Source organism: Gallinula chloropus, assembly GCF_964237585.1.
Source record: "Gallinula chloropus genome assembly, chromosome: 2".
Taxonomy (NCBI): domain Eukaryota; kingdom Metazoa; phylum Chordata; class Aves; order Gruiformes; family Rallidae; genus Gallinula; species Gallinula chloropus.
This window is the reverse complement of record NC_140086.1, coordinates 93,957,592-94,029,680: the sequence shown is the minus strand read 5'-3', so window position 1 is coordinate 94,029,680 and position 72,089 is coordinate 93,957,592. Positions and strand designations below refer to the sequence as shown.

The window sequence follows — 72,089 nt, the reverse complement described above, 5'->3', positions numbered from 1 at the left end:
CTGAGAATTATTAAAAAAACCCCTTTAGTTCTACAACCCTGTGGCTCTTTGTGAAAACACAGCTATGCAAGAGAGAAGCAGACAATGAATTTCTACTGGATATTTTTTAAATTAAATTTCCTCAAGCAATGTATCTAGATTACTCATTCTCACCTCAGACACAGGATCAACTTATTAACCCAGGTTGGAAGGACCCCAAGGAGACCATCCACCCCAACCTCCTGCTAAAGCAGAGGCAGCTATGGACACAGGGATTTAAACAAAACAAAACCAAATCTCCCAATTCTTTTTCTTTATAACTTAGGGGTTGGACTCGATCTCTCGAGGTCCCTTTCAACCCCTAAAATTCTGTGAGACCATGAAACATTATTTGCAACCAGAAAGCAGCCGCTACCTCATCAATCATTCAAAACCAGTTACATCTTCATTTCCCCACCCCCCCCCCCCCGTTTTTTTCTTTTTTTTTTGAATACCAGGGTATTAATTTAAAGATAACAGGACACAGAGCTCTCCCATCATCCAGACTACCCAGTGAAGAAGACAGTGGAAGAAAAAATTCTCTTGGTAAACAGGCCCATTAGCACATACAAGAGAACACGTGGTGAGAATGGAAGTGGTGACATCTGACTTGTACTGGTTAGCTCCAGGGAAAAAAAACATGTGTAAATTGCTATTGCCTTCAACAGAGTTGTGGTTTTACCATAGGGAGTTACAATGATGTAAGCCCAAACTAAGTGAGCTCATAATCAGTCTTTTAAATCTAGGCAGAAGAGGTGTTGGGGAGAGGTGATGTTGACTGGTAACTATAGTTTAACTGAGACAGTATTATGAACAAGTATCAGAACTCCTCAGAAAAACCCAAAACCTTTCTCTCCAAACCTCCCTCAAACCAAAATCTTTACTTGCAGGTCTGACTTTGACATGCTGTTGTTCACAAACTTGACTTTAAGCCCAGGAGAGCTTAAGAGTTCCCAGGAAAGAAAATGGCTCAACAACAGAGTAATAAAAAGCTAAGGAAGGCCACATCATGTGCTGAGCTCTCAACCAAATGTCTGCTCAGGGAGTGAGCTAATGCACAAGATGATGAAGTAGGAAATTGCTAATGACAGACAAACTCCAAATTGAATTGTTGCTGGGGATTCTCAGGTGCCTATCAGATGAAAAAAATAAGTGCAGCAAAGGAAAAATAGAGGCAAACATTGGAAGAAAAGACTATTATTGTCTGTTGGACGTGGAACAGTTTCCCTAACAAAGAGCCTTTGCCTTGTCTTGAGTCATTTTTCCAAAGTTTTGTTAAATCAATTGCAAATACACCTCCTAAAAAAAGCAGAATTGCATTGGCAGGGGGAAAGACATGGTGATCCAAAGGGTCTTTTCTATCTCTAATTACCATGACCTCAGCTGGACATGCCCAAAATCTTTTGGAGAAGAATGTGCGTTTACACTTACATGAGGACATGGGTCCCCCGGGGAGATGAATGCATAATTGCTCCAGCAAAGAAACATCATCTAACTAGTCAGGAATGAAAAGATATTGTACAGAGCCAGTATTAGTCCACTTGGACAATGTTTTGTTGGTTGGTTGTGGGGTTCCCCCCCCCCCTTTATATTACCATACGCAACCTCCCAGTGTAATCCAGGTGATCAATTTCAAGAAGGTTTTCTATCCAAGTTAGCAATGAACCTCCCAGGCTTCAAATCTTTTAAAAGTTCAGATTAACAGTTTAATTCAGCAGTATTTCATAATAAGATTTCAAAATTTTGTATCACTACCAGATAAACAAAAGTTTGTTTCGGGAAGAAATCGCAGCATGTTTCAGATATTCCCTTCACGCCTGCCCGCCCTTCCAAAAATCAGCAACTGTAGGAATAATTAGGGCTGATTGAACTCCTGTTGTTAACAGTACTTACATTAAAAAAAATTAAATAAATCAAGGAGCATTATAAATATTTATATGCTGTCTGCTGGAAAGTTTCTAGCTGCAAAAAAAAAAAAAAAGCTTTTGGAAAAAGTATTTCTGGTTTTGCTCAGTTTTTAAATATTTTTTTTTAAATATAAAACTTTTACCAAAGGGTTTCAGCAACATTATATTTAGGGGGTTGATTTTTTGTTTACAGCTTTCTATTCGTCGGGCACATAAAAATGTCATAAGAGATTAAAAAAAACAACAGCAAGCTTCAAACCACATCCATTAAACATTTCCTGAGAGGGAAATGGAATTACTGACATTTTTGATTGTTTTCTTTTTTATTAAAAGGAAAACACAACTGCTTTGTTTCAATAGCAAGGTCTAGGGACTTGTCAGAACAAACACTACTAAGTACTTAAGGAGCAAGTGTTAATTGCAATTAGGTTCAGCTGTCCCACCTGCAGAGCTTGTTGTATAATCAATATAAAACTACGCAGTTGAACCAAATCAAAGGATTAATGTAAAAATCAGCACAGGGATACGTAACCACAGCAGACTATACTCCATTACAGGGTTTTGGTATCCAAGAGAAAGACCTGGGAATAATATCAAGAATGGAGTTACTTAGAAAGGTAGGGAGCCTCCCTGGCCTCAGCTTGACATGGAACAGGAACAGGATGCCCTCTTCAGTCTGAAATCAGAAAGATTTCATAGTTTTAAGGTCCTTCTCATCACCAAACCTGCCCAGAATCAAGGTGGCGTTCAGCCCTAGAACTGAGAGGGCAGGAAGGGCACATACCTGAGGCTGTAAAGCCTCCGTCTCTCGGTATCGGCTTTGTCAGTGCTGAAGATAAATGTCTGAAGAGAACAAAGTTTACAGTGTGGGATTTTCCTGGTGTTAAAACAATAAGGAAAAACCCACTTCTGCTTGATGCTCCGCAGTGATATGACTTTTTTTTAAAGTCACTAATAACACCCCAATTGCCTTAGAGGCTACGATAGGGAAAGGCTACAATGGGGAAAGGCTACGTTTGAGACAGAAATCGGGATATGAACTCCTACCCAATCTCTGAGGGAGGTTGAGAATTTTTTTTTATCACCGTCATTACTTTGTTATTGTCTTGAGATTAGCCTTAACAACAAGAGCTATTTTTGAAACCGAAACACGAGTGAAAAATGCTTGGGTAGCAAGCCAAGATTTCCCAGGGCACAGTTCCCTAGCTGGGTTTTTAAGACATTGCAGAAAATGCTTTAAAAAGTAATTGTTTAGATTTTTTTTTAAAGGAAAGAAAAAGCAGCAATATAGCAATATACATAGTCAGCTGCAACATAATGCTCCTCAACAAGGCTGAGCCACACCTGGAGATGCTTATTTGCAGCTTAACACACCAGGGCACCCCCAGCCCCAGGAACCGCACACCCTTGGCACCCTGTGGAGGAAGCTGCCAGAGGCACCTTGTTTCTGCATCTGGGGGAACTCCTCGCCCTCTGGGTGAGTGAAAGGGACACAGCCAGAGACCTACCCAACTGTGCTCTTTTAGGGCAACTGACTACTCATCCAGTGCCTCTTGTCCCAGATAGGCAGCCCAAGTAGGGGTGCTCCCTGTAGGAGTACAGTAGGTGGAATAAACTCCTCTTTTCTTCACTTTCTCCTTGACAATTCAGGGACCTGGAGCTTATGCTTTACATTACCCAGCCCATACCCACTAAAATCACGACCTTTTATTTGTTTCCCCCTTGACTCACCACAAGCCTGCGCTGCAGAGACTTCTTATGTACACTCCTCTATGTTGCTATTCTACAGAGTCACCACATGCACAGGTATGCTCCCTACAGACCGTGTTTCCACACAGACAATGCTCTCCTAAAACGTAGCTGAGGCTATGCTTCACAAACGCATCGAACCGATCAGATCACACAAGACTGACACCTATCAGCAGGTAGTTTAAGTACGTACCCTGCCCACAACTCATTGAAAGCAGCGTGCATGACGCTGAGCGTGTGTGTTCAGGCAGCATCTCACTAGGCTGGGAAATGTGAGGTTTGCACGGAAATGCTGCAAAACAAATCAGGAGCTTATTATGCCGTTATCTCCATTGGGAGAAGAGGTTGGAGTGGCAGTTTAATGAACTTAAGGAGAAGGAAATATTTCTCTGTGACATTATGAAAACTATCATGGATTAAAAAAAAATATTAAAATGACAACTGACTTTTTTTTCCTGAGATAGTTAAAGAGACAAGAGGCTTTCCTGTCAGCAGAATGTGGGTTTTAGAGGGTCATTCCTCTGTAGCAGAGAACACGGGTACCTGTTTCCAAGAGGCTCAAACCAGCTTTACTTGTGTCCTCAATTCAGATATTTAAGTGCATACTGGATTTAAAATGTTGTTCTATAGGGATCTTGCCAAGCCTACAAATGCCTTCGTGCCTACAGTATTATGATTCCAGGAGCACAAAATGCCTTGGCAGGTTGGCGATGAATTCTTAAAGAGGGATGATTTATTTTCTTTCTCTCAAAACTGAATTCTTTTAAAAACTAAAATAAAGAGGCACATACACGCACACAAACACACAAAAAATCCTCACCCCAACTCTGGCATCTGCCCACCTGCATATTGGAAATAAGGTATGAATTTGCACTTTTGGCCTGTGTTTTGGAAGCTGGGGCTTTACGCACTGCCCTTTGTGTTCCATCAGGCTCCCCCCTGCACCTGTTCCATACTGTACATATTTGGGATTTTTCTGTATTCTTTATCATTTCAAAGACAGGAACATAAACATCTCTGCTTTTCCTGAGCAGACTGCCTCTGTGCATGTGTGTGTGTGTACATGCATCACTGAAGCTTCCTAGACTCAACGACTGTTTTCTCTTGCCAGACACCCCTGTGGGTCTTCCTGAACAGCAGGGACCTTTTCAATAGCACCTTGGAGTTACTGAGGGAGAACAGAAGGTCATTTTCTAAGACAGGATGCCAAGAGGACAGGAATTGAATGGCGCTGCCCGGCCACGAGACGCCATGCAAATCAAGAATGCAGCGGGGTCCGCAGGGAAATAGCTCCCGAGCCTGGACTATATGATAAACCTACAGCTAAAGCCTTCTTGGGCAACTGCGATAACAATGTGTCACATTCCAGAGGAGTGGAAAAACAAAGGTCACAGAAGCCCTTGCGAGGCCGCGCTGCCTTAGACATCCGCGCTGTCAAGGAAACGAAGAGATTGGCCAAGTTTGGTCACTTCTGGCTATTTTCTGAAAACAAAACAGAAAACAGTGTAGGGTTAAGTCTCTCTCAAAACTCCTAAGTAAACAACTGCAGAAAGTAGTTGTAAAACTCTTAAAGAGGTTGAAAAGATTAAATATGCTTGTGCACCCACAAGGTATTGAAAATAAAGTAAATGCTGCAATAAGGAGGTAATCAACTGATATTTTCATAGAATGTTACAAATGGCTTATCTGAATGTAGTATCAACCACCAGCTAGGAAGATTAAACCCGTCTCTTTAAATGGGCTTTCTTACACCCTTTTCATTTAGGTTTCATATGACTTTCATGGGTAAGTAGTTGCTTTGTTGCTGCTCATAAATTGAGCATAAACAGTCTGAGATACTTACACATCCTTCTATAGTTTGCTACTGCTCAGTGACTACTCTGTGCAAACAAACAGATCATGAAATGACTGGAGCAGGTATTCCGTACTCACTGTTAATTATCAATGCCAAACAACTGGCCAAGTCCCATTGGCTGCAGGAGAGCTGGGGGAGGAATGGGAGACCACACAAAACACCCTTGGCTAAGGCGACAGACAAAATTCTGCCATGCATGTAGGGAATATGTGATGCAGCATGGGATTTCACAGGAGAAGCATAACTCAGAGTCCTTCTGAGACATGAGTAAGGAAAGATCAAGAGTGCCCCAGATATCAGAAAGCAACTACATTGCACTGGTGTGCATCAGATCACGCTCGCTCCCTTGCCCTGCTTTCAGCCTCAAGGTTTGCTGTTTCTCTTTCAAACCCAAAGCACCCAAGACCTCATTTGCTTCTTTGCTCCAGACACTCCTGCCAATAAACAGTGCAAACACCACAGATTTTTTTGGTGTTGCTTTGTAAAAACTGCTGTCATCAGAGATACAGCACACCTTGAGCAACACACCCCTTCGACAGCATAAAAGGCCTCTGTGCCAAAGCCTAAAGCCTGAAGCCATTAGCTGAATTGTAGCAGACACACCACCAACAAACAACAACAAGAAACAGCAGAGCTCAAGAGCAGAAAAAAAATTGTTCAGAATAAAGGACCCAAATCACTCCATTCCAGGTAGGAAAGCAGTAAAAAAGAGAAAGTGTTGGAAAGACTGACAGAACAACAGCTGAGCTGTCTCATCTCAAGGTTGTCTCTTTCACAGGCACACCCAGGAACCAGTGGAGCTGTTAATTCTGAGGTAGGCACTGGCCATTCATTTCTCAAAGGCATCCAGCACTTATGCCTGGGCGAGCATGAAACACACACCCACAGCAGAAAACAGCCACCAAGAGAACCTCTAGAAAAGGGCCTGCTGTCAGATAGGTACGTGTCCTGTAGAATAACTTCCATTTCTGGCACTGCTTCTGGAGGCATCTTTCTGCTTGGCTCTCAGCGCTGCGGTATTTCCAACTCCACCTCTCAGAGGGCATCGTTTAGACCATCGCATTCAGAAATTAAATGAAGATGAACAAGTTACAAGTAATTCTCATCTTGCAAGGACTGAAAGTTATCTTCAAGCGCTCTGGCAGCTTCTAATTAAGACTGCAGAAAGTGTCAGCCTGATCAGAGAAGAGCACTAAAAAGCCATTTAACAGCTGCAATTTGCCTGCATAACAGTCTCCTGAAGAAAACCTCAAAGTTTGCCACTCATTTTACTTCCAGTTGCCAGAAGTGCATTTAGGACAACCAGCCCTCAGCTTCACTGGTAACCCGCGTACCTTATGAGCACTTCGAAGGTTTGGGAACTTGGAACATTTTGGTTTTTCCCTTCCTAGAGAAAACACAGTCCTTGTGAGTACCTGAGCTGTATGAGAGCCACAGGTCCCCTCTCCATCCCATGCCCACTCCACAACTCTGGGAAATCAGACAGTTTTCCACCAAAGCTCAAGGTGATTCTGTCTCCCCAGGCATCACATACACCAGAGGCAAGTATGAATTCTGGGTTTGGATTTTCAGCCTGTATTCTCCCTAGCACTCAGAGTTACTCAGATTTCATTTTCCAGTCCAGATTAATACATGTGGGGAAAACAAGAACAGCACGTTAGAATGGTGATAGAAAGCCCGCAAGCGAAACAAAACCGAAAGAGTTTTCAATGCAGATAGTGCTTATAGCTGAAAGCTATTACAGACTGAACTCTTAGTTTTCACTTCCTCATACTCCAAACCCTCCCACACAATTATTTCCTATATGATTCTTTCCTTCCTACACTCTCCAGCCACTGCCCTTCCTGGTAGCGTGCCAGTTCTGTTATTGTTCAAAGGTGAAAAACAAACTTTATCCTGGGAACTCATCTAAAATGTTAAAATTAAGCAAAACAGCCCAGTACAAGGACCTCCAGGCAGGGCTGGTAGGTCTGATATGGCACAGGCAGCCGTACTCATCACCTCTTTTTCCACTGGCTCTACAGCGACAGAGCTGAGAGTCCCATCAGTACAGAAAGCTGATCGGGTTCAAGAAAGTTAAAAAATACACACCTGACACTTATGGTTAAACTTCCAGGCACATAAGAACGAGATTGCCACAAGGATGCTGTGAGGTTCAGAATAAAAAGGGGGTCGAGCCATTCGATCACGAGCAGAAGTGATGCTTCCCCTCCAACACAGCCTCAACGTGCAGCTGAAGGTGCTCTCCATCCATACGGTCTGTAAAGGAATTCGACCAGGCACCTGCAAAACCACCTACAAAATGAAGCTGAATAACGAAGCTCTGATTGCTCGTACCAACTGGAGATCTGCTGCCCCAAAGATCCGTGGCACTCTGTAAAAATTTCACTTGTTGTAAGCCACAAATGGAAGTGTGAAATTTCAAGATCAACACCCCAGTGCTTTGGTTTTGGGGTTTTTTTTTGTCCCCAGGAAAATAAGCATCCACTCTATGGAAGTGAATTAGCCTTCATTCAAAACATGTTTTGCAAAAGGCTCAATTTCATTCAGTGCCAACCAGAAGACAGACCATGATCTTGTTTATGAGGGCTTGATCTATTGTCTAGGCTTAATTAGCTGATTATTAGACTTCCCATCTCTGTTATTGCAGATCCTTAATTCTTTTCCTAACATGATGTGCTTTAGAAAATATTTTCCAAAGTAAGCAGAAGACATTTCTACTTGTCCTAATTGTTCAGGAAATTAAAACATGCCAATTTTTTTTTCCAGCTAATTATCTTGGAATACCTTGTTTCTCACTGCCAGAAACAGACCTGTAACATCTTTCACACTCTCTCTCTAAATCACCAACCGCTCATTTGCTTCCTTTCACCGTCCTACATCACTCAGCAACTTTTTCCACCGGACATTTCCTCTCACCAGTTGCTCATTTGCCCGTAAGAAAACATATCCTAATGGACACACTGAGCTGGGGTTGTTTTTCCCTCTCCAGATCTCGACACAGCATACTACCGCTGACAGCAGAAGTCACTTCTGGAGAAAAAGGAGGAGCACCTTCTGTTTATGCTTCATGCAGGCAAAGGGGAGCAAGGGTGCAACGTGCCACCACACTGCAGGCACAGCTAGGTAGGATGCTGAACAGGTACTACTTTGTCTTCACTGGATTCTTGTGATCGTGGAGGTTAATTTAAAAAAAAAAAAAAGGTGAAAAGTTTTAGGAATTTGTCGTCACTGCTTCAGCCCATCATTAGTGTGACTGAACACTTTTTGGAAGCCACCTGAGTCTTTAGATATTTCTGTCAGCAGAATAGAAGATCCATCAATTAAGTTTTCCACACACTGACGTTTCACACACCAATTTTAGAGTTCAGGGTTTAACAACACTTGTCTTACACATAATCGAGGTTGACTTCTCCCTCCTAACTGTGTACGTCCGCCCTCTCAATTCAGATTTAATTATTTCTTTGCCTTGATGTCGTAGTATGGAAAACACCCATGGGAAGCTAGGCCCTACACATTTTACCCTGCAAGCCTCTCACAGAATCACAAGGTTGGAAAAGACCTTTAAGATCATCAAGTCCAACTGTTCCTGTCCTATGCTAAACCATATCCCTAAGTACCTCATCTACCCTTTTTTTATACGCATCCAGGGATGGTGACTCAGCCCCCTCCCTGGGCAGCCTGTTCCATGTAGTGCTCTCAAGGTGTTTGAGGTCGTGCCTGCTTGTATGCAATTGATGCACAGCTGCTGCACGTGGTATGGTTTATCCTTCAGAGCCTGAACTGCGTTCACAAGGGTAAAGATTTAAAACTAAATCGACCCCTTCTTTTGATGTGGGATCAATGCACCTGTGAAGCGTGCAGCAGTGAAGAGTTATGGGAGAAACACATTCACTAATGTATAGCTGGCTTTTACTGCTGCCTCAGCAAAACACGGAGTGCTCGCTTGCAGGAGGCAGTGGGATTAAATGTCTATCCAAAGTTTTTCTATGGAAATAAATCAGGGACTGCTTAAAATAACAGTAATTCTGCTGAAGGCCTTACAAATACTGTTCAGTACTGAGACAGGGAACACACTTTCCACCTGTAAGTCACAGATGCTACAGAAAGTAGCAACAGGATGTCTCCATAGTCTCTCCTTCAGCCCTACTCTCATGATGCCACTCCCCTGGGAAAAGGATGGGTGCTTCTAGGAAGAAAGCTGTTCTACTGCCAAGCCCATTCGATACCTGTCATCTTGCAGAACACACTCATCACTTCTTCCGGCGGCACTTGCAATACGATCAGTCATCCTCAAAGGATTAAACCGTCGATATATTTCAGGATACACCCCAGATCCTTGAAAAGTTTTGAAATAGCACAAGTATCTGGTTTGTTTGCTTGGTTTTCTTTTTTTTTTTTTTAATTGTCTTCTGACTTTGCAAAAACATTCCAGATTTTAGGGTAAATATCTCATCATAAAGTAAATTTAAACCACTGTATATTCACTAACTAAAAAGCTGCCATAATGCTCATCTAGTTGAAGAATGCTGTTAACTTAAGCTTCTACCTTAGAACTACTGCTTTCTAAAATAACCCCAAGTCTCAGAATAAAAGATGAGACCACACCAATACATCTTTGCCCCTTTTTCCACTCCAGCTGCAAAACAAAGTCCTCCTGGCAGAAAAGCGAGTGAACAACAACAATGCCATGTGAAACCCTTGCAAGAACCTTGTTCATCTTCAAATTCCCCCCCCGCCCCGCTGCCTAACGGGTTGCCTTTCCTAGGGTACTGAGGAACAAAAAGGTGAGGAGGTTTTACTGTTGTGTGCTTGTATGATTCCCCCTCATCTTGCTTGTAAAACAAAAAGGCACATTCTCTGTACCAATGCCCTTTTTGTCTGGCATAACTCAGTTATCTCATCCCTCTCATATAGCTAAAAGGAGTCAGAAACATATTCAGCCAGACAGCTAGAGGGCCTGGGAAAAAAGATTCCCATGGGTAGGGAGCGAATAATAGTTTTGTTTGTCCTTAGTATAATGCTGTTTATTCTTCTAATTCATGTTTTCAATAGACTTCAATTTTAAGAGTTATTTTTAGGCCACTTAATTTCTGTCTGAGGCTGCATGAAGGAAAAGTTCTCTTTTCCACAGTGCATTTAAAGAATCCAATCAGTGGGATGCAACCAAAAGCAAATCTTGGAGGAGGGGAATATTTGGCAGTGCTGATGCATCTCATCATATTTGTAATATCAACTGTCCCAGGCAGTTCAAGACAAATAATTTTGGATATTTTGAGGCAAGCTCTATTGGAATAGGTGGAGGAGGGAGAATGATGCAGGGATATGCAAAAGCAACTGTAATTTCCTATCAGAACATAAATCACAGCCTTTAAAAAAAGCATCATCTTCACTAAAAAAATTAAAAGCTATTTGGAAGAAAATTATTCTCACTGAAAGAGAGGCATACATCACCATAGGTACTAGCAAACACCCAGCACAAGCACGACCTGGCAAGACTACTGAAATTTAGAAGTCCTTAAAAATCAATGGAATAGCATGGTGTGTGTTGCAGGACTGGGACACACTGGGAATTACTCCTCCACTCCCGCTTGTGTTGCCCCAGTAGGTATATGCATATATGAGACGGATCATACCTAGAGGCTTTTTGCTTATCACAATACCCCACCTGACTACAGTAAGAAAACAACCCCCAAATCATCCCATATTTTTACTCAGTCCCATTCTCCGTGCATACAGTGAGTTACAGGAGGCCATGGACAGCAGAAGGGTCCGAAACAGGCTGTTGGGAGAGTGCTGCTGCAAAAGCCACATCAGGAGCCTGTGGACAGAAGGCAGTAGAGCAGCACTTATTAGTGAGCAGGGAGCACAGAGAAGCAAGCCAGCCTTAGAGCTGTTGGCACCTACGCTTTGGTCAGGTCTTTTGGGACACACTATCGCTTCCCTTGGCACTTGTTACACAAAAGCAGAGACAACACAAGTTTTTGGGACGTCTCAGGGAATATTCCCTGCTGTAGAGAGGAGCACCTGAAACTAACAGCAAGTACACTTTTTTTCTGGGCTCTTTTTCACTGTGGGGTAGCAATAAACGTTACTGGCCTCCATCCCCATCCCCCCCAAGACAGTGCGTGCTCACGGTCCTGAGCTCTCGGCCTTTATTTCCACACACCCACAGAAGCCGAGCAATTCACCCGTGCCCCTGTGAAATTACCTGCTTGTGAAACCGAGCCTCAGCAGGGAAATTTCCTGACAGTTACAGAAGAGAAGCTGGAAAGATCAATTGATATAACCTGGTCACGACCCATCTATTATTCAGAGGAAGTAACTGGGCAGGTAGCATTACAATCACTAATACCTTTGTGCAGGTGCAGCACCATCTGCTTCTGCTCTTTTCGCCACAGGGTTATTAAATGTTCAGCCTTAAGTCCCTAATTTAGCTATAAGGTAAAATTAGTAGGTTGAACCTTCATGAACTGAGGGAGACCGGTATCAAATGCTTGGAGGAAGATAAGCAGAAAGGAAGACAGGAGGAGCCAAACACTAAGCTGTACATTTCATATATTTGGGTCAAGATTTGTAATAGCCACTTTATCAGACAGCAAGCATATTCTTTAAAGCCTCAAATGCACATTTTTTGCAGTTGGATAGGGCTGACTGCTTAGCTAACACCGAGACTTTACTAAAGAATATCATCCCCTCCTCTTACGTGGACATCTGAAGTCAGGGACAACAATCTCCTGATCAGTCATAGCTGCATATTTTCATGCTGATCACAGTGCTGATGGGTCCTGGGTTTTCAGAAGGGTATGTTGTACTTTTGGGTCTCAGAAGATGGTTATCAGCACTCACTCCTCCTGCACTTGCAGAGCTCAGTTTGACCTTTAGGTACAGGCTTGTTTTGCAATTGGTTGGGCTATTTAGACTTACTTTTGTTTGTTTGTTCTTAAATGAAGACATTCTTTCTTCAAAACTTACAGCTCTACAACTTTCTGGTTCAAAATTACACCTGTTTGGCCTTACTAATTTAATCTGCTCCCACTTCAAAGTTTGTATTTTGACAGGGGAAACAATGGCCCATCATGCAATTGCTGGCATTTAATAAATGCCTGCGTTCTCTTTCTGTTTAATTATCGGAGTAATAAATCTCTCCCTCGCAGTTTATTTAAAGTACCTTTCAAACACAACCCACATGCTACACTGTTCATGCTCAGAGGCCCCTCAACAAAAAGCAAGAACGTTCAACTATTGCATTGCAAACTTACTAGGAAAGTCACTCCTCAGACCTACGGTAAGGGGCAGAATGTTGCTGGTTTTGGCATTGTTAAAAGTTTACAACCGGGATTTGCCATTTATTTTTTCAACTGGAAGTTTCCACAAGATCTCTCCAAGATGCTTTTATAGCTTAGATTTGACAGATTTCACCCTGTTGAAATGATTAGTTGCATGACTTCAGTTAGCAGAAGGCACTCCAAAGAATGTTTAGCCTGGTTGGAATAAAAAACCACCACCAAACAAGCAAATAAACAAACAGATCCCACGAACCCCACACCTTTCAAACTCAGAAATCTGAAGTCTTTATATCACTAAGCACTTGAAATCTCTTCTCAGAAGCTGACAAAGTTAAACATGAAGGAATAACTTGGTTTTGGGTATCTTCCTATTAGTGGGTAAAGTGTTTTGGATTTAGGGTGAAAATCAGTTTGACAATGCATTGATACTTTAGTTGTTACTAAGTAAGATTTGTAGTAAGTCAAGGACTTTTTAGCTTCCCATGCTCTGCCAGTGAGGAGGTACACAAGAAGCTGGGAGGAAGTACAGCTGACCCAATTTGGCCAAAGGTGTACCCCATACCATATGACATCATGCCCAATATATCACTGGCAGAAACTGGCCAGGGTGGGCCAAGAACAGGCGGAGGAAGAGAGTGAGCAAGCAGTTGTGTGAATTTAAACCACAAGGAGTGACCATCTCCCTCATCCAAAAAAGAATTCACTTTAAATGCAAAGGACCACCAAGGGCTGAAGTCCCTCCTTCCCCCTCTGATTCCTTACAGGATAATAGACTATTATAAATCAATTAAAATAGCAAGAACAAACTTGTCTGCTGTGTTTGCTAATACCATGCCACACTGTACTTCTCAAGCAAGATATAAACTGTAGGATACAAAAGGCAACATAAGTTCTGTTATTTCTAGGGTGATAGTGGCAAACAAAAAGTTTCAATAAAGACTGGGATTCCACATTAAAAATAATTGTTTAAAGAAAATCCCTTCCTGCATTCAGTCACCTAGTATTCATCTTCCTGCTCCATAAGAGGGTTGAGGTTTGGTTTATATATTCTTTATATATAATTAAAAGAAACCCAAGCAGTACTACAACACTGCATCCTCAGGTCACTGTGTCTGTGTGAAACCAATCTACTAAAAGGATCACCCAGCCTGGAAAAATACCAAGCAGAAAAGCGACCATCATCAGGCCCAAGTCAGACTGACTGAATGGCTCAAATATCTATTTTTAAGAGGTCTTCTGGGACGTGGAGTCAGTCTTGAAGTCGTAAATCTTAAATATGAAAATGAGTGGCTCGAGCCCTGTGCATGTGCAGTCACTGAGATGATGTGACTGTTGAGGCAGACAAGTGAAAGTGTGGGGCCTTTAATGGTTATACCAGGAATTCCGGGCACTTTCCCTCTCCGCTGTTACAGCCAGTGGAGTTGAAACTCACTACACGACTGTTTAGAATCTTTCCCATGGGAACTGAAGTCCTGGAAAATAGCTCTCCTTACAGTGGGAACTGCTGAGTTTCTCTTGCAGTTGACACAGATACATTTTTTTTAACTATTTTTTTAAAAGTGTAATTTTGACTGCTCTGGTTGCTCTAAGGCTGACTTTCCTTAGACCCACCAGCCAAGGCACTAGCTGGGCAAGATCCTCTCTTGTCTGCAAAGAAATCACTTTGATTGCCAAACACACAGTTGGGTCCTTTGCAACGATTAAAATGCAAGTCTTGGGACCAAAGTCTGCATTGCTCCCACCTTTCCTATCTTAAACAGCAGTTTCAAAATACTGGAGGAAGGAAGAGTTAGATACACAAGTCTTTAACGCATGTAAAAACCCACAACCACACATCATCACCACTGCTGCTGGTTTTTAGGCTTTTTTGGAGGGGTGTTTTGGTTTGGGGATTTTTTTGGTGGTGGTGTTTTTCCCCCCTCCTCAACCAAAGGGGGAATCTATTTAACACAACACAAACTAATCACCATTACCATCTACAGAACAGCAGAAGAGCTGGATAACATTCAAAAGGTGTTTATTATAATTTGATGCAATAACTAGCTGAAGTTCTGTTTTATTTCTCCATCCTACAGCCAGGGAGAAGAAAACTGCAAGAAAACCTTTTCACATCAGTTATTCTGGTAGACACACCTAGCCAAAGATGCCAACTTGGTGAAGATGGGTACATTCATTAAAACAAAAGCATTCAGAGAACAGGGGGAGGAAAGGGCCAGAGCTGTGGCCTGACAATGTCCTTTTAGTTTTAAAACTTTTTTTCTTTTAGTTCACAGTTTTCTTGTGTGGCCAAGCAGCCAACGGCATCGACACAAACCTGAAGAGCTGGAATTGGAGCTTTGGTCACGTTTTAATACGCCCAAAATCTTGGATTTGAAAACGAGTTTCATACTCAGAAGCAGAGGAACCTGAGCTATTCAAAAGCTGAAGGTGACTTCACTTTCCAAGACTTACCAGGGAGCAACAGCAAGTTTGAACTCGATGGCCCTGCACTGACAGAGGCGACCCTGAAGCTGGGCTGTGCAAGTCTGAGTCCTGACCTGCACCAGCAAACACAGAAGACAAAAAGCCATTGCAATTACTAAATTCCTGAAAAATTCCCAGTTTGTCACCAGAAGACTGTGAAAAGCACTGAGTTAGAGCTGTGATGCATGGAAGGAGAGAAGGTGTACCAAAGAAAGCACCCACTGTAGCAAGTCAAATAGAAATAAAAGACTGAGGGAGAGATTCCCTTCTGTCCCAGTTTGTGGCCCACTCCCACTTTTAATGTTTCCTTACTGCCTGTCACCAGGTAAAATTTGTTGCCCTGGATTCTTAAAGCAACACACTACTGTTTAATTCCTTTACTTAAAAAAATAGTAATAATCAAAACAATTTCTTCTGATAATCTGGTAAAGACTTATTTACGTGCTCCAGCTTTGGATTTTCTCCTGTAGATTTTATTTTGAGTTTGAGAAATATTCATTTTTGACAGCACAAATTGTCTAAGCTCACAAATACTGCATACAGCCTTGGGTACCAGGCATCATAAGCAAAGATAAAGCTGAGAAGTAGGGAAAAAACCAACCACCAACAAAAACAAGAGGACAAAATTTATTTGCCCCAGGCCTCTTACATTTGCAGACAGAATGCCCAGAAGCAGCATTTAAAGCGTTACCGGGGGTGAGGGTTGTTCCTCTGGTCCTTACCGGGGAGCGCCGGTGGGAGGAGGGGGGCTGAGGAGGAAGATGCGGAGGCACGCGCGGGCCGACATCGCCACCTAGTGACGTGGCCTCTGCTTTGCAGGCGGCTCACCCGAGTGTCACACACAGAATCACAAGGTTGGAAAAGACCTTTAAGATCATCAAGTCCAACCGTTCCTGTCCTACGCTAAACCGTATCCCTAAGTACCTGATCTATCCTTTTCTTAAACACACCCAGGGATGGTGACTCAACCCCCTCCCTGGGCAGCCTGTTCCAGGCCCTGACAACTCTTGCAGGGAAAAATGTTTTCCTAACATCTAATCTGACCCTGCCCTGGTGCAGCTTTGTGCCATTTCCCCTTGTCCTATCTCCTGTCACCTGGCTGAAGAGACCATCGCCCACCTCTCTACAGCCTCCCTTCAGGTAGTTGTAGGTGGTGATAAGGTCTCCCCTCAGCCTCCTCTTCTCCAGGCTAAACATCCCCAGCTCCCTCAGCTGTTCATCATATGATTTGCCCTCCAGCCCCTTCCCCAGCCTGGTTGCCCTTCTCTGCACTTGCTCCAGGACCTCAATGTCCTTATTATGGTGAGGAGCCCAGAACTGCACACAGCACTTGAGGTGCGACCTCACCAATGCTGAGTACAGGGGCACAATCACCTCCCCAGACCTACTGGCCACACTACTTTTGAATCAAGCCAGGATGCCACTGGCTTTCCTGGCCACCTGGGCACACTGCTGGCTCATATTCAGTATTAGGCAAGCCGCTGTGCCAGGGGAACAAACCATCCAAGCCCCACACAAAAATGCCCACTTGGTGTTTAGGATTGCATGTATTCCCTCAGGATTAGGACAGGAATTGAGATGTTGTGATGGGGTGCAGCAAGGTACTCAACCCCTCATTGGGTCTTTGTGCCTGTTTTAAAAACAATCAAGAAAACACATTTTCCTGAATTTGTGGCCGGTTCATTTGGCAAAGCACCTGTCCTAATATTCCCCAACCTAACAATTTAAATAACTAATAAATTCACTAATACATTAAGTATCACTTGAGCCTGGACAATTAAAATGAGTTCTTTTGGTGTTACTCAACAGAGGCAGGAGTTTTCTGCACTGGTAGGACCCTGAAAGAACACAGAACTCTACAAAATAGGAAGGATCCCTCCCACACAAAGGCAGCAGCCACAGATGCCTACGCACCTCTGTGTGGCACCTGACTCTGATGGGGCACTAAGGATGAGATTCCCTAGAATCTGTCTTCAATTGTCCCAGCAGAATACGTTATTCTTTTGTGTCTCACTACTGTCCTTCCCTCCCTGGACAGCACTGCCATCCTTCATGATGACAAACCTGAGGCATGATCTTTGATGTAGACACCTACGTTTGTATGTGTGGAATAATAAATCTCCCCTACAGATAGAGAGCAAACGTGTTGAAAACCAGCTTTTCAGTTGAAGCTCATGCTGTCTACTCCCGCATTACTGCAGTCTCCTATTTCCCAGCCCCAAGAAACACACCTTTCCTTGCTCCCTTCCTTTCATGACATGCTACAAGTTCTTTGACATAACCCTGTGTATCCCACCCTTGCTCCGTTTCCCCATCCCATCTAAGTTCCATACTTTTACTTCAAGGTATTCCACTCAAGGTGCTGCTCAAGCCACCTTACACATTACTGAGGTGTTCTCACCCACGTGCAACCGGCCTGTCACATCCCTGTTCAGCACTCATCACCTTCTCAAACACTGTTCCACTTTATCCCTAACCACACAAGCAACTTAGATTTGAGATAACGGGATTAATTATGGGTTTTTTAAAAAGCAATTGTTTAAACCCTATCACCATTTTAGCATGCTGAACAATGCAGTACATGCTTCCCATCCTGTCCTTAGGTGACCGCTTTGTCTCACACTTCACTATAGCTTCTTTGGGGTAGGACCAGCGCATGCAGGCTGGGCTACCCAGCCCCAGGAACAGGGCTGCACACCTCTCCCAGGAGTGGCTGAACAGCGCATGGAGCAGTGGCTCCTGATGGGTATTTATTGGCCAACAAATAGCATCTAAATCCTGAAGTGAGGGAGGATACTAGGAATTGTACCAAAAGTGGGAGCTACACCCAGGGAGCATTTGAAAGGAAGGCACACATTAGCTGCTGCAGCACTGGGGGAAGAACAAGTAATGCAGGCATTAGAGAGACTCTTTTTATTGTTTTAAATAACAGCAGGGGCAGTTTAAGTAAAAACACAGCTACTGTCCAAAGGTACCACTCAGCTGATAGCTAGGTGCTGTGCAAAGGGATAGCTTCATCTGTTTTCTGACTTAAAATACACTACATGTTAAATAGGAAGCTATATGCTTAGGCAAGCAATTACTCTAATTACTTCTACTGATAAAAATTTAACCTGCTATTCTATATCAATATTTCCATTTAACTTTCAACAATGAAAAGAAAACCCCAAACGTAACCTGCTAACATCAGTATCTATCCTGTCTGGAATGTCCAAAATCAGTGTTGTTCTGTAATCTGTCACTGTAGTTGGGCAGCTACATGCCATAGGCAATTTGGACAAAAGGAACACATTTGAAATAAGAACAAGGTCTTCATGATCTCTGGATAATTTAAACACATATCCTATTCTAAAGTTTAACAAGCTCCACCTACACTGTATTTCTGTGCTCAAGCTTACTGGAAATACTTAAGACAAATAAGAGGTATTATTTTTAAAACAAAGGGTAAACCCATGTCATTTACACAAGAATAGCCAGTATGAGAAGTTCAACCAAATATGGACATACATCTAAAATTCTATATTATGTGTCCATATTTAGATCTACATATACTCTACAGATATGCAGGAAGACATGATATAGATTTTATAACACATAAAACATTAATGAAGAGTTCTATTCTGGTGATGCCCACCTCACCAGTCTAATTAGTTTTGGCATCAGAAAGATTAAACTATTTCTCTTGTGTCAGGAAGAATGGAACGGATTAAAAATCCTTCTTTGTGAAGCAATATAAGCTGCAGTGGCTTAACATCATTCCCCAAAACAAACCTTCTCAGAAAGCAAGGAAGTCTGTCCTCCAGGAGAAAAATATTTCTTTAAAAATAAACACATTCTTCAAAAAGGAAAATGAGTGCCCATACTGGTTCTGAACTAGAAATGGCACTCAGACATCATTCCTTCCTGAGAGAGGACTTGGGTTTAGGAGTGGGGATAACTTACCTTGGAGCAGCTCCAGTGCTTTCAGCTCCTGCTGTCCCCCCATGGTTCCTCATGTGGTCACAGCTCTGTTACAGATGTTTCCTCAGCTGTACAGGGCAGGTGGTCGGGAATCACCTGTGAATCGAGGCATCCCTGCTGCTGGCAGAGGCAGATCCCAAAGGTTCTTCTGCAGGGGCAGCTGGCCCATGCAGGGTACTGAATTAAAGTAGCTACACCTGCTTCCAGCAGGTACTCTGAAAGCTTGTACTTCTGCAGGGCACTGAGTTGTACCTGACACGAGTTCCTCCGGAGTTTGTATCACTCCGTGATTTTCACTCTCTTCCTCCAGAGCGATTTCCCTTCTTGTGCCTCCACCACTTGAAACAGAAGTTCATCTTGAAAGCAACTTTCACTTATGAATTAGAAAACCCAAACCCAAAAAACCCACAAAGAAACCCAACCCCCCACCACTATGTCAAGACATAGCAACTTGGTTTTATGCTCTTTAAAGCCCCTTAAGCTCTTCAGAAGTTAGCTATTGTGATGCCATCTCTAACAGCAGTACTTCAGTCTGCTTGGAAGTGATACAGATTTACTGCTGAGTGTTCTCAGACAGATTTAATAGAATATAAAGTAAATAAAACTGTAGCTTTTACTTCAAGCAAGCTTACATGTTACTTTGTCAAAATTGCATCTCCAAGAAGCAAAGACTAATATACTCATGGCAAATTAGACTTCTTTAAAGTACATGTGACAAGCAGGAATAAACAGCTTCTACCTACCTTAGCAAGTCAACAATAAAAACAACAGGAAAATACCCCAAAACTAGATGAAACATTTACATCATATTGACAAAGCACATCTTTCCCAAACAGCATTCTACTGCTAGCTGGCTTAATCTGATGATGAACTAAGTCAATAGTTTTCATTTCTGCAACCAATTTGTTTTCTAAACGACATATACCCAGCTGTATAAACAAACCCTTATTATAACCACAGCAGCAGGTGCCTCAGCTTCTGCTGTAACTAGCCACTTACATAACTTTCATTTGCTCAGGCATTTTTCCCCCCATGTGCTAGAATTTAGCTACCAGAATCAGAGGCAATAGGTATAAAAACCATGCATGTAAAAAAGATGATGAAATTGAAGTCACACTTTCTGTAATGCAGAAGACAGACACTTGAAAGAACAGACCACTATAGTCTAGAAGCACATCAATTAATTTCAGCTTTATTTTGCATGTGCATTCGTAGGTTTCCATCAGGTTCACAAAATGTACAACTTGTGTTATCTGAGTTATTTCATACAGAGGTCAACACAGAGCTTTATGATCACTTACTTATAAGTACATGCACTGTTATGGAAAGTTTATGGAAGTATTTTAACACAAAATTTTCATCAAATAGACTGAAATAATAAGAAATTGTGTTTGACAGATTTCAAAGCTACCACAGAACATTTCCTATCACAAAAAAAGAGATGAAAACTACTTAAAGACTCTTGAAATCTTACAATTGGACAATGTTTTGCTGTGCTTCCGCTCTAAAGCATGGAAGTGGGAATTGTGCAGAAGAACTTTTTTACTTTAAGTAGTTGTCCAACTGTTATTGCTGTTTTTCAAAGAGCCTGAAAGCATACAACAAAAATGTAGAACCAAGCAAACAGCTGAAAGGACGTGTTTGGATCATTACTGCAATTGAAATGCAAGAGTTACCTGCAAAGGTTTCTCAAAATTATGTGTGTTTTTTTTTAAACATGTACATAGAGAACAGTACACAAACAGGGAAATAAAAAAAAGTTGCTTTAGAAAAAAAACAGGTAACTATACAGTATTTACAGCTTAAGTGTCACCTATTAAACTATATTTTTTTTTAATTGGAGCTAAACTGTTACATGAACATGCAGGACACCCACAACTCCAAGCGAATACCTTTTTCGCAGTGCAGTATAGCCCTGTACAAAGCACAAACCAACTGTATGTTAAATCACTTCTCCATCACCCTCCTTGCTAACTTTGAGCCTCATAACCATGCCTGGATGGTGATCCTTTAGCTTAGGTAGCTTCAGCAAGTGACAAGATGAACATTTGCTTCTAATACAAATTTGCAGAACACGTTCTATCCGCATGACACTTTATGGAGACACATTCTGCTGCATTGTGTATGATCTATTAAGTCATCCCTGGTGAAACACAGCACTGGAGGGGAACAATCATCAGAATTTTAGCTCTGATGGCCTCATCCGTATACCTTACATCAATGGACAATCCAAAAACACATTTAACAGTGATATTAAACACCTGAATTAAACTTCAAAAGTCAGATCTCAAATTAAAAAGAATACCATTTCTATCAATCATTATCTATTTTATTTCCACACCTGCCACATTGGGAGGTTACTCTAAGCAGTAACTTCTCTCTGTGATTACATTTAAGCCTGATGCAGAAACTGGTTTCAAGCACAGCTCTTAGGCACGAGCGTGGGAAGCAGTGTGCTGCCAGCACACCGTCTCTCTTGCTTGCCAGGTATCAAATGATACGTGCTCAGGTTAAAGTCTGCCTTCCAGGACAGCTTCATCTTCAAAGGATGCACAAACAAGTGCAGCCTAGCTGAAGATTTCCTTGCTGTAACATAGTACAGACCCTACAGGGTTTAAGTGACTGAGGTGTGACCAAAAAATGTGACTTTTAACCCAATACTGGCTTTTCAGCTGTGTTAAATTCACCCATACACAAAGAACATTTATTCCTTCTGAAGCTACAACTGAGAATTTAAAGTCTTTCTGCTTTGAGCTGCTCCCAAATCTAGATTTTCAAAAAAAAAAAAAAAGAAAGAAAGAAAAGGAAATAATTGCAAAGGCATTCCATCAACATGCTGATTAGTTGCATGTTAAATTCTGGCAGGACTCAAAGTTAGGCTCAGCACATGAATAGACATAGCATTTCATTATGATTTAAAAACAAAATTTGGAATTTTACGTCAAACAGCAAGGAACTAGATTAGGTTGCAGTTGTCCTCCTAACAGCCAATCTCCATGTTTTTCTTCTTAACTGAAATACACTTAATTTAAAAAAAGCTTATTTCCAGAAACAGAAGAGTAGCCAAAAAAACCTCTTGTGGTCCCATTTGGTTTTCTAAGTATGTTAGTCCCAGACTCTTTTTTGCCTTAATTCACCAACTCTTTGTTGCACCTCAGAGTATTGTGTCTCAAGAAGAAATTTAATCTTATGTGGAATTATACATGCATGATATTAAATGGCTACATACAAAGCCATGCAGTTTAATATGCTCAGGATACAATAATGCAGGAAAAGCATTATTAGAACATACTTATGTGAAATATATGAATTAAACCAGAAGACAATGAAATCAGCTATCACAGTTATTAGAGCTTGGACCCCATTACAGCTTCTACTCAGATGACATCATATATGCCTGCCCACAGACAGAATTGGAATAGGAATTCTAAGCAAAATAAGTATCAATGTGCAATATGTTGAAGAGGAATACTATTTCTTTTAGAGTAATAAAAACAAAATGGGAAGCTACATTACACAAAAGCAGGAGTACTTTCTCTTTGGTCCATGTTGAACACTCAAAACTGGCTAAATTACTAGTTTCTTTCACAAAGTCAATAGAAAACTTCAAATTCTATCACTAGATTACTTTCATAAACTCAGCGTTATCCACAAAATAGAAGATAATTAGTTAGAAGTTTTCCTGCAATATAGCTAGAATTTTCAGTCAGCACAAGATTTTTCTTTTGATCGTGCTAAGAGGCTGAAAGTGTGTGGAATGTTCAGATCTTTTACCACAGCAGCTTCTAACAACGCAGCAGGAGGTTCTTCACGTTAAGTAGTATATTCAGTATCCACCCCCCACCCCCCTTCTCCAGAGATTAAATTGGGTTAATGCAATATTTGGTCTTGGTTAAGACATTCATCACCAATGATGCACAGAATGTGCCTAGTGATACAATGCAGAGATGGGCAGAGCCCTTTGAAGACAGCTCTAAAAGATCCTGTGTGAACATCTGCACAACACTGTATTGTCCAAAGGGAACCAGGGTACCATCAGTGCCACTCACACACAAGATATCTTTGTAGCAAGAGAGAGGAAAGAAAAAAAAAAAAAGGTTATCTGAAGTGATTTTCTTTCTCTTTATTTCAATTTTTGGGCATGTTCCATACCTTACTCATGTTAACAACATCGCTCATACATAAATGTACACACTCACATATATATCCATGCACTGCACTGAGTAGAGCACCTGATGTTTAACAATGCTGTTCTTAAGGGTGTGGAATGAAACTTCAGTTTCACAGACATAAGGCCACTTACTCACACTTCCTTTTACTGCTGGAGTTGTTATACAGTAAGTTCTTGCCACAATCAAGGAATACTTTGTAGATAAACTATTTGTCCTCGTATATCCCTCACAAGAAATAGTTAAAAACAGTTTTCTATCAAATACACTACTTTGCCTCTGTTAAGCCACTTAAGCATTACATTACCTGCCTACTCACTGTAGTCAGGCAACAATGCCAGATAAAGCAGAGACAACTCAGCACCCAACAGTATTTTAAAAGTGATTACAGTGATCTAAGCAATAAAAAGTGTTTGGAAGAAAGTAACTTAAAGTCTGCAAAGATGCCTCCCAGTCACAGGAGGAATGATACAGCAGCAACAATGTCATTGGCAAAGCAGTTAAAGCAAAGAAGGGTTCAATAACAGAAGTGTTGTATGAGTTAGCAACAGTCTGTTACAGTGTGGCTTGGTGAAAGACAGCATGCTATTGAGCAGTGTAGCACAATAGCCTCAGCCAAGAAATAAGAATCAAGACAGTCAAGGAAATTTAGAAGCCAGGAAGAAGTTTCAGTATGAGGTAAAGTAACAAGAATCTGAATTACTGAACACAGCGCTTCAGGAAACGATGGGGTTTGATGCAAACGAGCATTTCCAAGCAGTTGAACAGAAATGTCTGTTGAGTAAAACATAACCACCAAATCAATTAGAAATAGCAAAAATAGAAGAACAAAGATATGATAGTTTGTTTTATTTAAAAGGTCTCCCCTAAAAAATATATGTAACAAGGCACATTAGGAGAAGTATCTTTAATGATTTTATTATTCAATTTGACTTAAATACCTGAAACAATTTTTCCCACAATTTAAGACAATGGGGAGAAGATTAAATTGCCTTTTAACAGATGTAATAAATTCATTGTCTACTAAAGTGCAATGATTGTTATGCCAAAAAGTATCCACTGAAAGTTACAAGACAAGAACCCCAAACTATGAAAAATAAATACTTGAAGACATCTAAAATAATGAGGATATATGTGATCAGTCACATTTTAAAGCAATTCAAAGCCAAAAATAACACTGAAACGGTTTGTAAACCTGTTTTCCCTTGTTCTCTGCAAAGCCCATAACTTTATACATTTTCCAAACAAGACAAATACTTTTAAAGAAAACAAATATCAACATCCTTTGCACTTAAACTAAGCAAACAAACCAACAGTTTATGTGGAGTAAAATAAAGGCAGCCAAGTGAATTCAATACCATATTTTGAAGCACTAAGCAATATGACTGGGTTATAAGTTATCTTTTAACCATATTTTTATCTGTGCTGTAGGTGCCAGTAGTTTCAGCAGTCCTGAGAGCCTTTTTGACATCTTAACAGTAAAACCTTTGAGCAATTTATTTTTCCTGTCAGCATTAAAAAGCTGACTGCTGAAAAGCATTCAGTTGAGTAAAGATGTAAAAAAATGCCATATCCCTCATACAGAATTTTGTGCCCTTTATATTTTGCATTTCATAAATAATTAGTAACTATACTTAAAATTTCTATTCACTCAAACACATTCACATTTAAGACATTTCACATGCACAACACTACCATCCCTTTTAAACTAGAAAATCACAAACTCTACTGAAAGCTAAGTATTTGAAAGTTCCAGATACTTTAATCTTTCCAAAGATACAAAGTGTTCAGAAACAAGGTAGTAAATACATTGGTGCTGCCCCACTTCCAAACTTCTGGAGTATAGTGACTCTTTTGTGAAACTTAACATTTTTGTTTGGTAGAAAACCAGTGTATCATATTTTTATCCCTTCCCATTTTCCTCACAGGTGTATTCTCTTAAAGTCTGTTCTATTTGTGTGTTCTTTAAAGGATACATGTAGGGTTAGGAGTCCTAACAGTGCTTAAATAAATATAGGGAGCTTATTTGCAACAAGTGACCTTTCTGAGGTTTTCAGAAGGGTTGGTAACTGTCTGTATGTTTAAGACAAAAGTAATTTCAAGGAAATCATCCGTTTAAGATTTGTTTGTGCATACATAACAGATTGTACTTTGTAACCCTGATCCAGTCTCCTTGAACCACTGATTTCTAACAAGCTAAAACCATGAAGAAATGATGTGCTGACCTTCAGAAGTCTGCCATGAGCCATTCTACACATAGTGCTAATTATATCAGGGTTGCCAAAGCTGTGCTTCTTAAACCCCACCAAAACTCACCTACACTTTGGGACAGACCTAACAGTTGTTCTGAAAGCTGAATAAGAGTATTCAGCATTCAAAGAGATGCTGCTAATACAGAAGACAGTTTTCTTGCCGTTTTACCTGAATTTGAGCGTATGTTCACAGCGTTCTTCTATAATTGCAATGTCAGAGCTCACCCAGCCAGCAATTAGGAATTAAACTCCAGGTTTGGCACGCACAGCAATTCTCAGGAGCATCCCTTTATCACAACACTATTCAGAACGGTGATCCCATCACCAAGCATTAACCTGGCCGGCAGCTTTCAAGGTGCTTCATCTCGGCCTCGCACGCGTGGATGGCACCTTGCCCGTGACGGAGGCACGTGAGGCGCAGCGCAGAAGCACGGCAGCTCGGGCACCTGAGGACAGCCTTTTCATTTGACTGAGCCTCTAGATCTGTAGTGCACGTTCCACATCGCTTCCTTTCTCTTGCACTGGAATTCAAGTTCATCAGCTGATGAATCCATGCTCAGGAAGCTTCTCTTCAGATTAAGGATTTCTTTCAACTAGAGGGGGTTTTTCACCCCCACTTCTACTTAAGTCTCAAAGCGTTGCAAGAATTCTTGAAAAGGAGATAATTAACGTCAGTACTGTCTGTCCAACACCAAAGACAAGAGCTTCTAAGGGAGCCATATTCTTTCCTGCTACTCTGTAAATTCCAGCTACTGCAGCACCTGAGAATCACAAGAAAAACAATGGTCAAGTCACAGAAAAAGCTGAGGCTGAAATACATGACAAGTTATTTACAGTGTCTATGCATCAACTACTTGTAGAACATAAACAGTGTATCACGGTATTACTTCATGGCATTATAGAATTATTAGCCTGGCTTGCATTTTTCTAAATATCTCAGCCCTGCCAGAATGATTTTCCCAAGTGAAGCAGATTAACTTTTCCAACATCAATGTTGTGGTTGTGAATGATGGGGTTCAGGGCATGGGGTGGGCGCTAGGGTCTCAGGGGTTTGATTTAAGAAAATTGAATCTTGGTATTTCCCTGTAGAAATCTGCAGATCTTTTGTTTGTTCTTTTACATTTGTGCTTCATGCCTATAGGAAAAGGTAGCAAGAAAAAAAATTCTCTAAAGCCTGACCTGCTGAGAAGTGTGGTTTAATAATGCTTGCATGGGCAGGGAGAACACAATGACACTAAAACAGTTAGTGTCTACAGCATAGCTCAAAACACACATCTATCAGTTTAATATTTCCTATTTTATTTAACTGGTCAGTTTAAATAAACTACTAAACTGTTAACAATTGTTTAACAAATCAAGCAAAACATAAAAAAATTGCATTGTTATCCATGAACATGTGTAAGCAGAAATTTCTAACCAATATTAGATTTTGAGCTATAACACATTAAAATTAAGAGATCACTTTTCTTATACAATGATCTGAAAATTCCCATTTAAAGTGTAGCATCACACGACCAGGATAAACCAGAAACTAAATACTGCACTGTAATCAGAGCCAGCAGAATGGAGTTGTTAGCACCTATCTTTCACATACTCAGTTTATCACATGCATTTGAAGAACTGAAGTCATAGATAAAATGTATGGTTGTGGTGTCTTACAGCAAATGCCTGAGAAAAAGGTAACTGTTAGTCAAGAAAAAACAAAGAAAAAGCATGCTAATGATGAATAATATTTTCTGCTCAAACAACTTCTAGGCCTTTTAAGGATGCTAAAATGTTCATTCAAATACACAGGCTTGTATACAGCTGTGTCTATAGGTAAAAAAAATTACTTAGTCCAACTCTCAAAAATTCACCTGGAACAAAGCTTTAATTTAGTGCTTTCTGAATTAGTATTTTCTATACAGTACTTGCTTTCCTTGCCTAAAGAACAAACATTAAATTTATTGTCCTTTTATTTCAGAATGAATTAATTTTCTCTGAAGATCAAATCCCAAACTTAGTTATAGACCATCAGTATGTGTGATCTCAGATGCTATGTAACCATAAATAAATGATTTTAGAGATCACTCAGGCTTTTTCAGGCTCAAAGAAAACTGAAAAGCCACCACAGTTGTTCTAAATAGCACTCAATAGAGTTGTTAATATTTTGAATTTTCTTGGTTTTGCATAGTCACTACCAGGAATAGTCTGTTAAAGCTATCGGAAACCCATTAGTGACATGGAAATACATTAGGTCCCAACAGATTTCCTGAAAGCACAGTCTGTATCCGAATCATCTGGCATCTTTAAAAAGTATCGCCTCAGTTTCACAAAAATTGTAGAAAGAGTAGAATTCACTAATCATTGAGGCCATAACAGCATTTACAAACAGTATTAATCAGACTGTTTATTAAGGGTGTTGTTTGGGGTTTTTTTAATTCCTTTTGTTCTTTAAAAGTATATTCTGTGAAGTGTGTTTTGTCATAACTATCACACCAGAAGGTCAGCCTTACAGTATTTCGCTCAGCTACCTTGTGTAAGCTTTTCCATTTATTCCTTGACTCTGTTGTTGAAAACTGAAAGCCATCCTTTAGCCTGACCTCAGTGTTGACATTTAAATGATTTTGGTGACTGAACTCAAAGTAAATTCAAATCAGCCAAATTGGGATACAAGAATTTGATGCTATCAGTTAATAACAGAAATTTTACACTTTTGGTAAAATACTGAGATATTCTGGAAAATATCAATGATAAAACCATGCAAACTTAGTAGTTTGATAATTATGTATTAATACTAATTTAAAAAAAAAACCCACAGTGTGCAATACAACCTCTAATGCATAATCCAGCCCAATTAGCACAGAGCCAAAGTATACTACATTAGGCTGCCAATGATGGAAGAGATATTATGTCACCAAAAAGGGGCATGCTTGGGGAGCAAAGGAATAAGATTCTTCTGGATGAAAAAAATAGCTAGAATCTTTGCCTCAAGCTGCCTAACATTTATCTGATCATTGGTTGAATTTGGCTTCTGGTGGGGTGGGGTTTTTTGTTTGGATTTTTTTTCCCCCTCTAATATTTAGCACTTGAGGTTTTTTTATAGTTATTTATTAAATCTTTAATACTTTTTACAATAAACATTAAATTCCATGATTTTTCAAAGCCTAGAAACTGAGGAGTTTCCTGCTTTTCCCTGTACTGGTAAGAAGATCCCAGAAGGCCAGAGTTAGAAAGATCTCCCTGAGCAAAGTGAAACCTGCATTATTTATATTTTTTATATATATACTGCATTAATTCACCTACATAAAAAATGCAGAGGCCTAGAAATTCACAATGGAAACTGAAGTCAGTTTGCTACTTCAATTTCCTAAGTCCTAGGCCAGGCATACCCAAATAACTAAATACTTAAGCTTGCATCACCATTTGCAGCACAATAGCTATTAAAACTCCTCTCTTTAATATTTTATCACATTAATTTGTTTTCAGAAGCTCCCCACGGAATTTCTTTCAGTATGAAACAATCCAGTGCCATCAGAAACAAAACCACCTGAAAGTGAAATTATTTGGCTAGCAGGGTTGCAACGCTCTATGCAAAACCTTTGGGAACAGCATAACAAATCTAACAGTCTAAGCTTGGAGAAATTCTCAGGTGAATTTACACATAAACAATACTGCTTTACTTGTTAAATGTTTTGACCTGCAAAAATCAATGCCAAAAATACAACTGGGTTGCTCCTCTTTTTGTGCATAGATAAAGAGACACAAAGTGCTTTCATTTCAGAAACACTGAACCTGAAGCTTCCCCACCACAGAATACTGTAAAAGTCTCTGCTTGGGTATTCCAGCATCACATTTCCTGTCTTCAATTCTTTAGAAATTTTCCTGCATGACTGACCTTGTAAAAGGGCCACTGACTTAAATCATAAGATAAAAAAAAAATCAGCATAACATGAAGTGTAAGGCACTCAACTGGTTCCACCTCATCTTAGCAAAAAGAAAAACGACAGACTTATACTGATCTATACTGTGTTAAGTGATGGAATTTCTAGGCTGAGAAATATATAGCAACTGAAACAAGCTTTTGACAAAACTTCACATGAAATTTGCATTTTCATTCACCCTTGAAAACAAACAGGCAAGAAGGACTTTCAGTAGCAATAAAAAAATAATCTATCACAAATCAGTCGTGACTGTTTTCCAAAACTGAGCTGATTCTGACAATCTGGGCAGTTCACAGAAAAGCAGGAATCAAAGACAGAAAGGCCAGCCTACAGACTACCTGATGGCTGCTACATTTACAGCACCTTACTCTCAAAGGCCTTTCAAATTAGACCACTATGTCAAAAACACTGAGGATCTTTGGGCAGAAACTACCGCTGAGGTCAACACAGGACCCATTCAATCCATTGATGTTAGTACGGAGAGCTCCTGCCCAGCACTGTCTCAGGAGACAAAGCACAAGCTTCTTTTCTGTAAAAATAATATTCACTATTTCTCCCGACCTTCCTCACCCCCACAAGAAAGCTCACCATGGTCCTACTTGCTCAGTAAAGCTACTGTTGTCCATTTGTAAAGTTAGACAAGCATATAATAAAGCCAAAGACTGAATAAAGTGTCCTACTAATCTTACAATATGTATTGGACACAGATAATCAGAATTTCTCAGGAAACATGGAAAACTGTATCTGCTACTGTCTCTAGAAGAAAACAGCTAAGCAGCATTTCCTTAAAACATTCTTGGTAACAACACCTGTGTCTCATATTTGGGCAGGTGTAACACTTTACCACTTTACAACAAAGTTTTCCCGCTTTCTGCAATGTTTTAATGATGCACCTAAGTTTTAACTGTAGCTCTGTGAACCTTTTAGCATGCTGCTTTAACAGAAAAAAAATGGTTAGCATCTCATTTGTGGATACAGTGTCAAGAAGTAAAAAAATATCTAAAATATATCGAGTGGTAATCATTAGAATAACAACATGGGAAGCTCTTAGAGATGCTTGTCCAATAAGCTGTTTTACAGCAGCATAGGTGTTTTGTTTATGTGGGTTTTTTGGGGGGAATAAGGGAAGAAGTCTAATGGCCCCCCCTTTCCTCCCTACCCCCAATAAACTAGAATGTAACATTATGGTCAAGGCAAGACTGGAACATTCTTTCAAATCCAGGAGCAAAGTGCAACTTCCTCAAAGAAACAAATTTCCTTAGCTGTAAATCACCACTCACACTGCACCTCGATTTCTTCCAAAAGTGCAAGAGATCCCAGATGGGTGCAATTGAAAAAACCTCCAGCGGGCCCAAGGAGACAAGCAGGGATTCAGGCTGCACAGAGAGGTGGTGGATGCCCCATCCCTGGAGGCATTCAAGGCCAGGTTGGATGGGGCCCTGGGCAATCTTGTGCAGATCCAGTTCTGGAGGTTGGTGTCCCTGCCTGTGGCAGGGGGGCTGGAGCTCTATGATCCTTGGGGTCCCTTTCAACCCAGACCATTCTATGATTCCATGATTCAGCCTTAAAACCAAGGCAATCAGGACTTCATTTGCAAGGGCAACTTGCAACAAGAATGGTAGGACAGACCTGCTCTTCCTTATCCTAAAAGGATATTACCTGCAAACACCTTTTGAACAACTTGGTACCCAAAAGTTTCCAAAATTAAATAATAGGGTGATTTCTGCACACCTCTGATGACTTATAGCAGTTTTATCTTTACACAATAGAAGAGCAACTCAGCTGTCACTGTCATTAGAATAGCTATATAACTAAGGCAAAATCCTTCATAAACAATTAACAAATGACTAAGATAACGTTGTGAATTTTCTTTTGTGAAGTTAGATGTAAAATAAGAAATAAAGAAAAAAACACAACACAAAAGACAGACTTACTGGTTATCATTGCTCCAGTTACAGAACCCAGAAATCCAATGCTGACCACAATGACAGAGATCAGCCTCCCCTGCCTATGCCTCTGCAGCATCACAAACATTAATACTCCCACAGCACCATGGACAAAGAGAGAGGAGAAAAGAGCCCAGAGGAAAACCCAGTACCACATCTCTGAAAGAAAGCAGTCAAATAAAGGGTTAATGTTTCTGAGACAGTAATTTGTTAAGTAAGAAACTTTAAAACATTGCATATAATCAACAGTAAGAGACAAGCAATACCGATTTTCATCTTAAAATGAATCAATTTGACAACAACAGCACATGCTCAAGACACTATCACCCTTTTAGCAGTCTATCATAAAGAAATAACTATTATGATTAAAAAGTATAAAAAGGATTCTAGCACAGTTCTTGATTCATATGTATTGTTACAAGAAGTCCATCAGTCCTTGAATGGTTTCTTTAAACAATGTTAATTGCAACTTCTTACTAGGTATTGTAACTACTTCTGCAGAATGAAGCATTCTCTGAAACAAAGACTGGACCAGGAAAGAGTCAAGGTTTTTTGTTTGGTTTGGGGTTTTTTTGTTGTTGTTTGGGGTCTGGTGGGGAGAAGGTGTGGAGTACAAACATTTCCCTGATGAATTACGGCCATGATCGTTATCTTAGAAAAACCATCAACGAAGCTACATAAAAATTATAAAACCTCTCACTTGGTGGTAGTTTTCTAAAAACATTTACTGTAACTCAAAAGGGTGGGGAAAGGCAACAAAAGAGAAATTTTTTTTTAGGTCAACTACTGTGGGTATGTGTCACAGAATTCACCAAATTTGGACACGCTTTCCTGATAGAAATCTCACAAAAGTGTCATTAATTCAAGAGCTGTTGCAGTTCTCCCTCAAAAAATAAAACAGTTTGAGGTGAGTCTATATTATTGCAGCCTGACACACATCAATCATTTGATCAGCAATGAGACCCAATTAGTTTACTTAAAAATAATTAGCAGCTCAAACAAAAGGAATACTGAAAGGGAATGATTGCTTCACAATAACCAGTCCTTTGAGTCCAATGGCAATATGGTATGTACACCTAGGTGGCTGAGCCCACCTCCCAGATTATTCACTGCCAGCAGGTGAGCGTGATGCTGGATGCACCATTTCAAAAGTTAACTTGTTCCTACACAAAAAGGATGGTTTGCCTTGTTTGCCAATAGTTTCCACAGTGGTGGAGATGCTACAGATTCTCTGGAAACAGCACCTTTCTCTACAATTACATCTGTCACATAGTTTTCATGACACTCAGATTATACTGCTATGCCAAACAGCAGGGAAGAGGTCCGATCATCAGGACAGCAGAGTGACAACATTCTTGACCCAAACGTTCATTTCTCTTGACTAAGGCGGATGAAAGAGCTGAAACATCAACTACCAAGAAGAACTGAGGACCTCTTGCAACATTACTAAAGATAACCCAATACCCCAGTGACAGACCATGAAAACACATATTTCAAATTCACAGTTAAAGACGACACTCGGTTCTTATGCAAGGTTACACAAGAGCTGCAGGCTCAGAAGACCGCCAAACACTCCAGAACTACATCAACATGTATTGCTTGGTATTACCCCTCACCTATCCCACTGCCTAAAAGTCTGAAGCTTCTGGAAAGCGCAGTGCTGTGGATACCGAATTCAGGCAGGTGTGAGCTGATTTCATAAACTGCATCACAATGAGACAAACTCATCCCCATTTAACATGAAGCCCAAGTACAGAAGACGCCGTTATTTCGAGCGAGAGGGGCCCTGGGATTACAGCAGCCTGTTCAGCACCCCATTATTCCGAAGCAAACAGCCAATATGTAGGGAGGAAAAGCAAAAGTCTTGATGTTGTCTCTCTGCAAAGGTAGCTGAGGGACAGTCCCAGGAAACTGGAAGCTGCACACTCGCTCTCTTTAAAGCTCCATTGCAGCTGAAAATCTTGAAACTGGACCAAGAAATTCTGTTGGAATCTGGCTTGGTCACTGTCATTCCTTGTTATCTCTGCAGGATTTACTAGGCACTGCATTACCTTCAGGGAAATCAGTGTTTGCTGTCATTGTTGACCCTTGCCAGATAGAAAAGGAAATTGATTTCCAAACTTAGAAAGACTTATTAGGATGACTGTATTTTCAAGAGACTAAATACTCCCCTGTAGCTAAGAAACCAAAAATATGTACAAACCCTTACACAACAAAATAGCTGCATAGGAAGCAACTATTTTAGGAGTTATTTACATTCCAAATAAGGATTAATGAAAATTAGCATCACCACTCACTTTATATTTAGGGCAAGAGACATGAGAATAGAGACAGCCCCAAATGTTCTGTTGTACAAAGGAATATAAAGTTGAGTTTTGGTACACATTTTCTTCTCCTACTCCTTATAAAGGAGCACACACATTAAACGCATTCAAAAGTTAATTACAGATTACATGCAAGTATTCCCTGATCCATGCAAATGCAGCTATATCACAGATTTCTCTTTTAAAGTTGACTAGTGATGGACTCAAGGAAACATATCATCATGTTTTCCAGAAGACTTACGCAACATACAAAATTGGAGCCACTTATAACCATGATTTATGAACTTCTCATCACAGTCATATTTGCCATGCTAAAGTAGCTATTAAAATAACCCAGAAAGATTTGTAATTCAGATAATATCAATTGACTCTGTCACCTAACTCTTTCCTGTCCCCCACCCAGAGACTGCATGTTTATCAGCAATTACGCCAAATTAAACAAATTTGTTTAGATTCCTGAGAAGCAATCGTGCAATTTGTTAAATCACCACCTTCATTTCATTAAGACACCACCTCAGTCCTAGAATCTGAAACAGGACAAATTTCTTTTGAGCACCTTCTGTAGGAAAGGCAGGAAGAGTGATACTTTCTTCTCCTCCTTTATTTACCCTTTTTATATCTGGTCACTCAACATGTTCACTTCTTATGCTTGCTAATTAGGCCAGTGATGAAGATGACCGAGTAAGCTGTTTAACATGGATGGATGGGGTAAGGAGGACAGCTATCCTTTTAAGTAAACTGGAGGAGGATTCAAGTTCCACAAACCTAGAGGACAACTTAGTCATTCTTATCCTTACAGGTTGAGGACAAAACTTAGTGCACAGGAATTTTTTAGTGTGTGTTTGAGATTCAACAGAAATCTGTATCATCTAACTGCAGAATTGAGATAGAACCTCATTTTAAAAAACGTGTTAGAGTAACAAAGGAAGCAAGAAATGGGTTGGGGATAACACTGAGAGATGCCACTAGAAAATAGAGTATGTGCACCCCTAGACACAAACAGTCAAGACTTTGCTTGTTCAGAAGTAACCCAGCTGAAAGAGTCGCGACACCTGTAAGGAGGAAGCGAGACTGAAGTGCCTTAAGAACATACTAGTAATACAGCCATTAATGTCCTATATACAGATTCATGCTTTCAAAGGTATAACCTTATTTACATGATCATCATTGCTAGCTTGATTAAAAAAGCATGCTGCAAAAAAAAAAAATAATTACTGTGTAGCTATACTAATTAGCATGCTTGTTTGGATGAGCTGCATATATGGAGCACTTCGCTGGAGGGGTAATAATGAATTAGCTTTATCTGACAGAGAGCTGATGTCCTCATAGGGCTCCCCAAAAGAACTGTGAATAAAGCACAACTATAGGGAAAAGCTCTCAGCTTCCTTTGCTCAGCCCTAAGGAAGTTTCAGAGTTTACTTTTGGTGTATCCAAATTACTTTAGGTAGCCAAAACACAACTTTTGTATCAAAGCTCCTCTGCTGCCAGGGGAATGCCCTGACGGGGAACCAGAAGAGATCCAGTAGTTAATAGCATACAAGTCCAGTTAAATCAAATCTATTGCACAGCAGCCACAGCTTGTCTCATAAGGACTGCTGAAACCCATCTTTCAGGTTTAGTTAAAATTCTTAACCCTTAACTACTCTCTTAAAACTTAAATGTTCCTTTCCACAGGTTTTGCTTGGGTTGGGATTTTTTTCTAGCAGAAAAGCTGCAAGGCTCAAATAACTCGAAATCCATGCCCTGTCATCCCAGTTTTAGACTACTTCTTTGTTAATTTAGGTATTTATACATATCACAGACACATCATACATACATTATTCTTATGTGCTGTATACAGGTATCACATATATCATGTTGGTGTAGGCATATACAACTTCAAAGATTAGATTTGAAATGGGGAAAAGTTTTTAAAGCATGCTCTAATTTTGACTAACATTCATATCACTTCCAGTTTATCAAAACTTTATGTTGCATTGCATCAGCAGTTTTATCTTGGGCAAATAAAAACATAAAGTCAACACACAACATATGTAAATACTATAAACACTGACATTTTCAAATATTCTCTAGTACATTTCAGTATAAATATGAATATTCTGTCCTACTGCTAATCGGCTTCAATAGACATCTTTAGTCCATCTTCAGCAGTTCTCTTTTCCACTAGTCCTCAGCTTCTTTTGCCAGAAAAATAATGATTGCTTACAACACCTCATAAATCAAGACTGATTACTGCAAAACAACTTGTCTCTAGCAAGTTTCTAATCTGTGTAGCCTGCCTACCGCTATTAGCTACAAAGTTACATCAAGCAACAAGTATCTGTGCTGTGAATACAAATTTAGGTCAACCAGGTAGCACATCTTGAAGTTTTAGTTAAGAAAACGTACATTATGCTCCTGTAGATTTACAAACTTTAAGCACTCAGATTAAGAAATGTCAGTCTATTAAACCTGCAAACTTAATTCAGCTATTTACACTGCTTCCTTCTTCACTGGGTTTCATCTTTTAATTATTTTATTAGCCAGTACTCTCAAAGTTCACAGGGCTATACAGTCAAGCTGTTGTTTGGAGACACTAATATTTTTTCTGCATGAAGTGGAAGATAAACAATTGCTGAAGAGCATTTAAGTCACAGACTAGTCCTCTCAAGTTACAGGATAGGGGACAGAGACATAATCCAGACAATCGGGGATATACGATTACATGATGAAGCTCTGGAAAAAAAGACATAACAGACAAGAGGCACCTTCTATGGCACTGGTGTAATCTCTTAGAGATGTCCACTTTCAACAAGTTCAGGAGTTCGTACAGTCCAGCACTTTAAAATTAGACTTTCATTGTAAAGTGTATAAAACCAGTTGTGGAATCTTGAGCTCATCGGTTTAGGACACTGGGCCGTGGGGAGCAGTAGGAGGATTGCTCTGACTTTAGAGGTCTAAGGAAGTCTCTTCAGAAGAAACTTTAGAGTTTCATTTTGTAAATTCCTCTGCACGCAGTGGCACAGACAAGACAACACTCTCCCCCCACCTCCTTAGTGGCCAATACAAAACCTGTGGACACCAGAAGCTGACACTTTTGGAACACCCAATAACTAGATGCAAATAAAATACCTACATTGCTGCAGGAAGGACAGAAATATTGTTAAGTTCTCTATTGTAAAGGTAGCCTTTAATAAAAAATACTTATTTTAATGGGCACTCAAACTGGAATGTTTCCTCAGTCCAGATGCAGCCATCAGCCAACTTGTTCTAGTAAACCCTGATCTACCACTAACTCTAAAACACGACCAGTCCATATAAAGTGGCTGTTCTTGGGATTTTCTGGAGGAGGTAAAATAGAAGGAAAAGCCTTCTCTCCCAGGATTACTAGACTCCTACCTCCCCTACTTACAGCAACACCCCTCTTCCTCCCAAGGCAAAGCAGGGGGATAGAAACAGAAGTATATGGTGCTGGTGGGCCGAGGTTCAGCTACCGAGATCTGTGCTTGCAGCTTTAGCTATCACAGCGTGTGGAGTGTATGCGGCAGAAATGGAAACATCTGTTGTCTCCTTCGTATCTTGGACCATATATGAAAGGCAAGGTTTTTTCTTTTTTTTTTTATCTTTTAAATAATGAACCTGAATCAGTTATATGGTTTAAATATAATGGTTCAGCTTCTCATTAAAGGGGGGGGGGGGGGGGGGGGGCAGGGTGGATATAAACCCAAATTAAACCATTAACTGTAGAAGCACTTCCTGGTTTAGTGTGTAGTTCATATCAGGTCCTGCTGAATGTTTTTGAAAATGATTAAGTTTTTTAGAAAAGGATAGCAGTTCATTTATAGAATTTTACAGTTTTGCACAAACGTAATCACACTGCCTATCTAAAGATGATAAGGCTTAACTTATGCAACTTTAAAGCCTAGTCCAGGCCACAGCTTTAAGTCCAAAACTAAACACAAAGCAGTCTAAAGACTGTTCGTGCAACACTGTGCGTTTTATAAATTTCTTTCCCCGGTACTCTGAAGAAGTTTCTCCTTATACTTTACAGAGATACAAAAGGGAACTAATAGTCAAACAAGACAAACTCATTCACACACATTTTCTTAGCATGGAAAAACAGAACTTCTATTTTTGAACAAAGTTTACTTCTACATGTGGTAGAGTGTTTTAGGAAGGGTTTGTATCTGTTTAATAACAGATATTCTTTAATTATTAGTAGTATAAAACAATCTCCTAAGATCTAATCAGTAACAGTGTATCTTCTATATAAGATTTTAAATCCAGAGACAGCTATTAACTCTTGACAGTCCCCAAGAACATTTGGCACAACAGGTTTTGGCTGTAAGGCCAATCTGCATGTAGGAACAAATTCAGAAACTGTAGTGCAACTACAAGTGATGCTGACATTCTCCAGCAACACTAGGACAGATAATTATTTTTCACATTCTTTCATTTAAGAAAAAACATTACACAACCAAAAATATCTCTTGCAAACCCTTGCTATATTGCAAAAGCATCAAGAAACAAACTGTTTTGCTTGCTTAACACTCAGCACTGAATTTCATACAAATACCAATGTTGCATAATGCTCTGGATAGAATAATTCTATACAGGATGTCTAGCATAAAGAAAAGCAAATCCACTGCTAACATTTTCATGTAAGAGCACAAAATTTATTTTTATAATAAGCATACAAAAATAACTACTCACAAAGTGAGCTATTGTAAAGTGTCACCACGTTAGCACCTGGAAAATTTAATCATCAGCTACAAATCTTTAAAAGTTCATAGACATAACTAAAAAAAAAACCACCCCAAAAAATCTATATTACCTTTCCCATATTAAAAAGTATTCTGGAAGTTAAAACAACAAGAAAGGTAATAAAACCTAAGATGATCACTTTCTACTTGCTACAGCTTCAATTTGACAACATCTCTACTTTCATCATACCTTCACCCTGAATAGGTATTTTAAAAAATAACCTTCCAATAATTAATATATATAGAAAAATAGAATATTACCCTTACATATATATTAGAATATTGTCATAAATATTCAAAACATAATCCACTTTACTCAACACTTTCCACTAATCCATCACCACTCTTACACAAAGTAGGAAGTATTCACACAGTAACATCTCTGCTGTTGAAACCAAATGCCAGCTTATTCAGAGGTGGGAGCTTACACTTCTCCTTACACCTGGACAGAATAGGAGATGAGACAATTCACCTATTTGCTACGTGCCTTGTGTCTCACAACAGTCTGCACGCATTTTTCAGCGTGAGACTAGGCAGAAACTGGCCAGTTCTTGCCAAAGCTATCTAAAGCTTTCCTCTCTAACAGAGCATCTGACTCCACTTTGGTTCACAGAACTTTTTCATAACAATTCAGTCTATAATAATCCCTGACACTTAAGATTACGTCTATTCGTCAGGAAACATCTGCTGCCCCATTAACTCCCACAGCTCACATTGTCCAGGGCTACACGCAGGGCGAAGGGGGGAGAAGTCCTTCCTTCTCACATTAACGTCTCCGTTTTCTCAGAGCTCTCTATCAAATCCCAGCGAGGATATACCCACGGAAAGCACTACCCCAAACGTACTCCAGCCTTCCATACATATTTATGTCTTCACACACGCCTTCTACAAGCCTTGACTCGCACGCAGGTACCCATCAAGTCGCTCATAGGCACGCACCCGTCCGCCTTTTACTACAGCCCTACGTACAGACCCGAGCGAACACACGCACCCTCCCAGCTCCTTTACTCAGGCAGCCGGTCACAGAGATGCCCCCCGCATCCCTGAACGCACCAACCCCGCTCCCAAACCCTCCAAGCCCGCACACACACACACACACGTCCCGCAGGCAGGCTCACGGAACAAGCACACACACAGAGGCTGAGAGGCACGATCGTTTGCCAGCCCTCCCTCCGCGCACCGCACAGGGGGGCCGCCCCCCGCCCCACGCCCACGCCCTCCATTGTGTACCACGGGGTCGGCTCTCCGGCGGCGGGGCGGCTTCCCCCGGCTCCCGGCACTACTCGCCCACCTACACGCAAAGGGGAACGACGCGCGGACCCACACGGCTCCGGCGCCCCTCGGTGTCCCCCCCCACGCCCCCCCGCCCCGCAACGCGTGTGCCGGAGCCAGCCCACCCTCCTCCCCGCGTACCCACGCCCCGCCGCCGCCCGGTTACCCGTGAGGTTGCGGAGGACGGTGCCGTGAGCCCACAGGCTCAGCACTTGCTGCACCGACAGGTTGATCATGGAGTTGTCTCCCGCTTCCACCTTCATCGCGGCGGGCGGCCCGGCGGCCTCTCCTCCGCCGCTCCTCAGCCGGGGGGGACGGGCGGCAGCGACGGCCTGACGACGGGGAGGCCGGGCGCCTCTCGCCGCCGGACCGCGAGGCGGGAGGGCTGCGGCGGCGAGGAGCGAGAGGGCGAGGAGGCGGCGAAGGGGCCTCCGCGCCGCGGGGGAGACATCGAGGATGGAGGGGGAGATGGCGACCGGGGCGGGGGGTGGGGGGAGCCGGGCGATCGGACCGGCTACTTGCGCTCCCCCCGCGGCTCAGGGGCAGGGCGGGGCGGCCCCGAGGTGCGAGGCGGGGGCGGGCGGCGCCGCCCGCGCGGACCCCATCGCCGCCGCCGCCGCCTCCTTCTCTAGCGGCACCGGCCGGCACCGCCGCTCCGCCGGCGGCATCGTCACCCCAGGCACTGGCATCACCTGGCGCGGAGGCGGGGCGACCGCGAGCCTCCTCCCCTCCCCACCCCTCCCCTCCCCTCCCCTCCCTCACGCGGACAGCTCCATGCAGGAGCGGCCCCGCCCGCGGGAGAGAGGGAGCAGCAGCGCGCGTACGAAGGCAGCGCGCGCGCGTGCCGCCTGGCGCGAGACGCCAGCTGAGCTGCCGCCGGAGGCGAGGGAGTGGGAAGGGGCGGGGCGGGCCGGGCGGCCCCGCGCAGGCGCGGTGCGAGGAGCGGGGGGGGGGGGGGGGCGTGAGCGCCGCGACTCCTCAGCGTGCGTGGAAGAGGCAGGGGGGCCGGCGGCTGTTAAAGGAGCGCACGAGCTGCGCTCCTCGCTCTGATTGGCCCTCACCATGGGGATGGGCTCACCCCACGTGCCCGAGGCACCGCCCACTCCCGGGTGCGCGGCCCGTTGCGGGGCCGGGGGGTGGCCGGTTCGCACCCGGGATGCCGTGACCGGGCTTGGTACCGGGAGCAGGAACGGCGGCGGGTTTCTCCGCGCAGCGTTAAAGCACAAAGCCCCGGCGGGCGCGGGCGTTCGTACCTCCGCGGCCGTCCCGGCGGGGTCGGCGGCTCCCCGCTGCGGAGGGGTGAGGAGGCGCGTGCCGGGGAGACAAGCGGTGGTCGCGGGGGGCCAGGGCAGGGCTGGCCAGTTCTTCTTGGGAAGGCCGGAGCTGCCCGGGCTCGGGTGTCAGTAGGGTGTGCGGCAGAGGAGCTGGCTGCCGTCCTCTGAGAGAGCTGGGCTTGTTCAGCCTGCAGAAGAGAAGGCTGCAGGGGGACCTTATAGCGGCCTTCCAGCGCTTGAAACGTGCCAGTAGGAAAGCAAGCTGAGGAAGAAGTGTTCATGACGGCATGGAGCGATAGGATGAGGGGCAGTGGTTTTAAACTAGAAAAGGGGAGATTCTGGTTGGATATTAGGAACAAGTTTTTGAATATGAGAGTGATGGATCACTGGGACAGGTTACCCATAAAGGTGGTGGAGGCCCCATCCCTGGACACATTCAAGGTCAGGCTTGGTGGGGCTCTGAGCAACCTGATCTAGTGAAGATGTTCGGGCTTACTGCAGGGGGGGTTGGACTAGATGGCCTTTAAAGGTCCCTTCTGACCTAACACATTTGATGATTCTATCCTGAGGCAGCATCCAGGTAATGCCGCCTAATGTGCTTGCCTGTTCCTTGGAACTGAGGAATGCTACAGGGCTACAGATTAAAGCCCTCGGAAGTAGAAACCCCAAGAAAGCCTGCACAAATCTTAGTTCTGCAGCCATACCATATCCAGCATTATTAGGTATCATTGAATAATTCTTCAGTCTCTAGTTCCTTTGCTTTATGCTTATATAATTTAAGAAAATGCAGTCTTTAAACTGAACGCTGCCTCTTTCAAAGCACAGGGTGCATGATGCTTACTGATTAAAAAAGCCAGCAATACCGCCACCCCACCCCCAATTCTTAAATATGTGGCTCTAGGCCACACATTTCCTCACTGGCCTTTCTTCAACAGTGCTTGCTATAGTACTTCATAAACATTGTTTTATGTCTACCCCTCCACCCCTTACATTGAAGGATGTGAAGTAATTTGTGATATGGCTTGCGATTTATAGATGAAGAGCACATAAATCAACTAATACCCTGCTTGATGCCAATGACCTGATTTTTCCAGATAGACTATCACAGGATGTTTGGTTCAGTGGACTGCTCCCAAAGCCCTTTGTTTGCAGCTGACAATGCCTGGCATTTCTGCAGATGGGTATCAAGCCAAGCAATGAGCAAGTCACAGAGGAACAGCTCCCCAGAGGGCTCTGGGTTTGACTGATTAAGCATGGGATCACTGCGATGGAGAAAGAATCCAGCTGCAGGGCCAGGTCTCCCTTCCAGGCTTAGGGGAAGGTTCTCCCTCCCTCTTCCTGCAATCCCAACCACCCCAGCAACTTCCAGTCGTGTAATTCGGGCCTCACAGAAAACGGTCCCCTTCATCACACAGCAGCGAATCATTTTTAGGGCATCGCTATTTCGTACTTTGAGTAGGGCTCAGTGAGAAAATAGTGTATCATTTATGTTTGGATGCAAAACATACAATGAAGCGTTTAGAAACAGTTGTTCTGCTTTATTCTTTTTAAGCTCTTCTTGCTGAACTTTGAGAAAGCAAACTTTTTCAATATGCTTTAAAAAAACAACCCTAAATCTGGTTGTGTTGTAGATTAGTGCCCCAGGAGAAACCATGCTCTGCGGGACTCTGTGCTCCAATCAGAAAAACTCCTCTCTAAACCCCAGGAGAACAAACTGTCTTTCCTCTCCAGGCTGATATATCAAAAATGCAGGCCAGCTTCCCCTGAAACTCCACCTAAAATGCTAAAAATGGTTGTCAAACCTCAGACACAAACATCTTAATTAGTTAAAGGGTTTCTGAACATTGATACCCATCTGAAATTAGTTAAGGTTTCTGAACACCACTGATGCACTTGGAGAAGCTCCACTAATGGTGCAGAAGTGATAAAGGGGCAGAGGCTCATCTTACGAGGGGCCATAATTTGACTTGTTTATTTAACTTAGTCCCCAGTCCATCACCCATCTGGATTCAAGTTTAAAATGCGCTTTTTGGTGCGTGGAAACATGGCTTACTGGATCATCAGGGAATATATTGTTAAAGTATTGACTTTAGAGCAAAATAAGATAAAATAAAAGGTTGTGCAGGGCAATGACATGTTTCAGTAGCGCAGTGCTGTGAGGGCCACACTGAAGGAGGAACAGAACGCCTTGAATAAAGCAGCAGAAACGAGCAGAATTCACTCCCCCAAACTGTAACTTCATACCAGCACGGGCTTGTGGCCAGCATTTTGTCCTCGGCGAGGCTTCTCGCCTAGGAGGTGTTGCCATGGAAGACCTGAGAGTATTATCTCCCTGTGGGATTATTATGAGCTCTGTAGGAGCAATGCAGAAAGCAATTGTGACCAGGGGTCCCTGTCGGGGCCGAGGCGGCTCAGCTTAGGTAGATGCTGCAGCTGTGACCAGGGGGGAGAAGCAGCCAGAGATGCTCGGGCAAGGCGAGCAAAGGCGGTCGGAGGTGGCTGGAAAGACCTCAGGGAGGGGAAATGGCAAGGGACAGAGCTGCCTGGGTTAGATAATGCAGAAGAAAAAAAAAACAGTGCAGGGGAAAAGAAAAAAGGAACATGGTTTTAGGATTTAATCGGATAAGGTAGTTCCTTAATGTATTAGAGGTTAACAAAAGAGAATTAGCCCTTTTGTAAGGGCCCGGTGAGACCCCTTCGTACATACCTTGTGATGGGGGGAGGACGGACGTGAGGACAGAGCGGGGGGGCTTGAGGGGCTGGCTGGTAGCATGGCAGAGGGGAGGAGTGAGGGCACGACTGGCACCGATAAGCGCCCCGCAGAAGTGGAGATGAGTATAGGAGGTTTGTAGCTGCGGGCAAGGGAAAACACCATCCCACAAATAAACCTCGGCCCTTCGCGTACAGATAAAACCGCCGTTGCCACTCGCTCTGGTTCGGGGTCACGGAAGGCGGCGGCGGGAATGGCGGGACCCCGCTCCCCCCTCAGGCCCCGCGCCCTCTGCCGGACACTAACGGCCGCCTGGCCTCGCCTCGCCTCACGGCCCGGCGGTGCAGAGGCCGTCTGACAGACAGCCCCGAGCCACCGTTAAAACCTTAAAGGCTTCGGGCCGCCATTGCAAGTACGAACACGCCGATTAAAATGCCCGTGGGGAAGGCCTGGAAACTTACACATGGGTTAATCAGCATTCCAGACGATCTCGCTTACCTTCCAGCGTAACTCCCGCTCCCCGTTTCCCTGCTGCAGCTGGGACGTTTGGAAAGCTTCCCCAAGCTGCTCCAGCGCGACGCACCGCGAGGAGCCGGCTGTAAACCCCGACTGCAATCGAAGGAAATGAGTTTTACAGGTGGAAAAAGTAGGGTCAGCTTAGTTTCTCTGCCCACAGGTGATTAGAGTATGTCTGCATAAGCGGCTATTAGCTTTTGGTATTGCTTTCCAGAAGCCGAAGAAATAATGATAAATTTGATTGGAGAGCCCTCGGCTGAATCATTTTCCACTTGGAAAGGTCAATGCTGTCCAAAACAAGCCACGTCTTTTTAGGGAAAGGAACAACGCTGAGCATCCTGTACTAGACCATTTTGAAACAAATATTTGATTTTTTGCCTCACGAAAAGAGCTTTTTATCACGCTAAAACGTCAAAATCCAAACAACATATTTTGGACCCCTTGAAGAAAAGAAATTCCACTTGAGATGTTCTAACCAGCCATGCAGACCGCATGCACTGCACGCTAAAGGTCTGCCTGAGATCTGTTTTTACTGAACGGATAACCCCAGCGCTGTTCAGATAACCAAACATTTTTTGCCCCCACTTCAAAAGGTTTGTGAGTAGTTGTTTTTGGGGGAGGTTTTCAGCCTATGATTCAAGTTCCTGACAAGACGTTACTAAGTGCAGATAGCAAATTAATACCTCGGACATTAGCAATAGATGTTTGTGTCCTTGCCCCCCCTTCCAGACCACTGGTATACTCACAGCAGTTACTACTCAATCAGAAGAACTGGCAGCCACAGCTAGTTGTGGTTTGAGAACTGGGTCATTCAGAGATCCTTGGCCTCGTAATCCCAGCTCTTAAAAGGCTGAAACACGATCTCAGCCCCTAGCCTCGATGATGGATGAAGACGCCTTGACAGCCATGCAAGGAGAGGAAGGAAGTAAGGTGATATCACGGGATAAATATCGCAACTCTTCCCACCATGAAAAGCAGCCGCACAGATTGATCTAAGCAACGAGAAAAAAAAAAAATAAAGAAGAAAAATTTATGAACCAGAGCCGGCTTCCAAGGCTGCGGAGGGGGGCGGTGGGTGCGCGGGAGACTTCTCCCACGCACCGGTAGATGGAGCGCTGTGGTACCGAAGATCTCCTTCCCTACAGCCCGCTACACCCTGCAAACAGGGCTCCTGCATCTCTCGCAAGCTGCCATGGCTTTATTTGTAATGCTATTTCAGCACACTACCTGTGGATACTTAGAATCTGCAGTTAGAATCTCTTTTACTAATTAAAGCTTTGAAAGAAAAAGTCTGCTTAATCACGCCAGAATACTGCTATGCAAAAGACATCAACTTTTAGCCAGTAGTTTGCATGTATTAAAAAGCCTTAAAGAGTGCACCTGTCATGAAAAACCTACAAAAGTCCCACTGACTACTCTAAAAAGACTTGTGAACTCTTGCCTAAACGGGGAACTAAAATGCTAAATTCGTTTTTTAGCATTTAAGTAATGCTAAGTAAGTAAATTAAGTAATGGGAAGGTGAGGGGTGTATGTGTGTGTGTGAAGGGACTGTTCTAAAATAAGTATCTCAGGGTAGTATTTTCCATGTCGTCCTGTCCCCCTCCCCCTCCCAATTACTTTAAAAATAATATACCAGACTCTCAAGATCCATGTCAACAACGTGATGCACAACAGCTGATAGCCACATCAGGTTTCTCATGTGCTTAGGTCATTAGCTAGCAAGGATTTTGTCAAGTTATTTGTGTTGAAATACCCTATTTTTAAATTCTTTGTTTTAAAGTAATGGAAAGTTTGGGAGACTAATTTTTAATTAACCCTCACATAAGCGTGTTACCATCCAGACAGTAAATAGGCTTTTATGAATAGCTTCCATACGCAAGCCCGAGAATTCAGGATATCTAAATTTTGTTGAAATGCCGTAACTTCAACCTGTACAGTTGAAGCAATACCTGCGTCTTTGTATTTGAGATGGATAGTGCCCTCACACTGAACTCCAGCTCTCCTCCTTTGCCCCTCAATCAATGCATTCTTGAGCAGACAGGAGGTGACACACCAGCATCACAAAGCAGGACATTTCCTCAACACTGCTAGCTGTCCCCCGAAGGCAGCTGCACTATGCACAAATGATCTCTGAAAAGGGGGTTGATAGAGGAACTTTGGTGAGCATCTGGCCTCCAGCCAGGGTCAAGCCACCACAGCTTTGCAATGCTGCAGTCTATTCCTAAGCAGGTCCTTCCCCTGCTGATCCAGCATCTGTTGAAGTCCCCCCGGAAATATCTAATTGATTTCAGCAGGACCTCACATTCAGTTCTGAATGGTGGAACTGTCTTCTGATCTTATCCTACCTTCTTTTTGTCTGACAACTATAATTATGTTGAGCAGAGCTCCTACAGGTGTTTCCAGACAGCAGGTTGCCTTAGGGAACAAACAGTTCCTTTCTGTTCAGGAAGGGCCACTGGTACCTATTTTTGTTCCTCTATAGCACAGGCCAGTCTTACCTCATCTTACCCAGTTCCTGATTACCCCAGCACGTTGGCAGTGCTGACTCATGTAACTTGCCTGTCCATTTTATCAATATAGTCTACTTTGGATGAGATCTTTGAGGCATCTCCTTCCCCTTTTTTAAAAAAGTGCTACTGTCTTGCTGTGATTTTTTTAGCTCCCCTTGTTCCTCCAGCCCTACCACAATCCTACAAAATTAAAAATCTGCCTCTTGTGTTGATTTTAATTTACTGGTGAATTCAAAATGTTTGGCCCCAGCACAAGCGTATGTGAGGTCAGCCCATTGTGAGGTTCCCACGTGAATTCCTGTAATTTTCAAGCTGTTTTAACAAGTCTTTGAATTCCTGTCACCCCCATCAGGTTTTCCTCTCCTAGTTCATAGTTCAAGCCAGTCATATAAATATGCCACACAACTATGCTTTCCAAAAGTACCCGCCTTTGCACTGCTGAGATAAATGACTTCAGGTAGACAAAAAGGAAAAAATAAAAATTAAAAAAAAGGTAAATCAGCAGATGCCTACAGTGAGGGGATCCCACTGTTCTGAGGAAAAGAAAACCAAAGTCCTGGGGATCTGCAGGTTGCTGCAAGTACTAAAGCAGTAACTACACTGAGTCTTGCGCTTCTTTTGGGGCAGGCCTCGGTACCTCGGACAATTCTGCATGTGTGATCTAATCCCACAGCAAAGTGTTTCTTCTGAGAGCGTGTTTGTCACGTCTTCGGTACTACTGCCACCACCTGACTTTCCAATAGTCCTCACAAAATCACACAGAATCACAGAATGTTAGGGGCTGGAAGGGACCTCAAAATATCACCTAGGCCAACGTCCCCCCAGCCAGAGCAGGATCACCTGATCACAACAAGAACATGCCCAAGTGGGTTTTGAATGTCTCCAGAGAAGGAGACTCCACAGCCTCTCCTGCAGCCTGTTCCAGTGCTCCATCACCCACACAGTGAAGAAGTTTTTCCTTATGTTCCATATTCCCCACTTAAGAGAAGCTGTCTACTAATGCTGAGTGCTGCTGCTGCTGCCTCCTCCGAAAGAGAGGAGAATAAAGCCAGCCATGTAACTGAAGCACACAACCAAGAATCAGGAGGCATGGCGTCTCCAGCCTAACCTCATGGTGACAGCTAAGCCACGTGGCCAGGTTCACCTTGGGCTGTATCACGCTCTGTGAACAACCCTCTTGTCATCAGGGGGTCCCAGGGCTGGGTCAGTGCTCAAAACACAAAGGGGTCTCCAAACTCTATTTGTAACCCCTTTGGTTTTTAGTTTCTCCGATTGGAAACGAGATAACCTTACGCACAAGGTTTAATTCACCGACAGTTCACAATACACTGAAAGATTTGGGTAGACAGCAATGAGAAGTATAAAGTATTGCCAAAGAAAAATACTTCCAAGGTGGCTTTGTTTTCATTCTGGCTACCTGCCCACACTGTTCCGCAAGCAATTCAGTACCACCTAGGAGAAGTATTTGAGTTGCTAGATTTGTAAGCTCTAACAAACCTAAGTGGGAAAAAACCCTAAACCAAACACTTGAACAAGCAAGTACTTAGCACCCTGTCTGGGGCTGTCATGATTCTCCATGGTCTCAAGAACAGGGAAAAAGAGTAAGAGGTGGACAGGAAGTGTGCTTTCCTGCTCAAGGGATGGCCTTAGTCACTGTGTCTGAGCTCAGCCTCTGTGACCTGCTGTAAGAAACCTGACGAAGGGAAAAATTTGCCATTTGGTTGTGCAGACCCCCTCGCTGGTGGAGACCTGAACTGAGAAGGCCACACAGCGCAACACCATCTTGCCACCCCGGGTCTGGATGCAGGACCAGCGTGGCCACATCTGCAGGAGGGGCAGCTCTGCCTTCTGCATTTCATTCCCCTGTATTCCCAGCTCAAGGATTAGCGCAGGCTGAGCTGTGTGCAAGTAACCTGCACCCGCTTGCATGGCAGTGCCTTAAGTCAGGGGTATTTTGCACACCAACATACTCATTCACAGCCAGGCTCTCTGTCCAAAGCCCTAAATAGAAGCGCAGTTTCACAACCAATTTAAAGTATGCCTAAGGCTGCACTGACACACAAAAAAAGTCAGTCTTACACTCTTCCTCCAGGTCACTTCTCTAAGCCAGCACTGGCAAAGCTGTGCACTAAGACCAAAGGAGTAAGCTGAAGGGTCTGACAAGTAATTTATCTGTAGGAAAGGGAGGGAACGAGCCGTTGAGGTGGCAGCGTGCCTTTAAGATATTTGTAGAAAGATCCCTATGCAAGTACATCTGTCCTAAGTCCTCGCTTTGTGTGGCAACACCAGAAGAAAAAGAAGGTAATACAAACTTACGCCTGCTAGGAAAGGTAGGATCTGACCCAAAGCAGCCAGGAATGCAATGGCAATACTCCCAGCATACACAGTGTTAGCTTTTAACTGCACCAGTTGCTATGGCCCTGCCCTAAAAATAATTCAAGTCCTGATAAGACGACAAAGACCATCTCACAAACATTTTCCTTACCTTCTTCTTGCTGGGCAAGGAACAGAAACAGCGCAGCAGAGTTAGCACATGCAGGCAGTGGTCATCACAGAAATTATTAGAAATATTAATAAGTAAGGTGAACGGTCTTCCCTAAGACATCAGAATTTAAACAGGTTTGCTTGCCATGTGCGCTGAATAACGAATCCGCTCCTAAACAACCCATGATTCAAGACACACCCCCCCCCCCAAACAACAAGCAAAACACAAAATCAACAATAGTATTAGAAGAGGGAAAGGACCACAACTAATTTAGTAAGTTATTATTTTCTACAGATAATTTTCCTGTCTCTGCTCTGACATCATGAAAAAATTCTGACAGGTTTCAGGTAGACATTAGCTGTCCTGTCCTCAGATAATCTTCAAGAGCTAAGGACAGGCATTAATGTGTACAAACTCAGCACATTTGAAAAATATTAACTAAAGCTGGGAATAAACTATTCTCTAATGGAGGTCTCAGACCTGATTAACAAAGAGAAAAGCTGAAGCAGATACTTTCCAAGGGAAATGTACACAACAGAACTGTTCCAGGCTTTTATGGCTTGATCTTTAAAACTGGCCAAGAAGAGATTTAATTTCGTTTACTTAAACAGATTACAAAAGGAAAATGTCTCACTACTCTACCCCTTTGTCAGACAGATTCCAGAACAGAGGATTAGCTAACAGTTTGGTCTTACAGTGTGTATACACGTACTACCTCGCATCAGAAAGAGGAACTTGGTCAGCCTGCAAAAGGAGGAGAGACGCACGTTGGTCCAAGTTCTCTGTTTCTGTCAACCTCTATGGGCAGAGCAGCCCAGTGGGACAGAACACTGGGGAAGGGGTTTTAAGCACCGGTTTCCACTTCTCACTACATAACATGAAAAACAAAAATCAAATACCCTTCCTGTTTCTACTTGCTCACGTAGGAGCAAACAAATACAGCTTCCATAAAAAGCAATACAGTGCTGTAAGTACCAATATAACCAGTACTACAAATGCGTTAGTAACAAAATCCTCTTCACTCAGGGCTGAACCCTTGTGCCAGCACAAACCCTGGCACAGAGCCTTCCAGACATTCTGTCTGTCTGGGGAGGAAGTTGGGGCGAGCGGCTGCAACCACCACGCAGCCAGTGCTACCAAAAGAAACCAGTGCTGCTCGGAAGAGGGATGGTGCTGGCTGAAGGGGAGCAGTGCCGCCAGGGTGCAATGATTCAACGCCATCCACCAGCCACCGCTCCTGCCAAGGCTCTTCTGGAGGGCTGCCCAAGACTTGGAGCTGCCCTGCCTTCACCCACCCTCCTTTCCACTCTGCAAGGCACAGCACTGGAAACTCGGTAACTGCAAGGCTCTCCCAGGCTAAGGGGTGCGCTGAAGGTTTATCTTAATGTCCTTGTCTGCCTTCCTTTCAGGTGGAGTCCTCCCTGCAGTTCTCCATAGCTGTGCAGAACACTTTCTGAACCTCTCCAACACCTTCAGCTCTTCTGCTTCTAAATGTTTAGAGGCAACCCACTGCCTCCTCCCACATCTGAAAACAGGGGGAGCATCTTACAGTCTAGAATAAGTTCAAAAGCATCTTTTAGTTTGAAATTCAGCCTATTCCTAAAAGTTGATAGTGGCTGGTGCTTTGGTTATAGTGTCTTTTTTGGCTGTGTTACTTCTATTTTGACTTCAGCAAGTACAGTCTGGTTTTTATGCCAGGGGCTTGCTGGTTATATTACAGTTTCTATTTTACAGTTTTGAAGGGGTTTCTAAGAAGAGAAATTCACCGCTACATGAAGAGAACAGTGCAAGGTTAGAACGTCACTCAAATTTTCAGACTGAGATCTCATCGACGAGCAATGTAGGCAAGGCCAGGTGCCTCACAGTGGCCAATAACATCCAGTGCTCTTCTGTAAGGTAACAGAGCAGTTTTCTGGAATGGTTTGCTGACTGTGAAATGTGATGGCAGCGATGCCAAGCTGTGATGATCAAGATAAGGAGTCCAAGCAGATCAAGATAAGCAGCTGTAGTGGAAGGCAACAGAAATCCCTTAACATAACTGGAAAACAATATTGTAAAAATAATGCAAAAAAAAAAGTATTGCTGTAAAGTAGGACTCAAGGTCTGCACACAGAAACATACCCATCTCTACATTATAGATAACATTCTGTGTACAAATGTAGCCCAGCTGGCACTTACCTGCTGGCCTTTTTAGATAATTCTTATCTCAATGATGCATACAATTGTGCTATTTGCATATGTAGTAATTACATGCACTTTTTTCACTCTGGACCTTCCAAGATAGTCTTCTGTAATAAAATGTCACCAGTGCAGGTACAGAGTTGAAAGTCTGCTGTTTACTATCAGTATAGAGCAAGGACAATGACTTATTACCCTGCCTTGCTATGAATTTGTTACCAGGAGATAGCTGCCATGCATTTATAGCTGGGTAGGAGTGCGTGCACAGCCAGTTATGGCAGGTTAAATTAGAGGCTATGAAAGCAATCTTAGTTTACCTTGTGGTAACTTGCTCCTGGGCACATACCTTTCACACTGACCCTAAGTGAGCACAGCTTAAAAATAACTGATTTTTCACACGTAACCAAGGAATCACAAATAAACCCTGGATTCTTTTCAGCTAAAGCTTTTAAGTTTGGTAGTTTAATTTCTAATGAAGCCGGTGAAGTCAAGATCTCCAGGGAGCTGTCATCTTTAACTCTAAGTGTCTTTTCCACAGGTCTGTTCCAAAAATACGGGGACTAGAAAGTTGCTTTAATCATACTAGCCCTGTTGAATCTGTTAAAACTCAGACAAATATGATGTCAGCTGCAGGCCCAGCAGGGCACTTTTGGAAGATCAGATTTCTTTAAATTACAAAACCACGCTCTTTACAAGGAGCAGCAGACCTTTAATGTCAACGTTTTATAATCCAGGTCATGGTTAGTTATTTCACCCTGTACTTAGAACAACAATCTCAGGTTGGTTGACCTAACCCTGCCATACAGATGTCTGATGTAGAAAATTCAGCAGGCACATTAAGCAGTGTAATTAAAGCACCTTATGGCTTTGGGATCAAGGCCAATATTACCCTGTTTATGGTCAGCGCTTTCTAGAAGATGTAGACTATTATTTTGCATTGGAATTTTATTTAGCTATAGTTAAGTTTAGTTTCCTTCACATTGTTTTTCAGTGTGCAGCACCGACTATTGCTACTTTGGGCACAGGTACCTCAATGTGGCGAAAGCTAAGCATATCCAGATTCAGCAAGAACATAACACTAGATAGATGTTAAAAGACCCAGAAAAGAGAGGCAGGCAGAGAGAAAGGGACAGCTTCTCAACTGATGTATGTTATGCTATGTTTTATCTGTCACGACAGACCTTACGGTTGCTACAAGGTGTTGGGAGATGTTTCATAGGCTCTGGTGCACGGGATTGACTTGGTTTGGTCAGCGGATCACAGAGGATGTGATGTTGCAGAGCAGATGATCCCTTCATTTCTACACTTCATAGGGATGAGTCCCTACGCTCTTTCTGCTAAGCAGAGAGTTATCCTGGTGTTTGGCCTGATGGTTTGCAATGTCACCATTCCCTCTGCTCACTCTGATCTTCAGAAGCTGAACCATAAATGCAGTAAGAATCCACATAAATACACAGTCTGTGTGGTGGAAGTGCAGCTTCTTACACCCCAATTACTTTGTGCTGCCCCAGTACTCCAGTATTGACAGTGATGCTATTGTTGAAATAAGAAATTACCCAATGAAGCATTTAATGCCAAGGCATTACATAGGAAACTGATTCTCAGTGTTTAAACATACATTCCAGCATAAACGCTTTGTTCTAGGATGTTAACTGCAAAAGCCCCGTAAGAACAAGTAACATATCATGGGCTCTTGTGTGGCCACCTGGGCAAATAAGGCCCCGGAGCTGTGTTTGTTTCCTGCAGAACACAGATCAATTAGCTCTTTTCTTGCAGATAAATACAAGACTAGATTTTACATAGAAGTGTCAGCAGCTGTAAAGGTAAGCAGATAAGAAATGAAAAGAGGTCAGCTTTAGAGAGGCATACTCAGGGTGTGTAGTCACATTCACACTCAGTTTCCACCAGGGTTTTTTTCATAAAATATGACAGTATAAACCCAGAGGGTGAAATGCAGCACCAGAGCGAGTAGTCCAAAACCACACTAGTCTGACAGTGGTTCTAATAAGCCAAAGGGTCAGAGCTTAGGTGGCACATCAGTATTGCCTAGGCTCCTGTCAGGTTTTCCTCATAAGGCTGAAAGGTCATCCCTCATGAAAAGAAAAACAAAACAAGAATACATTTTGGAAATGGCTCTATTTACTGTATTGATTCCATGTCTTTCTCTTGCAGAGCTTACTGCATTTTACGTCACCCAGCCTTGGCTTCAGCAAGCTCAGGATCTTGCAGAACTCTGTGGCAAGTTACAAAGTTACCTTTGAGATGATGTCAGATGTGTATTGAGTGTGAACAACGAGCTCTTTAGAGAATTACCAATTATTATCACAAATACATTGCCTGTAGTACAAAACATGTCTCTGTGTTACTAACAGTAATTCTACAACCTAACAAAAGTCTGTTTTCTAGTTAGTGCTTATAACCTGTAGCTTTTGATGTTTTAATGCCAGTCTTCTAAATTTACTCTGAATTCCCTTCTATTTCTTGTACCATACCACCGGGCCAAACAATTTACTGCCTTTACTGTAACCTCCATACCATCAACTGATGCAACTGATTTTGACTCCATTGCTGACTCAACCTTTACTTCCAGTTCATTTGTGGCATAAGTTTAATTTCAAGGCTAAGTATCTCTGTGTGTATATATGTATACATCCCCCCACCCTTGAGTTGGAGGCGTACAGCAGGTCCACAAACATGCAAGTTCTTCCTTATGCATCCTATATTACTAATCAGATGGAAGAGAGATTCCATACGCCAGCGAAGACTTTGCCTAAAAGATAATTTTTTACAAAATTTGATTTAGTTAGTAAAGACAACAAGGGTATCAAGTTCAAGAAAATCTCTTTGGGTAGAGTAACCCAAGATTGGTAGTAATTCCCCACTGACTTTGCAGCTGGCACAGCAATGTTTCATTGCCTAAAAGCTCACTAATAAATGCAGATGGAATTAACAATTGTGTTCTGGGGTGCCCAGCAGTGGTGGTGAAGGAGGTGTAATATGCTCTTTGGTTTACAAAGCAATGTTTTAGCTGGGAATGTTGCTCACATTATAAGTTCCTTGGGAGCCAGTGGTTCAATGTGATTTCACAGACATGTAACACGAGACAGTAGAAACATTTGATCTGCCGGATATTGCTGGCACTGCTTGCTGCTGCTTTCTAAGAACATAGACTTCTGTCACATACCTTTCCTTAGGGCACAAATTGCTTTCAGTCTTGCTCAGGAGTAGATTGTTACTCTAATTAAAATGCAAGTATACCTTACATTATTCAGAAGGCCATCAAAGACTCAGCATATCCTTTGACAGTGCTGTAAGGCATGATCCGCAATCCTCCCCCCTCCTCAATTTATACTTTGGAACAGTTAGGATACTTATTAGTAAACAGGTGCCATTTAATCAACCTAGCAAGTATGACAAGCACGTTGGAGATGTAAAAGACTGGTCTGAGCCCAGAAGCCAGGAATTAAGGACAGACAGGCAGTCAGGTATTTTCTTCCTGCATGGCAATTGAAGTTTGTTGAATATTTACATGTCTAGCCTTTCATTCACATCTGAAGCTTCTACCTCTCAAAAAAGGGGAAGAGAGAAGCATGATTCATAAGGTACTTAGTGGGAAGGATCCCAATGTGCTATTTTGCACTTCCGAAAATGTAAGAAAGAGTCTCCTGGAATGTGTCTTGGGAAGTAAAGTCATATTTCCAAGATTCATAACCAGCTGTAAGCAAAAATCAGAGCTCCATGCCTTCCTTAAGGGCTTTTACTCCAAGTCCCCAGAGGTGCTTTCAGATTTTCTGGATGGCCTATCACTGCATCATCAGCTGCTAGTTTTGTGTGACTGTATCCCAAAAAGCCTGTCAAGATCTTCGACACAGCATCTGCTGCTGCACAGGGGGGTGGGCAGTGGCCTTCCATGTCCTTTGGCAGGGGAAACTATTCAGCGTGCAGCACCACAGATGGTTGTGCTGAGAGCTGAGAGGCGGGCATATGGCAGCACAGTCATAGGATCAAGTGGTCAGTAGCCTCCTTAGATGAGACTTGTCAACAGAGAGAATCACATCCTAAAACTTCCACATTTCTAGGAAAGGAAAAAAACAAAACCCATGAAAAAACAACTAAATTTGTATTTTAGGTTCAAGGGAAGACTCCATGCTCAGATGTCCAGATGCTTTTCTCTAGCCTTCCTCTCCCCTGTTCCCGTAAAGGTTAGGAACCTCTCATACTGCCCCAGCAGAAGAGTGGGAAAAAAGTATTACAATTACCTCATCAACTGTTTTATTAACCAGCATCTGAGTTGTACTCTTGGCTGTACCACCATAATTTCTGTTTGGTGAGGAGGTTATTGGTCATTTCTGTGGGTTTCTCCCATACTGTAATTGTCACAGATCATGCTCCTGGCAAAACATGATGCAATATGTGTTCACTGCTTTAACCCAGGAGGTTGAAACAGTGAAGGGGAGACTGTTCTACACTCAGCAGAAGCAGGCTCCAGGGCAGTGTACTGGCTTGTGTTCACCCCCCACTAATACTTCAACTCAGTCACTGTTAAAATATCAACAAGATGTATGCTGACACACTCCAAATACAGGATACCTTGCTTCCATCATACATATTTGTTCCAAGAAGTCTCTTTCTATATGGCAAATGTTAACTAGTGCCTTAGCTGCAATGGAGCTATTTTCAAAACAGGATCTATGATAAGTCAAACCCACGGGCTCTGGTACACCTGAAACATCCATCTGAAAAGCAAGCTTCCTTGAGGATAAGGCATAAAAGCATCAAATGACTGGTTTTAGTTTTCTCAGGCTTGGTTTCTGATGGATATTTATGGCTGCAATTTTCAATAATTTTTTAGGCTTACACAAGAGGGATTACCCTTTGCTAACCTAAGGAATAGCTAGAACTAAATCATGATTAAAGCTACATCACACTTCCTTGGTCTAGGCCATCAGCAACTACCACCTGTTCTGTTATGAGAGGCAAAACTACCTAATTAAAGTAACTATAAAACATGGGTGGAGGCAGGAAGGAGTGTTAAACCAACCTACATCTGTGACTTCCATCATAGACTACATCACTTAATGCTTAAAGGAAAAAGAAAGCAGGGAGGTAACTAGGAGGTAACTAGGCCACCACATGATTAAAAGAACTTCAGAATGCAACAGACTGGTTAAGAAAAGTCTCCTCTGACAGAGTCTTCACTGACTGTTCTTACTCCTGCCATCAAACTAGAAACGCACAACAACCAAAAGCATTCACATAGGAGCAGAGGGGTGGAAGAGATCACAGAATCGCAGACTGGTTTGGGTTGGAAGGGACCTTAAAGACCATCCTAGCTCCAACCCCCTGCCATAGGTAGGGGCACCTTCCACTGCACCAGGTTGCCCAAAGCCCCATCCAGCCTGGCCTGACAAAGATGTTAAACACTGCCAGTCCCAGTGTCGACTGCTGTAGAATGCCACTTGACACTGGTCTCGATTTGGACACTGAGTCATTGACTTACAGCCCTTTGACAGTGACTGTCCAGCCAATTCCTTACTGGGTTAGTAGAAAAGAACGGAAATACAAAACCCATTTGACAGTGGAGTTGGCACACTGCAAGTACTCACAACCTGTTGGGGCTTTTTTTCTTTCACATCTAACTCTGCTCAGGTATTTACTTTCAAAGTGGTTTTGCACTCAACTATGGTCTTAGAAACCCCATGTAGATCATTTGGCTGGCAAATGCCTGGAAAAACATTAGCTCTCACCTCCTCCTGCAGCCTGCAGTCCTTTCTGCTGCCATATCCTTAACTCCTTAATAAAATGCCAAGAGAATTAGTCTCATCATTCTTACCATCCCAAGACTATTACCGGTAGTAATACGCGTCACATCTAGCTCATGGCTATAACCTTGCTATTCTGATACCCCTTCTGCTTTGCTAGTTTGGTGACTGGAGTGCGCTGTGACATTGTGTTCTTTTAATTTGGTGCTGGTGAGAGGAAAAGGATGGTTGACACTGTCCTGAACACCCCTGCTGGGGGTGTTGGTTGACACTCGCCTGAACAAGAGCCAGTAGTGTGCCCAGGTGGCCAAGGAGGCTAGTGGCATCCTGGCTTGTATCAGGAACAGCGTGGCCAGCAGCACCAGGGAAGCGATTATGCCCCTGTATTCAGCTCTGGTTAAGCCACACCTCGAATACTGTGTCCAGTTTTGGGCCCCTCACTACAAGAAAGACATTGAGGCCCTGGAGTGTGTCCAGAGAAGGGCAACAAAACTGGTGAAGGAGCTGGAGCACAAGTCTTATGAAGGAACTGGGACTGTTTAGCCTGGAGAACAGGAGGCTCAGGGGAGACCTTATTGAATTCCTACAACTACCTGAAAGGAGGTTGTGGTGAGCTGGGTGTCAGCCTCTTTTTGCAGAGAACTAGCAATAGGACATGAGGGAATGGCTGCAAGTTGCACCAGGGGAGGTTCCGATTGGAAATTAGGAGACATTTCTTCTCAGAAAGAGTGGCTGGGCATTGGAATGGGTTGCCCAGGGAGGTGGAGGTGCTTAAGGAAGAGTTGGATGAGGTACTTAAGGACATGATTTAGTTAGTAATACGGGTGGTAGGGGGACAGTTGGACTAGATGATCTTGGAGGTCTTTTCCAGCCTTAACGATTCTGTGACTTTAATCCAAGGGGTTAACATATTCTTTTTATATTTCCAGACTGCAAAGAGCAAGTGAGAGGATGATGCATGGTACGATGGACTCTGGCCAAAGCTTTAGCAAGCTGCCAATCAAGGCTACAGAGAAGTGAAACAGTAGCTTTGGTTAACACAGCTTTACTTCTTATCCTATCATACTGCCAGTGTACTTCTTGACTGTGGGCTAGCCTTGCTCTTCCTACGGGGGCTGATGTTACACATAGCCCCACTCACCAAGCAGTAGTAAAAGAGATTATTTCTTAAAGCATGTGATATGGGTTAATGAACTCCGGTTTGCAGATGTTCACAGAATCATTTAGGCTGAAAGTGACATTTAGGAATGAGTCCAAACACAAACCAAACAACAAAGTCCACAGTGTTGCAGTTGTCAATGCATTACCTGAGATTTTCTCTTGCATTATTAAGCAAGAAGGGTTTAGGAGTTCTATGCTGGCTCATTTTTTTCAAAATGAGTTGCTAATTCTGAGATGTTTCAATCCAGCCAGCAGCTCTGTTCAAACATTAGCTGTGGCATGTGAGGTTGCACATGTAAGCGTCACAGTTTACACCAACAGAACCTTCTTCCAGTGTGACTTCAGAAGATTATCGCTTTGAAATGCAATGCTTTAACCAAGGTCAGAACTGGCAGAAAATGTTCATCCTCCTCCATAGGCAGCAACTGTTATAACACATTGTACTCTTTAAGAGCCTTCTAAACAAATAAAACCAAACTGTCTCCAAATTTTGTAACTTAGAATTACATAAAGCATGCTGATGTTGGGTAACACTGCAATCTACCTTCCCCAATTGCTTAAGTAATCAGATATATATAGGAAACCTTACACAATTTTTCAGATATGTGCCAACATAGCGAAGAAATTATCTAGCTTTTCAGGAAGTTTTCTTTGTGTAGCAGTCTTTCAGACCCCTTTTGCCACTCTTACTAAGTTCTTCTATTCCCACTATTGCTATTTTTCTGCTTGCTTCTCCTAACCCCAGTTACAGTTGCTGAAAACAAAACACGATGTCAGAACCACTACAGGCACCCCTATTCCCACCTCCCTTCAATGCAGAGGGTAAAGCCCTGCACATCTTGCAAAATGTGCTGGAAGGGGTCAGATTTAACTGGTGGAACTTCTTCCTGGGGGCACAACTCTTTCGTGGTGAAGGGCACCCGTTTTAATGTAGTGGGGCTACAGTGGAGAAACCTTCCAGGACAGTATTGTCCTGGGGCTTCTCATCCTCAAGTGAGGATCAGTACAGAAGAGCTGACTCGGTTTGAAAAGCAAATGAACCAATACATAATACAAATACTTACCTAGATCAGCTCACAGAACATCAGTGCTCAAAGCTTTGCTGCTTCATGACTCAAGTTCATCCCGCACTGGACCAGAGCAGACCTCATCAAGTGCACCAGAATTTCTACTGTAGGCTTAGGTGTCTTCTGCAGTACCTAACACTGGCTACACAGGGGCACTGTCAGGAAAACACCAATGAAGGAAACACTGTGACTAGAACAACTTGCCGGTTAGGATTACTGGATGTGCACAATATAGGCACTCACTAACTTAAACTGCTTTGTTAAATGACAGTTTCATCAAGCCTTACCTGCTCCTTTCCACAACCCTACAAAAGGTCTGTCAGTTGTGGTGACTCAGGAATTTTGCTGGAAGCAAAGCCACAGGCTCTTTTAAGGCCGCCTACCTGTAGCCTAAGGGCATCATCCAACATTACATCTCCAGGAGGAAAGAGTCCAGGTGTGGAGCAGTTCTAACCCAACACTTAGAGCACAAAAAGGGTCAAATCCAATCATTGCTGTTTCCTTGGTAGGTGGGAGGGAGGGGGGAAGAAAGAGGGCACACTGCATGGTCTTGTTTTCCCATCCAGGCAATTCATTGCCACCCAAAATGACTCACTCTCATTGTAGCATGGCACAATCTGACACAAAACCACATGCCTCCTCCTAACAGGAGGTAGCACCTCAACTCTAGGATTGTAACTAGTTCTCTCTACAAAGCCATCTTCTGTTTTGCTGCAGTGGAGCGATACAGCTGATTTGAGCTGGAACTTGTCCTACTTGGAAGGCAAAGGAGAGTATTTCTGTAAATAGTGATGTTTTTTCTTCAGTCTAGTCTTGACTTACAAGTCATTAAAAATTACCTTGATCTAAAGCAGGAATTTTCCCAATGTTTTTTATTTCCTCCCTCAGAAGCTGACTCTGTCCCTTCAGGCTTACCATATAGCCTCAGAGGGCCTTCTGTTCCCAGTCGGGTTTCCACTGGCCAGGCACTTGAAAAGCAGCCTTGATGGTGGATGGCTTTCAGCTGTGAAGTGTGACACCAGCCTCCGCCTTCCTCTGGCACTCACACCTGCTCCATATAATTCACATCACGCCCCTGAAAAGAGTTCAGAAAATCCTTTGATACAAGTTCATCAAGGTCTTACTCAGCCAGGGGGATACATGTCATTTACTCACCACGAACCTGCCAAGAGACCGTTCTGCTTAGCACAATGGGCTGCAGTTTTGCACTGGTGGATTTGGGCTGAGAGCCAAACAGGTGTAACGGATTGGGCACAGTGTGACCACCGCAGCAAACACAGACGCCTCCTGGACAATGAACAGGCCATGGGAACCTTGCAAATATCTCTGCTTGTGTCTCACTGAATCCACAGCATGCTGTTGCATTTGGGCCAAAAAGAAACCCAAAGCCAACTCCCTTCCCCAACCACAAAAAGAAGAGGGACAGGCTCTGGACTGATCCTTCTTCCATTCTGATCAAAACCATTAAGGGGAAGGTGATAGGAGTTTTGCTTGTATGCATCAAAGCTGTTTGGCTCCTACTGTCACAGAGGGATTTCTTTCCCCCACACATCAGCAGCTCAGAATATCAGTAAGAGACAGCAGGTCACTTTGGGGAGGGAAGGCAAAGAAGGCAGACCAAGATGAAGACAGAGAAAGAAGGTATTAAAACTTCCCAGGACTGATTTCAGGCGTATCAACCGAACATCAGTTTACATCAATTTACAACTAATACCAAAGCAGGAGGGTAGGGGTCAGACGACCCATATGTCTTGTGAACGTAAACTAAGCTGTAAGATATTGAAAGAGTCCCAAAGTGTCAATCTGAAACTGATACCAGTAATAGGGATGAAATTTGTTTCTGAATAATACCTTGTGTAACATGGTAGATTTCTTCAGGTTTTCCAGAGAAAATGACTCAATAGCCCATAAGCAATAAATTAGGAATCGTAACCCTGATTGTCCTTAGATTTACCATATAGATTGCCACTAGGCTTATTAGCTTGTTTCCCTCCCTAAAAGATGCTTTCCTTATTCTATTAGCAGATGTTGCTCACTGCATGATGGCACCTAGTCTACAATTAAGAACTGTTTCTAATTGTTTGTATCTAAAGAGGCTCAAATTAAACCATGCATCTCAACCTTGGAAGTTCTTGGCTTTCAAGCTTCCACCATTTTTCCAATGAATAAACTGTGATTTCTTAGGAGCTGGGGGAAAAGGGGTGGGCACCCCCACTCTATTCCTTATATGCTCATTGACTCTTTTTGCCATTTTTCTGCCCGCTGCTTCACATGCTCTCTCTGCCTCTGTCCATCACCTTTACTCAGTGAATCTAAGCACTGGTCCACCAATTCCAAGTCCTGCTTTCCTTCTGATCTTCCCCCATGGCCTCTGACCTCAGATTTCAAGGGGGTTACCAAATTATGTCCATGTGTAAGAAAAAAAGCTCTCTTTTGCCTCTTCTTTCTCCCCTATCCGAGCAGCACCTCAGTCCTTCAGGCTGTCGTTTTGCTAAATACACGAATCTGTTTCTAAACCCAAACCTGACAGCACGCTTCCCCTGCCACAGAGAACACTTAGCCAAAAAAAAGCGGATCTGGTGAAAGATATCATTGTTCCTCAACAGGCTTGGCCAAAGACCATCAGCAGAACATAGAATAAGGGTTTGGGGTAGCCTCTGCACTAGCCAGTGCCAGTAGTTAAGCCTGCCTTATAATTACAGGAGTCAGTAAGAAACAAGCTAGTTGTGCCCAGGCGGCTTCCCGCTGACGCAAGGGAAGAGGCACAGATGGCTGGAACGAGCCCGCTGCCTTTGACGAAGGTTCAGTAATGGGTTTGCCACAGCCTAAAGAAAAGCTTTATTTCAACACTTACTTTTAAAAGGCAGCAACCGGTTGTCCACACCCCAGTGATCCGCGTAACTGAGTCCATGACGTAGTAGCACAGTGTTTACTAAGAAAGTGGCAGATGGTAGTTACTGGGTTGGGTTGTTTTTTTCTTTTATAAAAAGGGCACGTAGGTATATTGTGATTATACCCAGGGTATTTCTGTTGAAATCAACACTTCTTTAATTAATGGAGGATATTGAAGTTTGTTTAAAAAACATACCCTCCCTGAGAAGAGTTAACAAGCTCACCTGCTGTTTTACTTAAAAAGACTGTCTAATAAGAGGTTGTGTGCTTTAAAAAAAAAAGAAAATGCATTCACACCATAATTTGTAATCCTTTCCTGGGGAGAGGACATAAACACTCTGAGGAAGGTGGCATGGCTTTGAGGAGAGGGCACTTCTCCAAGGCAGAAAGGGCTGGACTTGGGAAAAGGGAAGGTTGGCTCTCTTAATAAAAAACAGCTGCCAAATCTCGAAGGGAGAGGGAAATAAGGGCAGGCACACTGTGCGGGTTTACACTCAGCTCCATCAAAACAACAGGTATGGAGGAGGCAGATCTCAGTTGCAAAGTGCCTGTGAAGGACTGAGATTTTGAGGGTGCATTTGGGCATTCAAAAGGACAAAGTCCTGAGAAGGAAGTAAATGTCTTAGTAAACCCATAGTGAAATTGCACCGGGCTGAAACTGCACAACTTACTCTGTGCTTGTCCTGGCTCTTCAGGTTACAACCACCTGTCTCACGGGCTGTATTTTCTGCAGCAGGTACAACTACAGAAAGAGGTGGCAAAAGCCACCTTTCTAGGGGCCAAGATGTGGTCAAGATCAAAAAGCAGCAGCTTCAGACTGCTGCTTCTGAACAGTGTTTCAGCATGCGCCATGGGACGTGACACCACACGGAACATGTGGCAGATTGCTTAAATAACACAAACCTTGAGACCCCTCTTGTTCCCTGATGATGTAGATGGGCCTGCTCTCTGGCAGTCACTGATTCAGCTCTTTCTTCCTTCAGCCTCAGCAGACAAAATGGTTTAAACCCTCTGAGGTGGTTCCCCTTTCTCCCAGACTGGGAGACACTACCCTGCCCTTTTCTGGACCACAGCAGCTGGGGGATGTCCCCAGTGTTGTCTGAAGCAAGATCAGCACGCTTGTCTTGGTAGCCAAGGGTTTCAGCAGCTGCTTTTGGTGACTACTTTTCCACAGATAACACAAGAAAGGTGCAGGTTTGATGTAATTATTTGTACTAGAGGCAGATGGTGCAACAGTGGTTAGACCAAATGGTATCAAAAAAGCATGTATTACATACCACAAATTCAAGAAAGCTTTGAAGAAGGTACAGATAAAAAGTTAACATGTCCCTTCAGGTGGCAAGAAGTTAATGGAATACATTTTCTGCTTTTTTGGATTTAAGAGGGAATTACTGTTACAGCCTGGGCTACGTATTGCAGCACAGGATCAGCATGTCCTACCATGAAAACAGTGAAAATGGTTCAGGAAGCTGGATGCAGAGAAGACGGCCAAGAGAAGATCATCCTTTTATTTTTCTTTAAATGACACAGGTGTAACAGAGGAGTATGACACTGTGTTCGTAGCAACATCCCAGTCTGATGCTGCACCTGCTCATGGGCAGGCAACAAGAGTATTTACCTTTCTATTTCCAGCGCTTGCTTTGCAGAGGAAACCATCTGCCTGCAAAACATTTTGCTCAGTTAAATATCACGGAGTTCAGCCTTCCAAGTCCACATGCTTATGTACGTGTAACGGGCCCAAGTGTGGGATCTGAATTAATACAAGCTAAGGTAAGGATTCAATAAGCTTTGCTCCTTTCTCAACTGAACAACTGTCTGAACACTAGACTGATAAAGATACGCCTATAAATAAACCCTAGCATCCTCAGAGTAAGAACTCCAGCCTACAATGAGTATTTAACTACCACACAGGGGGTGTCTTTCACGTCTGTCCGTACCTTTGTAATTACACATGCAATTACTTTAAGGCAGGAAGAGTGGTAACGGAGAAAGCACCACTTCAGAAGGATATGCTGTGGTTAGCTGCTCAGGACATTCTCCAGGGAAGTGAGATGCACTAATTCAAATGTCCTTGGGTGTTAAAAAGAGATAGGAATGTTTTTATGCCCCCCTTTCAAAAATGAGCAGATAAAAAGCAGCCACATTCCACACCAACGCCTGATGTAACTGCTGAGGCCTGGAGTTCGGTTTTCAGGTCCCCTAGGACAGCAAAGAGGTTTTAGGCAGAAGCTTCTCAAATGGACATCAGGTGTCTGAATCCTTTTCAAAAAGCAGCTCTTTATCTATCACCTCAGTCAAACTCGTTTCCCCCAGGTAAGGCAGATGATGCTAAAGTAGGGCCTGAACAAATCCCAAACCATCTTAATTTCCTTGATTTGATTTTGAGAAAGCAAAGATGGGGTAAACCTGTCCTGGTTTCATTAAACAACTTTTAAAAAAAATGGTTCTGCATTCAGCAGCATCCTGTGCTCCATTTAGTGAGCTATTTTTCAGGTTTTGCCGATTAGTGATTGCTTGAATTGCCAAAAAATGCACTTTAACGGATGGCTGTGAGGCAAAGGCTGTGCTGTGCTCACCTGGACTGCTAGTGAGCAGCAAGAGGCTGTCAAGTGCGTGACAGGAGCTGTGGCTTTGCTGGCAGAAATGTAAACCCAGCAGGCAAGACACAGCATGCTGGGCTACTCGGTTACTTAGGAAAAAACACCGCCATAAAAGCACAAGCACATTTAATACTACTTTGAAGGAAAAAAGTAACAGTTGGGGCTGACAGGGAGCAGACTGTCTGCCCAAACACTTCAGCAGCCTTGAAGGAGAAGAAAAACAGAAACTGGAGAAAATCCCCAGCCTGTACCTGACGTGGCTAATGGCAGCTACTCATTGTACATCGAAGTCGGACGTTTGGGTTCTCGTTCTCTTCGCCACCAGCTCAGGGACCAGGTCACAGCCGCTTTTCTGTGAAGCCTTGATGGTTTATCTCAGCTGCTAGGACAGCATGGGGAAGTGGAGGGTGGCAGTGGGGGGGGCTGAGAGGACCACGGCATCTGCCTCCAGGGACTGCAAATGAAGGTATCACCCCTGCTGCAGCACGCACCGCTCCCATCTGGGGGGTTAAGTGTGCACTTATTCATCGGCTCTTATTTTGAGACCAGAGACCACTTTCTCAAGAGCTTGGCCCATCCCTTGTAAGTGGAAGTGGAAAAGGGATGGGTCTGTTGAAAGAGACCTGGGAGAAGATGTCAGGGCTGGAAGTGGAGCTTAAGAACTTGAAAGAAATTTGAATTAAAAAAAAACCAAACTCACGTCACCTGATTTTGTCTGTGATACATGTCAATTTACATAAATGAAGACAAAATTTTTGCTGTATAGTCCAGTCATTTTTGCTATTAAAAAAATACATGTATTTTAGACATCACTGTATAAAAATAGCCCATGACATCAGCTCTGTTTTCCATCAGCTCCAGAAAAAGCTGTGGGCTACACGAGATGTGTGTGGGTTTTGAGATTTTTTTTAGGTTGTATATCAAAGACTGTTGGGAATAAAATCGGTACTTAGCCTGGCTCGTTCATTCAGGGAAGAAAATTTACTACAAGGAAAGGGAGAAAGCAAAAGGAGGCAATCTCTTTCATACCACTATGCTTCAGACACTTCCCCATGTTGTCAGACAGAGAGAGAGAAGCAGCAGCTCCCTTTGGAAGAGCCAATTCATGTTTTCTCTCATCTGACCTTTAAGGGAGTCCAGAAAGACTAAACAAGGCTGGAAGAATTCAGACTCAGAGGCTAAACAGAGAAAACTTTCCAAAGAGCCCTGTGGTACCAGCAGCCCCACTGAGAACAGTGTTTGTGGCAAATATCCCATGCCAGCTTTTTTACCTCCACCTCTTCATCATCTCTTCTCCCACAGAAAGCATGTGTGACCTTGTGTGTGTGTGTGTGTATTTTTGGGGGGTGTTCCTGAACTTCAAGAGATTCAGATTTTCAAGACTTTTCTTTACAGATGCAGTAATGAGGGACTTGGACAAAAAAATTCTGAAGCCACGAAATAACCAGACTGAATAGAACTTTGAGCTACACTTTCTGGGGGAAAAAAAAAAAAAAAAAAAAAAGAAAGAAAAAAGTACTGAGTTATTTCATTGCATGATTTGCAGTGTAACAGAGAGCACACAGTACAAGCCTGAAAACAGCAGAAATGAAACGACATACTATTGAACCACTGATCTCCTGTTAAGGGACAGGCTTATACCGGTTGAGACCAACTTGTGAGAAAGCATCAGCAGGTTGTACCTGCTGCCCTGATCCCAGCAGGAGGTTATAAAACTAACAAGACACCTTTTTTTTCCAGAATAGGGAATAGGAATCTCCTTAAGGCAGGAGCTAAGGGAGGAAGGAACGCTGCTCAAGGGAAGAGCCGTCACTGTTTGCGGATTGTTTTGCCGGGAGGCGAGCGCAAACAAAACACACTCCACATACTTCTGATACAGTCACCTTCTGCACGTAGTGCCTGGCTCGGGGTTTTACGTGCCGAACAGCCTGTCTGCACTGGGAGTCCTCCTGCGCCCACGCGAGGTAACAGCCCAGGGACAAAGAGGAGCTGTTATCAGGCCTCTGACCTGCCAGAAGTCCCACCGCCCGTCTGCTCCGCCAGCCGTGAGTCACACGCCAGCAGACTCCCAGGTGCAGAAGAGTGGAGCGCCCACCCATCCCCACCCACCCCGCCTCGCTGCAGGGCATGCCCAGGGCTGGGGTTTTTGCTTCCTCCACTTTATCCTAGTTGCCACTCACCCCTGGAAGACCCGGTGGTGCGTGACTCAGCGGCGAGGAGGGTGAGTGATGTCAAGGGTAGCAAACAGGCTCAGAGCGGCCTGTTCAGCAAACTACAGGGTACCTACAAATAAGGGAAGAGCTCAAAGTCAGCAATTCCCTTAGAATGAATCACAAGCACTAAAACCTGTCTAAATTTAGGAAGCAACATTTTCCAAGCTGAAGTAGTGTACCACTGTGAAACATCCAGAGTTTTGCAAAGGCAGCTCACCCCCGGCACTTTTTTGTCTCAAAGCCCTTTACCACACAGGCTGGTGTCATTACAGCCCCTTTATAAGCAGGGTGAGAGAGGCCGGCCTGAAGAAGGTCAGCCTGTGAGCCAGAAGCCAGCCAAGAATAGAGCAAAGTTAGTGAGTTCCAGTGCCAGTAGCCTTCCAGTCTAAAAAAAATAAATAATTATCAAGATACTCTCCTTTGTTTGGAGGGGGGGTGGGGAAGGAGGCTGTTTCAGCTTCAGATCTCTGCTTTGAATTTAAATATGCTTAGAACTTAAATATTCAAATTCAAAAGTTCTTCCCCTTATCAAATATGCATTTTTAAAACCCCCAAAACTTCATAAGGCAATCTGTTCAAAACAAAACCAATCACACTGGCTGTAATTAGCCCTTAGGGCCATTAGGCAAGTAGCCAACAGTTAATGATTAAATGGCCTCGTCCTGCCCCTTATTTGGAAAGGGACCATAAACAAGTTCCTGTCATCATACTGCTGAACACCACAACAGAAGTGTTGTAGGACACAGAGACCTTGCTGGAGGAGACACAGGAATGGTCTGACTGTAACCATTTCCCAGCAAAAGGCTGGCTTACAATGGAAGTACAACAACGTACAGCAGAGCAATGGGGGAGAAGGCAGGAGCAGAGACAGGGCAAATTACATCCTCGTCTGCAGAACCCCACGCAGTGCATCATGATGGTGACTCTTCTTCTGCCACCCAGACCTCTTCTCTGGGGCAGACTCCTCTCCAAGACAGCTGTCACCAAGGAAAATGGGGAGAAGTGTGACCAGGCAAAATGCTTGAGAGGTGAAGAGGTTACTGTATTTGGTCTCCTCCGTGGCTATGAGCAGGAACATAGAATAATTAAAGTAACTCCATGAGATCTGCTGGGAAAACATTTAACAGTGACTGCTTTGTTTCACTAAGTACACATTAGGGAAGCTCATGGTGGGGATGCTGGATGGCACTAGATGATCAACATACTCCATTTCTCCCCGGTCCTTTTGGATAGGTCTTTCCCAGGAGCTCCATTGGTACTGCAACAGGTGCTACCTCAGGGCATGCCCAAGGCTGCCTATTTTAGTTTACTGTTTCCACCTCTTCTAGTCCAGATTCTTACCAGAATAGACATACTGCCCATCCAAGCATTGATAACACAAACACAAGAAGCCCGCGGCCCTGATTCCAGCAGAGCTTCTGACATGGCTGTCAGCCTTATGAATGGCTTTACTTTGAGCTTCCCAAGAAGGAGTATCAACAACGCATCCAGCACTAGGTACTACTATTATGTGATTCTATCCATTACAAGAAGTAAGAGAAACAGGTTTGGTTTCAAATGGAAAACTGAAGTCCATGACTCTTTCTGAATAAAAGCCATCAGAAAGAGCAAGTGAAGTTTTCTTTTCTAAACCCAACTGCACCACAGCTTCCTTATAGAATGAAAACACAGTCTTCTGCAACATCAAGTCCATCTACCTCACAAGCAAGAGAGGAGGAGGAAGGTTCTTGTGGGCACTGTGTTTTGTGCAGCTAGAACTAGCCAAGAACTGCCTGAAAAGTAACAAGGAAAATCCTTCCTTCTCAGCTTCCAACCCAGCTTCAAAGGGGTCAGCATATTTATCCAGTACATGAATGAGTGGTTACCAACCAGTGATTACCAGCTTTTAGGGTGAGAGCATGCAAAAAAGGTGGAAAACAGCATGGGGAAGAGCCACCATTGCTTTTCTCTGCTCCCCCAAACACTGTAAGAGAGCGAGTCTGAGTGTACAGACTCGCTTGCCCAGTGCCCTGCTCCCTTTCTGCTTGGGAGGAACACGGATATGGCAGCTGGAGATATCAGAAGACTCTGGACAAAGAAAAGAGGTTAATTAGGGCATGTTTAAACAGCTTTTTTTTTCCTCCCCAGCTTGAAGCAATCCTTTGCTAAGGGCCTGAAACCAGGGATGGAAGAACCTCTGAGGGTTCTTTTGGTACCACTCCCAGCCCAGAGTATTTATTCTCTTGTTTTTGTCACGGGACCCAAGAGGGAGCAGATTTTGCTCCCAGCTTGACAAGGAACTTTATCACTCCACTAATTTCCAAAGGTTCATCTGCGACTGGGACAAATTGTTCCTTTAGGCTATGCCAGGTCAGTGTTACTCCAAGATGCCAGCAGGTACCATGCAAAGCTCCCTCCCCTCCTGGCTGCTCCCTGCACCAATTCCCCCCAGCTGCAATGGGGGTAGTGTGGAGCTGCCAGCCCCTGGAAACTTTTCAGTGCCTAGCAGAGGGTTTCCTTTGAAAGCCATGAGAGTAATCATCATTTTGTGGTTAAAAAAGGAATAAGAAATGTTTCCCTGAAAAGAATGAGGAAGTACCTTATTGCTCTCTGATAAACACCTGCCAGCCATTAAAAATCGTGTTTTGCAACAACCCAGGGCAAGGAAGTAACATTGCCCTGTCCTTAAGGGCTCAGAAGGACAGGCATACCCAACCCAATGCAACACTGAGCAAAGGCTGAGTATCTTGCTGGACATGCATTTCTGACGGGGGTCCCTTGCCCCTCCACAAGCTAGGGGCAGTTATGGATGAGCTTAAGTTGAGGCAGGTATGCAGTGTGACATGGCTTTGAAGTATTTATGAATCCCTCAGCCCTGCTCAGGAAGTTGCCTTAAAAATCTAGAGACAGGTTACAGGAGGCCAGTGTTTCATGCAGCATCCAAGGACATACCTGGGAGCTTGGTCTGCTCTATTTCCCTGTCATTTTACAAAGAAAATGGGATTCCTCTGTTTTTTCACACCTCCTCGAGCCCCAGCTGACCTCCATGACTACTCACTCAGGAGAGCAGCAGGGCAGGTTGGCTTCAGATGATGTCCCCTAGCCCACGAGGGCAGGTCAGAGCTCTTGTCCACAGAAGTCCTCCAAATCCCCATCCGAAACAACACCAGCCCACGACAACAACAACAAAAAAATCCCTGAGCACACTAAAGCAAGTTTAAGGGGATGATATTTAAACTAGTGTCAAGCTGTTAGGAAATCGAAAGTGGAGAGCAGCAGCTCGCTGTGAGCAAAGCAAATGAACTGGCTCTCAGGGGTTTGTCCCACGTGCAGAGTTGTAAGAACTGATTCCTTTTGCACGCTGCTATGAACACGCTGCAGTCTAAAAAAGGACCGTTATGAGAAATATATCCTCTTCATCTTCCTGTGTAAGGCCTGAGTAAGAAACACCGTGTGTGAAATTTGCTATCGGTGCTTTTCTCTAAGTCATTTAATAAGTCCAGTGACAGGAGGAGGAAGCCAAAATCCAGCCCACCGTGCTTAGATTCAACTTAATAATTGCTACAATCTCATGCAATGCAGTCTGCAAACCTGTTCTCTTACTGGCTTCAGAGATTTTCTGTAAACAGCTGAAAAAAGAATAAATCTGAGTTCTTTGTTCAGGACAATTTCTATCAGGAGTCCTCAAGCTGTCTATCTGTTGTGACCACATTGCCAGTGTTCAGAGTACGAGGCAGAGTGGTTAATGGCCTGATGGATCACACGATACTGTTTCTGAATAACTTTTGTTTATACATCTCAGGTGCCGCTGCAAAGCAAATCCTCGTACACAACAGAAGGTCAAAGCAGCTATATAAAAAATTACAAGACCAAAAAATAATAAAATAGCCATAGGATGCTTTTTCAGTTTAAAAAAGTACTGCTGGCTTGGCTGCTTATAGACATCAAATCAATATGTGCTGTCACGGAAACCATCACCAGTGGATTACCTCCCAGGAGAGTCCTGCACACACGAGCGGTCCCAGCAACCAACAGACTTTCCAGTGCCTAAGACACACTGGTGTAGAAGGTGTGTCCCTCCTCAAAAAGGAGAAATGAAGAGAAACTCAGTAGCTATTTCTCAATACACCTGAATCTGAAGTTTCTCTTACCCTTTCCTTTTTGGGGCTAAAAAACCCACACCCATTGCACAAATATAGCTGTAACCTGAATTATATAAAACAGCTGGTGGTGTCAGCATCTGAAGGCATTTTATTGCCTACCTAAATGCAAACCCATGCTAACAGGACATTATTTAGCTTACAAAGCTGAAGATTTAAAAGTTAAGAAATGCCAATAGGAAGATTGCCTTGGCAATTTGAGACAGCTCCTCTAATGCATGCAGGCACGTACACATGTCAATGTGGGCCAGCTTGTAACTCCAGCTCCCTGAGGCTTATCAAAGATGCAGGAGAACTCACATGTTGCCTCTACCCTCAACACACAAGGCCAGCAGCATGAACCACACTTTCCTGTCTGCTGGAAAAGGGCTGGAGAAAGTCCTAGCCCAAATAAAGCTTACAGGTAGAACAAATAGTTTTCATTAGCCCAATTAGTATAATTACAAAAAGGAGAAGCCTCCAGGCAGACAAGTCCTTTTATGGGTCAGAAACAGTAAGAGCAAATTTCCAAATAAAGTTCCAGGCATTTGCTGTCAAAAAAAAAATTTAAAACAATACCCAACAAAACCCCCACAAACCTCATCTACTATTCTGGGGTCTGAGCTCCACAGAGGCAACACCTCATCCTCAGCAGCTGATGCAGATCCCTGCAGATAGTCACTTGTTTACTGCAGGGGCAAACCATGCTGAGATCTTCTTCCCTCCAGAGCTA

General features: G+C 43.1%; 1 protein-coding gene across 1 annotated transcript; it reads right to left on the bottom strand.

The window, feature by feature from the left end:
- Positions 1-26,292: 26,292 nt before the first annotated feature.
- TMEM170B (transmembrane protein 170B) lies at positions 26,293-40,132 on the bottom strand (the record flags this gene model as incomplete). The annotated part of the gene is made up of 3 exons (XM_084280016.1): positions 26,293-26,423; positions 31,520-31,690; positions 40,036-40,132. 3 exons carry the CDS (start codon positions 40,130-40,132, stop codon positions 26,293-26,295), a joined length of 399 nt encoding a protein of 132 aa, XP_084136142.1.
- Between the last annotated feature and the right edge of the window lie 31,957 nt (positions 40,133-72,089).